We start from the raw sequence: 67,115 nt of genomic DNA on the forward strand, positions 1-67,115 counted from the left end.
GCAGGGGACACGGGCTCGTGCCCCGGTCTGGGAAGATCCCACATGCCGCGGAGCGGCTGGGCCCGTGAGCCATGGCCGCTGAGCCTGCGCGTCCGGAGCCTGTGCTCCGCAACGGGAGAGGCCACAACAGTGAGAGGCCCGCGTACCGCAAAAAAAAAAAAAAAAAAAAAAAAAAAAAAAAAGATTCAAGTGGTATGAAAAATGAAGTATTTCGAACATCCCACTACAACCAGTTCTTTAAAGAACTAAAATAACTGGTTGGTTTTACGCAACTACAGACAAAAGAATATTACCATCTATTTTGACCCCATATCCTTGAGAATGAAAGCTGAGAGAGAGAGAGAGAGAGAGAGGGGGGCAAGAACATGAACTCAGGAGCTGGATGACAATGTCCAACATCTGTATATCAACGTGTGCCACATCATTAACGTCAAAGCAAGGGTTGTTCCTTCTGGTTCTACCGAAGGACTATCATAGTTTTCTTTAATGCCCATAAACTGGGCATTAAAAATGCCCATGGCTGAAGGATCAGTCAAACACTGGTGAGTGGTACCATCTGGTGTTTAGTTAGAGAACTACACACAAAAGCGGCTTTACTCCAAGGTAACAAAAATGGGCATCTTAGTCCTACTTTGGTTTATACCTCCCCTGCATTACTCTGCTACACCTGCTTCCTAGCTAGGTTAAGCATTAAACATAATGGTATTAATTCAAGCATGTAAAGTACTTTAAGCTCCTGAAAAGAAAACCCAGTTTTGGGGAAGGAAAGGCTGTACTCCCTGACATCGTTCTCCAGAGTATAGGGGTTCTGGCTAAATGCCTTACTGTCTGCTATGGAAGTCATCATCCATAGACACATTACCTATTTCTTTTTAAATTTCCAGCCTGTACCACCTATCAGGGTACTTGCTGGATTTTTTGCTTTTTTTGCTTTGCTTTTAATTTGTTGTGGGTTGTAGAACTGTATTTTATTTGTCCTAAAACAAGCTTTTTAAAGCTCTAGTAAGTACCGCCTAATAAGTGTTCTAGATTTGGACTAAAAGAAATACATTCAAGCATTCATTTTCTATTTTTAAAATAATGATCACCTCTCAGCCTCATCTACCTAGTGTGAAGAATATTAGAGACAAGTTCTCAAACTTCTGTCTTCAGCTTAGACCTTTCTTCGGAGCTGCCCACTCACTTTGCTAGCTGGTTTCATACATACATAAGACACAATGAGTCCAAAGCTGTATGTGTTAGCCATCCTCTACTGATGTTACCTTTCTTTCCTTGTCTTGCTTAATGGTAAACTCATCATCCATAAACCCAACTAGGCAACCATTTCCTGAGCACTGACCACGTGCCGAATGCCAGACTAAGTGCACCACACACACGGCCTCAGTGAACCCTCACAACCAGTGAAATCGGGTCTACCATGACCACTGTCCCAGCTGAGTAAATGGAGGAAAGAACATGCTTAAATGTGCTTAAACCCCCTACCAGGAAACGTGCCATATCCATTTCAGCAAGTGTTCTCCAGTCTAAGTGCATCCAACTCCACTGCCAGGGCTTCAATCCAAACCCATCTTTTACTTAGAGAAGGTGGGTGTGCCTGGAGTTGGTTAGACCTAGGCTCAAATCCCAGCCATGCCACATCATAACCATGGCACCTCAGATTCCTTTTCTAACCTCTCTAAATGTTTCCTCATCTGTCTATACAACAGGGATATTGAAACCTCTCACAGCAGATTCTAGGAAGATAAGAGGTAAAGAACATGCCACGTAGTAGGCATTCAATAGCAGCTATTAGTTCAGTGGGCTTCGTGCCTCCACTGCCTTCACTTCCTAATCTAACTTCCATAGTTCTTCTTTTAATGCAAATTGAATAAAAAATTCTTCGGCGTCTTCCTACCACATAGAACAATATCTCTGTATGATTCAGGGCCCCCAGTAGTGTGTAAAGGAGAACATCCTAACTTCACGTACTAGAGGCTTACTGGCACCACTGTACTAGCAGAAAACAACAGAAGAGAGAATTTTTTTAAAATTCCATTTATAGGGAATTCCCTGGCGGTCGAGTGGTTAGGACTCTGCACTTTCACTGCCAAGGGCCAGGGTTCAATCTCTGGTAGGGGAACTAAGATCCCGCAAACCGCATGGTGCAGCCAAAAAAAAAAAATTCCATTTATAACAGTGTCAAAAAACATTAACACTGAGGACTAAATTTAACCAAAAGGGTACAGTACTCTATAATGAGAACTATTCCATAATGCTGAAATTTTAAAAGTCATAAATAAATAATATACCATGCTCATGAACTGGAAGATCAATATTGATGTCAGTTCTCCCCAAACTGATCTATATAGGTTCAATGAAATCCCAACTGAGTTTTCTGAGGAAATTTTAAAAGTCAATTCTACATTTTATATGGAAATGTAAAGGACTTAGAATAGCCAGTCTTGAAAAGGAAAGTTGGATTCACACGATCTTATCTGATCGTGTCAGGATAGGCAAATAGATCAATGGAAGAGCTTAGCAAGTCCAAAAATAGACCCACACGTGGTGGTCAACCGATTTTTCAACAAAGGTGCCAAGCATTTCCATGGGGAAAGAAAAGTCTTCAAAAAATGGTGCTGAAACAATTGAATAACATTCATTCATTACTATATGAAAAATTAAATGAACCTCAATTTGAATCTCATGAGGTACCCCAAATTATTGATAATATGAGGTAGAGCAGAGACTAAACAAAAAAGCCATTAAAAAAAAAACAACTATAAAACTTCTAGAAGAAACCACTGGAGAACTTTATGATCTTGAGGTAGGCAAAGATTTCTCAGAGAACACAAAAAGCACAAACCATAACAAAATGATAAAATGGACTTCATAAAATGAAAAGCTTCTGCTCCTCAAAAGATAGTCAAGAAAATGAAAGCCACAAATTGGGAGAAAACATTCACAATCCATATATCCACCAAAGGACTTCTACAGAGAATACATAAAGAACTCTCTCAACTCAATAACAAAAGACAACTCAATTTTAAAAATAGGCAAAAATCCCCCAAAGTTATGCTGTATGATTCCATGTATGTAACATTTTGAAATGACAAAATTTTAGAGCTGGAGATCAGCTTCATGATTGGCAGGGGTGAACAGGGGGAAACGAGGAAGGTGGGTGTGGTTATAAAAGGGCAACAAGAAGGATCCTCTGGTAATGGAACCACTCAATATCTTGACTGTTGTAGTGAATACACGAAACTACACTTGATAAAGTTGTATAGAACTAAATGTATACGTACACACACAAATTAGTACAAGTAAAACTATCTTTACAAATGAGATCAGTGGATTATCAATATCAATATCAATATCCTAGTTATGATATTATACTAAATTTTGCAAAATGTTACCATTAGGCAAAGTCTACAGAGGCTCTCTCTGTACTATCAATATTTCTTTTAATTGCTTGTGACTCTGCAATTATGTCATTTAAAAATTTCAATTTAAAAAATGGGCAAAAATTTTAAACAGATACTCCATCAAAGAAGATATACAGAAATGGCAAAAAAACACATGAAACAAAATGGTTTTCATAAATGGTATTCATAAAATGGAATTCAACTGGGCAATAATAAAGAATGAATTACTGGGGACTTCCCTGGTGGCGCAATGGTTAAGAATCCGCCTGCCAATGCAGGACACATGGGTTCGATCCCTGGTCTGGGAAGATCCCACCACACATGCCGTAGAACAACTAAGCCCATGTGCCACAACTGCTGAGCCTGTGCTCTAGAGCCCGTGAGCCACAACTACTGAGCCTACACGCCACAACTACTGAAGCCTGCACGCCCTACAGCCCGTGCTCTGCAACAAAGAGAAGCCACCACAATGAGAAGCCCGCGCACCGCAACGAAGAGTAGCCTCCACTCGCCACAACTAGAGAAAGCCTGTGCGCAGCAACGAAGACCCAACGCAGCCAAAAAATAAATAAGTAAATAAATTTATTTTTTAAAAATGAATTACTGATACACACAACCACATGGATGAATCTTACAGATACTGTTACATAAAAGCCAGATACAAAAGAACACATACAGTATGAATCAAAACAATGATTGGCTACAGTGGGTGGGGGGATTAACTAGAAGGGATCCAATGGCACTTAATGGGGTAATAGAAATAAATATTCTATATTTTGACTGGGATCTTGGTTATAAGGATGGGTATACACCTTTCTCAAAACTCAACTGGTTGAACACTTAAAAGAACTGTGCATCTTACTGCATGCATAACTCAGTTAAGAAATACAGTAGTACAGGCAGTTTTCAGTTATGTAAAAATTGTGAAGATGGTACTTGAATGCCTATACTTGGGGGGAAAAATTGATCTAGAATATATAAATTTCAAACTGCACAGAATATCATATAAAAACATTACATCTGGCCCCTGCCTTCCTGGCCAGTCTTATCTTCTGAAGTCTCCACTTACATATATGCTAAACTACCACTGAACCAAAAGCTTGCAATTACTTCATGCCCCTGTACACTAATGCAGGATACTGATCGGTTAAATATGACCTCTTTTTTGCCCCTAGCGAATTCCTACTTATTTTTCAATACACATGACAAATATCTGCCACCTATATAGACTTCTCTGCCCTTTCTCTGAGTTCCCATAAAAGAGAAACTAGCATTTATTGAGTACTTAACATACATTAGACATTTTTACACATTACCTCGTTGTAGTACCAGAATGAGAAAGTTGACAAGTTAGTACAAGTTATTGACCATTGGTGGGCTGATGTTAAATTGGCTACTTGAGAGCTGGAGAGGGAGGGAGGTAGAGCAGTTTATCCAGAAATTAACTAGAAGTCAGGCTTCTCACATTAACCAGTAGCTCAGAAGTTAGGAAGTGACAGCCCAAAAGATATTCAATATATATTGAAATACCATTTGTTTTTTAATGACTTTTAAAGAATAGTCAATCCTAGGAAAACACCTGACTGTAACCCCACCAGGCCAAGCAAAACAAAAACAAAAACAAATACACTTAGCTGTTCCTTTTGGACACTTACCTGTATTCTTTCTTGCCGTGTGATAGAAACAGACCCTGAAGCTCTACCACAAAGTCCTCATGCAATAAACAATGAGAAACAGGAATGCTAGAGGGAAAAAAAATTGAAATTTTGTTTTAGGAGGCAAAGAATAGAGGTCAATATCCTAAAATTAAATCCAGAATATGGGTTTTAAACTTAAGGGTCCATGTATGACCTCTACTGGGTTTGTAAATCCCACACACTTTTATGTCTATGTGCATTCCTCTGGGGAAAGGGCCCACAACTTTCATTTTTTCTCATGCCCCCAAATAAAACATGACAGTAAATATACCTATCTTTTTCCTGAGGACTCAAGTTTAAAACGATACTGTGCTATGTGACCACGATACTGCGATACCTCCAAGCTGTGAATTTTCCCCAGGTTCTTCCATCATCCTTTTTCCTGATAACCTGTTAGCTGTCACTCAGTGTTGTTCACATGCCAACTCTGCAAACACACTCTACTAATTTGCTTCATGCTTGGTTGGCATAAGTTCAACTCCTCCCTTCCAACTTCTTACTATGAAAGAATTTATGTATAACATTTGAGAGTGAAGATCTAAAGTAGTCTCACATCACCTATGGCATTTTCTTTGTCTTTTTGCTTATATTCTGGTTACCAGACATTCCAAAGAGGTCGAATTTATCAAATAACTGTCTTCATGTCAAATATTATTGTACTAGTTTGTATAGCAATATGTTCTTATAAATGGTACGCTATATAAGGGCATTTTTCTCTTCACTTAAAACCAAATCTTATGCTTCTATTAATGTTTAACTCCTACAAATCTGAATGTGCTTTCATGTCTCATGAAACTTGAGCTAGGTACTGAACCTAAGAAGCTCCATATAGATATCAGAAATTAAACAGTAAACTCTGACATAATGATATGGTGTTGATAGCTTGAGTATTTTTGTTTGGTGCCTTCTATCTTCAGATTTAACACTGATTTAAATAGAGTCACTTTGTATTTAATTAAGTTGGATCCCAGTAATTTCTTTCAAATGTAAAAACTTATTAGAAGGCTAAGAAAATATTTTCTCTAAAAATTTATTTTCTAAATCTGAAAAAGTGTAAAAATCTTCCACTTAGTTTCAAAGCATAACAAAAACACAAATCATCTAAATCATTTGGGGGAAACATGAGAAGTTAATATATGTGTTGAAAAAATACTTTATTTTCCAGTATTGATATCCATTATGTGCCTTACATATGTAGAAAAATACCGTTCCTAAACCAAGTTCAGTAGAAAGCAGGAAAAATGCATAATGATGTGACAGTTTAAAATCTCACATAGAAACTGTGGACACTCGGTACTGTGAAAACATTAACAACAATTTATGAGAACAGTATTAACTTTCCTCACTTCAAAGAAGATGCTTAATATTTCTGGGTCTCAGCTTTCACCTTTGTAAGAAACTAGACTGCTGAATCAGATTTCTGATGTTTCTTTCAGCTTTAATCCCTAAAGTAATTTGTTTCTTTGGAATATCAATCTCACCACTTAAATGCAGAGAATACTATTTTTAAAGGGGCCTGTTAATCTGACTACCAGAGTGTTTTAACTTCAAACATTTAAAAACCAGTTGGAGGGCTTCCCTGGTGGCGCAGTGGTTAAGAATCCGCCTGCCAATGCAGGGGACACCGGTTCGAGCCCTAGTCCGCCAAGATCCCACATCCCGTGGAGCAACTAAGCCCATGTGCCACAACTACTGAGCCTGTGCTCTAGAGCCCGTGAGCCACAACTACTGAGCCTATGCGCCACAACTACTGAAGCCCGCATACCTAGAGCCCGTGCTCCGCAACAAGAGAAGCCACCGCAATGAGGAGCCTGCGCACTGCAACAAAGACTAGCCCCCGTTCTCCGCAACTAGAGAAAGCCCGCGTGCAGCAACGAGGCCCCAATGCAGCCAAAAAATAAATAAATAAAAATTTTAAAATAAATAACAGTTCGGCCTAAAACTAGTGCAAAGCTGGCACCAGTTAATTTCTGCTATGCCTGTATGCCTCACTTAAATGGGAAGGGGGTAATGTTCAAGCAGGAGAAGGGAGGGTCAAGGCCTGACAGGTGAACAGAACTGAAAAGGACCAGAAGGATACAGATGTAGCCAATCCTCCATGTTATAAGTGAGGGAATTGGCGGCCCAGAGAGGGAAAGTAACCAGCCTTGGGTCACACAGGAAGCAGTGGCGGAGCGTGTCCTTAACATGCCACGCTTTCCTGGGATTACCAACTACTTAAAGGGCCCTGGCTCCGCAGACCAGGTGTCCCAGCTCTCCTAGTCCTTGTGGGAAGCGGGGAGCCGGAGACTCCTCCTGGGAGGCCACGCGCAGTCCCAGGGAATCATGCCCAGCTCGAGACCTACTCGGCGGCCCGCACGAAGCTGCATGTGTCCGCTCCGCACACATAGAAGCTCTTTCCTTTATTCGGGCCATCTCGGACGCCGGTCTTCAGAAAACATAAGGTCCCTGAGGAGAGAAGGTCGACAATGATTACGCCACGCTAGGTTGACAGATCCCGAAGGACCCTAGGACCCTGACCTCCTACCGTGCTGCGGACACCAAACTACTTCCATCCCACTGCTTCTTTCCTCTTCCCCGAAACCACCCCCACCCACAACGCCTGCTTCCGCCGTTTACTCCGCCCTCCTCATTCAGGAACCAACCGTCACCCACCTCCCGTAGTCTTAACCCCCATAATTCACCGCCGCGGCCTTAGCCCCACCCACCCTAGCTACTATCAGTCAATCAGACGGGAAGTGTGCTCACCTCCAACCAATCACAGCCGCCTAGACTCGCGGCGCGCCGAAATAAAAAATGACGCTAGGGGGCGGAGGGGGGAACCAGGTCTGGCTGGTGGGGCGTGGCTGGCGCTAGAGGGAGGCTTGGGGGCTGGCAGGGCTTCCGGGCCGAGGGAACCTTTGTTTTGCGGGTCCTGGAAGACGAAAGAACGGGACTGTGAGCGGGGCGACTCTAGCGTATATTCATTTACGATCTAGAGGCGGCCCTAGAGGAAGCAGACGTTACAAACTCCTCTGCAAAGAAAGCTGCCTTCTCCCGGAGGCCAAGAGCGCCTGGAGCTTCGCGGTCATCTGCGAGCCGGGTCCTGGCGCTAGTGGGCGCTCTACCTCCGCGAGGGGTCACTGGGGAGGGGAGGAGTCCCTGAGAAGCGGCCACCGCAGGAGGAGGCACTGGATTTGCAATTTAGGGGCGAAGGGCGGGGCGCGAATGAGGGCCGATGGGGCGTCCTTTAAAGCTGCGGGGTTAACTGGCAAATCTATCGTAAAGCAGGCATAAAGACTAGGGCTACACAACACAAAGCGCTAACCCATACATATCTCTCTTGACAACCTGGTGACATGGGCAGCATTTTAAGGACCCCCGACACTCACAGAAGTTTGAGTGACTCACCCGAGGTCAGAGAATTAGCGAGTGGGCCTTCTGCCGACGGGTGCCCAGAGGACAGCGCAGCCGCCTCCTCCGTGTACTGAATGTTCTCTAGGCGCTCAGTGTAGGAGACCTAAGTCAGAAATGTCAAAGTGGAAACAACAGGAGAAATAGATTGCCTTTGGTGAAAGGGAGTTTTATTTTGCACACTTTGTATTGTCAGACTTTTTCTACTAGTATGCGTTTTGTAATATTAAAAATCGAGGGTGAAGTTAAAAGAAAGGGGACTATTTGAAATCGTAATCAGATCTCTTAGTCAACAAAAAGGGAGGAATAGAAATCAGAGACTTATTGCAAGAAAGATGGCTTCGTCTTACAACTACTGAGGACCATATGTCCAGACATATGGCGCGTGCAACTGTACTTATGGAGACCATAGGACAGGAAGTCTGCAAATTCTAGGAAATCTGGGCTATATGATAAATGTAAATGTCCTAGGGGTTCCAGAGGAGGGGAGACAAACCTGAGGTATCATTTATTTACTTTTTAATAGATTTTATTTATTTATTTATGGCTGCGTTGGGTCTTCGTTGCTGCACGCGGGCTTTCTCTAGTTTCGGCGAGCGGGGACTACTCTTCCTTGTGGTGCGCCAGCTTCTCATTACGATGGCTTCTCTTGGCTTCTCTTGTTGCGGAGCACGGGCTCTAGAAGCGCAGGCTCAGTAGTTGTGGCTCACGGGCCTAGTTGCTCCATGGCATGTGGAATGTTCTCGGACCAGGGATCGAACCCATGTCCCCTGCACTGGCAGTCGGATTCTTAACCACTGCACCACCAGGGAAGCCCCAGGTATCATTTATTAATTACATGAGTCCTTATTAAATAGCTTTTTGTGTGCCCAATGTGGACCAGGTGCTTGAGAACTATACAATTCATTTATTCATACACAAAGTTTAAGATGACTATTCTAACCACAAAGAGCTTGCTCAGTATTTGGAGGAGACAGAACTAACACATATTGAACACTTAAATAACAATGTAAAATAGTATTTAAATGTCAAGATGAGTGGAGTTAGCAGTAAACTCTGTAGGACTAGATAAAGATGTGTCTGGAAGCAAAGTGGAGTTAGTTTATACATAACTATCCCTTCTGAAACACCTATAGATAAATGTAGAGACAGGAAAGGAGCAAAAAACAAATAAATAAATAGAGGCATTTTCATTATTCCCAGATTGTAATTCTTGCATTGAGAGTTTTTTATGCACATTTTTAATAGATGCTGTATTAAGAGAAGAGGACCATGAATACTGGATTTGCAGGAAAAGGGGCATAATAATTTAATTATTTCTTGAATAATATCTTTTTGAAACAAATAAGACAAAATTAGGGCCTCTTAAATATCCCATTGAGGAAGAAGCTCTTCCTCTGCAAGTATTCAAGCCAGTATCAGGTCCAACCCCATGAAAGTGTGCACAGCCAAATCACAGAAAGGGGAAATATTTCTCCCATAAATTTGGGATATGCTAGAACAAAATGTTTAAGCTCTGGACAGTTTGTCCCACTTAATCATATTTATAAGAGTGAAAATACAAACAAGTTTTTTTGTGAAAGGTGGCCATAATATTGGCATAAACGATAGTGAATTATACAATATACACTTTTCAAAATGCATACATTAGTGTGTATATATTAACTTATTTTAAATTTATATCTGTAACTAGCCTGTAGACTCTTGGGGAGCCCTTTGGACACGATGTGCTTTATGGACCCCTATTTTGAGTAAAGTTGAGTCTTTGAGTTTGTTTTTCTTTAAAACTTGATTGATTCCGAATGAATGGCTAGGCTAGGTCCTAGAGCTAGATGGTTTAAATCCACAGGTTAATGAGCCAATAAATTCTTTCTGTATGGGGCTGGTCAAACGTAAAGTATGTGATGGAACTGTTCTAAAACTGGATCGTAGTAATGGCTGCACAACTATATACATTTCCTAAGACTCAGGGCACTGTACACTTTAAATAGGTGAATTCTATGGTGTCTAAATTATCCTTCAATAAAGCTGTTAAAGACAAAGATACACTGTATAAGCAATGCCAAAACATCTGTATGGAAAATAAAACCTAAGATCAATCACCTAGATGTTTTGACATCCTAAGGAAATTAATGGATGAAGGAGTAAATAGTAGAAACCCTTTAGTTTTAGATGGTATTAATCCTTAAGCAGAATGGTTCACTGACTTGTGGAATAAAATCCAGAGTGGAGCAAACACTCATTTTAATTCTTGCGGAAATGAAACAGTTGTATTTTATCTGGTCAGAATTGTGCTGGCTGGCGTATATCAAACACGACAGGCATCCATATACTGGTGGTGAGAGTACCAGCTAGAAGTCACCCCTTGACATCCCTGTCACTGTCTGGATTGTTTTAAAATAATCAGCAAGTCCAAATTTCAAGTTATTTGTAAAATTCCAAGTTCTATGCAACCTTTACCTTTACTCATTATTTTAAAAATGAAATTGTCCAAATATGTTTTTCCAATTAGCTGATAATCTAAGTATATTTCAAATTTATATCCTTCTGGGTTTTTGCTAATTGCTTTGGGGTGGGGAGTGGTAACTAATTTTAAACAGTAGATAAAGGAATTTTTGTCCCCATGAGGCACATTATTACTATAGGGAAACATCACTGTAGCCTAACTTCTGAGGCATATTTTGAGATAAGTGCTTTTACATGCATTCTTACATGTAGTTCTCACAGGTACCCTGGAAGTGGGTATTCCTCTAACCCCATTTAAAAAAATAGGACACCAAACATTAGAGTAGTTAAGGAGCTTGCCTCAAGGCCATGTTATTAGCCACTTCCTTACAGAGCCTCCTTGAACTTTGGAACCAGAAGATTAATCTATTCCTGGCTCAAAGTCAGAAAGCTGACACTGGACAGATCAGAGACTGGCAGCCATTTTGGTGGGACTCCCAATCCAGTTCTTGCCACCACAGTATTTTTAGGAAGCATAAATTATTCAGTGATTCATTTAGATATTTAACCTACACACAGCCAAGCGTTCAGATATTTCTGTTATACAGACGTGGCTCAACAAATCCAAGATAAAAAAACAAACCAAGTCCTGCCATTTTATAAATGATCACTAGGTAGCAGCATATTAACATAAAAGCCAAACACAAGGTCCACCTTTTCTGCTGTTTTCATTCTTTTTATTTAACGATATGTAATGATAATTCGATTTCATTTTATTTTGTGCCTTTCAAATATATGACCATTTTAAACTTTGAAAAAGGCAGAGTCAGGATGAGAATATAGTAAAGACAAATCTGGTTATAATTGGAAAAGTGAAGAGATTTTACAAATTCTTTTGTTGTACCATATTTTGTATTATGTTCCAAATGTCACTGGTCTTAAAATATCCCCAAAATGGTTCAAATCAGGCCCTCCTTCATCCACTTTTCTTTTTTGGTAAGTGTACAAATCAATACTTTTTTAGTAAATTTATAAAGTTGTGCAACCATCACCACAATCTAGTTTTAGAACATTTCCATCACCCCCCAAAACTTCCCTCAAATCTGTATGTAGTCAGTTCCCACTAACACCCCCAGCACCAAGGCCACCACTGATCTGCTTTCTGTATTTATAAGTATGCCTTTTGGGACATTTCTTATAAATGGAGTATACAATATGTAGTCCATTGCCTCTGTCCCCTTTCATTTAGCATAATTTTTTTAAGAAGATGTTGGGGATAGGAGTTTATTAATTTATTTATTATTTATTTTTCCTGTGTTGGGTCTTCGTTTCTGTGCGAGGGCTTTCTCTAGTTGTGGCAAGCGGGGACCACTCTTCATCGCAGTGCACGGGCCTCTCACTATCACGGCCTCTCTTGTCACTCTTCACCGCAGTGCACGGGCCCCTCACTATCACGGCCTCTCTTGTTGCGGAGCACAGGCTCCAGACGCGCAGGCTCAGTAGTTGTGGCTCATGGGCCTAGCCGCTCCGCGGCATGTGGGATCTTCCCAGACCAGGGCTCGAACCCGTGTCCCCTGCATTAGCAGGCAGATTCTCAACCACTGCGCCACCAGGGAAGCCCTAGAATAATGTTTTGAGGTTCATCCGTGTTGTAGTGTATATCAGTGTTTCAATCATTTTATTGCTGAATGGTATTCCATTATATTTGGATTGTTTTCCTTTGGGGTTTATTAGGAATCATGTTGTTATGAACATTAACAAGTCTTTATATAGACTTTTTTTTTTTTCATTTCTCTTGGATAGATACCTTAAGAGGAATTGCTGGTCAGGTGGTAAGTTTATGTGTAAATTTTTAAGGAGTTACCAGCTGTTTTCCAAAGTGACTGTACCATTTTACATTCCCAAGAGCAACATATAAAGGTTCCAGGTTCTCCACATCCTTACCAACACTTGTTATTGTCTGTCTTTTTTATTATAGTCATTCTAGCAGCTGTGAAGTGATATCTCAGCTTGGTTTTAATGTGCATTTCCTAATGACTATTGATGTTGAGCTCCTCTTCATGTGCTTATAAGCCACCATCTTCCTCTTTTATAATGGTCTTGAAAGGCTTTTTCCTTTAAAGGTTTGTATGAAACTTAAACTAAAAACTAAGCAAAATTGACATTAATTGTTATTAACTCAAGGAGATCAAAGAAATATTAATGTATAATGTTAATGTTTGTAGAATGTTAAGTAATAGAATTGCATATATACTATAATTATAGTCCTTTGAAAAATGTTTTTAACAACAAACTATTAACTCTTTTTAATTGAAGTATAGTTGATGTATAATAATCTTATACAAATTACAGGTGTACAATATAGTGATTCACAATTTTTAAAGGTTATACTCTATAGTAATTATAAAATATTGGCTACATTCCCCATGTTGTACAATATATCCTTGTAGCTTATTTTATACCTAATAGTTTGTACCTCTTACTCCCCTACCCCTATATTGCCCCTCCCCCTTCCCTCTTTCCACTGGTAACTCCTAGATTGTTCTCTATATCTGTGAGTCTGCTTCTTTTTTCTTTTTTTCGGGGATCGATTTTATTTGGGCTTCTCACAGTGTTTAGAGCCACCCTGTCTTCAGAACAAGCACAGCACTGGAAATGCATCACCGAGACTGCACAGAAAAGTCTGACCAGCTGAATCTTATTGCTTAAAATACACATATTCGCAATAACTGACAAAGGGTGATGTGCCTCACAGGGGAATGTGTTCGCCTTTGCAAATCTTCCAACTGTAGCACCAAACCCTCGACCAACCCCTTTCTTCTCGTTCACCTGGAACACCAGACTCCCTCAAATCTCCCCGGCCCCCTCCCGAGTCCTTCAGCTCCCTACTTCCGTCGGTCATCAGGCAGGGCAGCCTCGTGTAGCAGGAGCCAGACTGTGATGCTGGACTGGAGCCCAGCTCCACCGGCAGCATTTTCTTCTTCTCATGGCTTGCGCATTGGATGCTGCAGTAAACCCAGCAGTAAACACGTGGACCAGGTCCCCACTCTGACTGGAGAAGGAATCCTGAGAGGGCCAGAATCCATCCCTTCAACCAGTTAACTTAAGCAGGGTTCATTTTGGTAAAACTTGATCTCCTTTGAGACACTTCAGTGAGTTGTTTGTGATAAAAACAAAAACCAAAGTGGCAGGAAAGGCATCTGAGGGCTGCTGGCACACTCCTGCCCACTCTCGCCACACACCGGCCACGCGCCGGACCTCAGCAGAGGGAGGTAAGCCGTACGACACTCTGGTGGCCGCCAAACCCTCCTGGCAATTCTGGGCAGGGCTGACGTCTGGGCCACCGCCAGTCCGAACTGGACACTGAAGATCCAGTCCAGCTTCTGTCTGAGGTTCCACCTTGGCCTTCTGTCCCAAGCGGTTGTGGACACCCCCGGGGGCTGACGCCGAGGGCCAGGAGCAGCCGAGGGAGGCAGACAGGCTCAGAGCACATTTCCGTTTACAGGGAGCAGAACACAGGCCTCCGAGTGTCCACGGAGCAATGTGCAAATGGCAGTGATGGGTAGAGTAAAACCTCTACTTGGAGCACGGCATTTCTGGCAAACGTGGGGACTGCCGCCGACAGCGCTGCTGAGTACACCCAAGTGCACAGTCAGACATTTGCTCAGTAAACAGTAAATGCGTAAAATAAATTACCTTGAGAGGGCTGCACCTGCTCCAAACGCATGGGTAACGTGAGCAGAGTGGCTGCCATTCAAAGCGTAGTCACAGGAAAACAGGGCTGGGGGCTCACACACAACGGACAGACACACACAGGTTATCCAGAAAGTCGCTGTATACGGACTGCACTTTGTTCAACGTGGATTTTGGTTTTGTGGACTTCAAACTCAGACACTCGTTCACCTCACAGCCTTGGATTTGTCTATATTGTGTGTATGTGTATATACATACATATATATATACACATATATATGTGTGTATTCATATATATACACAATATGTATATATATACATATATATACACATATATATACACACATATATGTGTGTGTATATATATATATATATATATATATATATATACACCTTCCTTTCTTACCATAACATCAATGCCTAGTCTGAATATCATCATTCAAGAGTGGGAGGAGAATCAAACTCTTCATATGAACAGGGCTGGACAGGGAATGTTAGTTTCGGCAGTTTGCTTTCTCCATTCAGATTATTCCTGTCAAAGCTCAACTGGTTTTTGAAGCCAAACTACAGTAATAAGGATCCTGTGGTCCTTCAGGATGGCTGCCTTCACCCTCCTACCTGGGTCACTTAGACACTTTACATAGGCTACAAAAATTAGTTACCTCACTCAAAGGGGGCGTGGAGCAGGGAAAGGGCACGAAAACCACAGATAACCAAGACATTTTTTTCCAAATGGTCAGTCTGAAAAAACAAACAAATAAACAAAACACCTTATTCAGAATCGAGAAAATACTGTGTGAGAGTCAGGCTGCGGGACCGCCCTTTTTCAGGACCCACAGCTTCCTCATTTGTTGGTAGAGAACAGTGAGACATGAAGGCCGGCAGATGTGTGCTTGGGATGGGGGAGGGTACTGGTCACCCGTTGGCACAGATCAAAGGGCAGAGATGCGGAAAGCTGCACCTCTATCCGCTGCCACAGCTCAGGGCCTCCTGCTCACCCGCAGAAGTTCCAGAGATAGCCCCCAGCCAAGCCTGCACACAAAACATCTCCTTCTGGCTCAACTGTAGCCAGGACTCTTTGAAGGCCAAGCTGGGAAAAAGCCACAAATTTTCCTTTTCTAAAACAGAATTCTTGCCTGCCCACTGGTCAGGCTCTTATTTTCAGCTCGCTTTTGTTGTTGTTGTTTTTTTTTTTTTAAAGAAAAAAAACAAAGAGAAGGCAGGTGTAATTTCCACACTGAACCAGTCCGTGGCCAGCCAGGGCCTGCTGGGAAGGGGTCCCTCCAGGATGCATCGTGCCACTTCGATCTCATCACCTGGAATTTGAGAGCACAAGCCCTTTACCAACCCACCATGAAACCACCGGTCAGCTCTCATCCTCCCACAGGAGGGGCCCAACTCCGGCTCCGGAGACACTGGCAGAGAGAAGCAACAATCCCCAGACCTCTGGGGGCTTCACCCAGGGCTGAGACCTGCCACCTCTTTCGGACTGAGATGCGGCGAGGTTCTTGTAATCTCACACCAGAACATGAATCCACTCCATCACCAAGAGTCACCTCAGGGCACAGTCTCATCCCCTCCTTGGGGGTTTCTGAAACACACATCTCTCTGACCCAAGCAGATAGCAAGACATGACTTGAAAAGAGGTAAAGGGGGACGGGGTGGGGTATGAGGAATGAGTCACAGGACAACTCGGCCCTCCATGACACTGTGTTTCTATGGGGGGTGAGGCACCCACACCCCAAACTGTACTTGGAGATGCAGGAAAATGCAGGAGCAGAGGAGGGGTAAAAAAAAAAAAGGAACACAGTCACTTAATGCTTCTCTCATGGTTCCCTACCCTGGTTGCGTCGCCAAGTTCTCGGGTGCAGGCAGGGCCTGCTCTAGCTGGGGGAGCTGCTGCTCTGGGAGTTTGGGGAGTCCTGTTCGTTGATGGTGTTCAGCAGCAGGCAGGCAGGCAGCTGCGGCAGGTGGGGGTGCCCGGGCTCCCGGGCCTGCTCCTCGGAGGTCTGGCAGAGCCCTTCCTCCTCGTTGCCAGGGGGCCGCACGTGGCAGCTGTGGCAGAAGCCCAGGGACTCATCAGCATCGTCGATGAGCACGTTGAACTCTTTGAGGCCATCATCATGGTGGCCCCGGTTGCACACACACACCTTGGTGCCCGAGTCACCTGTGAAGCGGCGACGTCTGCTGGGTGTCTTGTCTTTGCTGTCAGGGAGGGTGCTGCCCTGCTCGGAGCTGCACCCTTTCAGCAGCTTCTCCTTACATTTGGAATCCTTGTCCAGGAAGGCCCCAGGGTCCACCTCCCCCAGGCCGGCCACAGAGCCGCTGGGCTCCATCCCAGGGGCTTTGGCGGCTGCTGGGTCTGCTGGCATGTTGGAGGGCTCAAGGTCAGCGATGCTCGGGGGTCGTGTGCTGCTTCTGCTGGGCCTGGACGAGGGGCTGCTCTGAGCCCCCTGGGAGCCCCTGGTGAGATCGGCCACACTGTGTAGGCAGCTGCTACTGCTGGAGCTGGAAGGCACTGTACGGTGGGGGAGGAGTTGGAGGTCGGTTCCACTTCCTCATAAGGAGGTAGTAAAGAGTTCGGCAAAAACCTGAAATAAAATGGCAGCAGTGAGTAATTGTGGGCTTCCCGGTAGGCGATCAGGTGGATTTCATGCTGCTGCTGTTGGGCCTGAAGGTGGTACTTGGCTCAGCGGTGGTGGCACACGCAGCAGCAGCTCAGGAGGATGATGATGGTCCACACGAGCCAGAACCACCAGAGTTCATAGCAGTAGCTGCAGCACTGAGACTGTCCACAGCAGTGTCCTGTGTCACAGACGTAGCTTTGATTTTTGGGGCCCACGCAGGTTTCCTTATCCTGCAGGGGTTCAGCCCTGGCTGATGGGGGGCTGGGCAGCGCCTGGAGGAGCAGGTGTGCCATGCCACCCAGGAGCCTTCTCCTCTCCATCCCCCTCCTGCTCCTCCGCCACGGCACGGTCACCTCCCTCCTCCTCCTCCCTCTCCTCCTCTTCCTTCTTCTTCCTTCTTCCTGCTTCTTGTTTGTTATATTCACTAGTTTGTTATATTTCTTATATTCCATAGAAGTGAGATCAGGCAGTGTTTGTCTTTCTCTGACTTATTTCACTTAGCATAATGCCCTCCAAGTCCATCTATGATGCTGCAAATGGCAAAATTTCATTCTTTTTTATGGCTGAGTAGTATTCCATTGTGTGTGTGTGTGTGTGTGTGTGTGTGTGTGTGTGTAGACATATCTCATCTTCTTTCGACTTCTTTTAACAAACTGTTAACTTTTAAGACTATATTCCATTTGTATACCTCTGAGAGGTTGGGTTGGGAGACCAGAGCAGGTTTCATTTTCTGCAATTCACATGTATTGCTCTTAAGACTTAAACAAAAATCTAATAAAGATATTAAAAGCAGATGCAAGGGAAAAATAACAGAAGACATGCACAAAATTAATAATAATGCCAATTAAGGTGGAAGGCTTATTGGTAGCTTTTTTCTCTTTTTCCCCATTTTTCTATACAGCCTGCAACGTTATTATACTATCAGTTGTAGGACCCACATCTCCACACCTCACCACAGCACCTCTTAAACTTGCTTAGCTCTCAGTCTAGCTATTTAATGCTGACCTTCCTGTAATTAATCCTTTCTTGTATTTTCTTAATTCATCCCATTTCCTTTTTGGTATCGAATTTCAATTTTATAGCAAGATCTCTTTTCCCTTAACTCTATTCTAGTTACTTTGCTTAATTCTAACCTTATCCTCAACTCCAATTCCAAATATTACTAGAAAGAAAGGACACTTCTCACTTGTTTTGTAAAATGCTTGCCTCTTTAGAAATTAGATCACGTAGAATCTCAAGGCCACTTGTGGCTCTGTACTTGTTTTCTGGTAGTCACTCTGAGTTGCATTTCTTCTGGAAGGCCACAAATGACAGTAGGGTAGATTCCAGGTTCTCAAGTTGAGAACAAATACACTGCCTAGTGCTTCAAAGCCCTCTACCATGATGTTTTGAGCCTCCCTAAAGGCTGGGCTCTTAAGAGCTGAGGAAACTATGGCAGAGTTCTGGCTACTTCTCCCTGCATTTCCCTTCTGAGTTAACCTAGGTGCTGGAACAGAACAGCCTCTGTTTTCTGCTATTTTTTAGTACTAAAAGAGTCTTAAAGAACTCATCAACCTTTTTATAACGTGAATCAGATTCTGTCTCTCCTTGCTTAAAACTCTTTAGTTGCTTTCTACTGAACTTAGGAAAAAAGTGTAAATCCTCATGTTTTGTTCGCACAGGGTGCCATGTGATCTGGCTCTGCCTATTTCTCCCTCTCACCTCTGCCATCCTGTTCCTTGCCTCCTGTGTTCCAGCTACCCTGACTTGCTTTCCCTTCCTCAGTGTGCCCAGCTTTGTCTTACCAAGGAGGCCTTTATTCACGTTGTGCTTTCTGCTGGGAGTGTTTCTCCTAGTTCTTTAAAAGCCTATCCCCTCACCCTTTAGGTCTCACTTAAGTATCCCTTCAGTGAGACTTTCCCTGACCATTTTATCTATGGAGGGCCTTCCTAATCTTTCTCTATCTCAGCACCCTGTTTGCTTTCTACATAGCATTTATTTTATTAAAAAAAATTTTTTTTAACATCTTTATTAAGCATTGAGTTTATAGTAAGTTGTCGCTTACCTGTTGATTGTCTGTCTCCTCCATCGATTATATATGTAGGTGCCAAGAGAGCAGCTTATGTTTTGCTCACCACTCACTATATACACGGTGCGTAGAAATTCAATACATACCTTTTAAGTGAAATAAATTAAACCATAGAGTGGAAGGGACCCTAACGTCACCTAGTGTGTCCTCCCAATCCACTCCACATCATCCCTAATGGGTCCAAGTTAGAAAATTCCTGTCACAGCATATTCTCTATTTGGGTATCTCAAAATGTCAATTAGTTCTAATATATATTGAGCAGAAATCTATCTTACTGTCTGAAACTTCCCTTTATGTGTCATCTGGAGTTACACATAAGACACTTAATTCTTTTCAATGTCACTTTCAAATATTTGAATATGACTATCTCATCCTCCCCACACTCTACACATATTCTCAAATTCCTCAGAGAAACTGCTCCAACTGCTTCAATTACTTCTCTCCTCGCCAGACCCCCTCGCGGGCATTTTTCAATGAATGTTTGCTTAATTTGAGTCATCTCAAATAGAATTCAGTATGAAGAATACTGTGAGATAATTATCTCCTTTTTTTTTTTTTGGATATGACCACTTTACATATGCAATATAAATCTGCAAAAATTTTTTCTCTCTCTCTTTTCTAACAAATGTTACGCTATGTAATATGTAATTTGGAATACGTAAATATATGGAATATACGTAATTTGTAATACATGTATATGTAATATGTAATATATGTAAATATATGTAATTTATATCAAGAGTGCAATCAACCAAAACCACTGCTTTCATTACTCATGCATGAACTCATCTCCCTTACCTGGTACATCTAATTGCTTGAACTTAACTATAGCTTCTATCTTCCATCTTGTTAGTTTTGATCCATCATTCTAACCTGTCTAGATCTCTTTGAATCTTGTTCCTGTCAGCTGACTTATTAGTGCTATCTCCTGGCTCTGTGTCAGCTGAACACTTGACAAGCTTGCTCACTTTGACTTCATCCAAGTTGCCAGGAAAAATGCTGAACAAGGCAAACACATTAGCACAACCCGGAGAGCTCTCTTCCAGGTAAACATGGCGCCTTGGTCATCACGCTTTGGGTATTGTCATTCAGTCACACATGGAGTCTCATTAATGCCACGTTGCTCCTTCTTGTTCAAATGCCTCACTGCAGGTCATGCATGCTCTATCTATAGCTGTCCCTTGACGTCGCAGCCTGCAAAGCATGGCAGAAAAGGAAGTGAGGTGAATCTGGGTGATTTTTTTTCTTGGTGAGCAGCACAGGTAGCAGTCTAGAAGCCTCAGGGGGATGTAGTTCTTCAGGATGAAGGCTCCCATTCAGTCACATCATCTCCTGTCTCACTGATTGGCCTCACAGCACCTGTCACCTCTCACATCTTATCTAATCTGCCATGCCCTTCTTCTCCCTCTTGGTCCTCTCTCAAGGTTTACATGCATTTGGATGAAGGCTAGGAAGTTTCTAAGGGAGCGATTTGCTACAGTCCAACGATGAGAAGAAGAGTTAATAATTCTTTTGATGAAGATCTGAGGCAGCCTTCCTGGGAAGCCCAGGACATCCCCTTCAAAAGATCTAGCTCTTCCTAGCTCTTCTTCTTTAGTACTCTCTCACCCTCCCTTTCCTGGACTGACTTCCACCTTACTCTGAGCAGAAGTTGACAGACCTGTTTCCACACACAGTAGACAAAACTTGCTCTCTACTCTTCGGGAGAGATGACGAGCCTTGCCCCAGTGCTGTGGGGCTGCTGCCTCTCCTGGCATCTGAAGGGGTTCTTCCTGAAAGCTTGTGGTCTTCTTCCTTCAGAAGACACTGGCACCTGGTGCAGGGCATCAGAGAGACCCACCTAAGCCCAAGAGAAGAGCTTGGGTGGGGCGGGGACTGTGAGCATCTTCTTTCTGTAGTTTGTGGCTTCAGTTTCTGCTTTCTCACTCTTATGTGCTAATTGACCATTTCTTCCCTCTCATTCCTCTTTTTCTCCTGTTTTCCCCACTATCCCACCCCCGCAAACCCTCAACACTTCTCCTTTGGTCCAGAAGAGACAAACACAACATTAATGACTGGCTTTGAAAGAGGATCTTCCAGGTGCTTTGTATTCTCACCCAGAGCTCTGCAATAAGCAATCCCTTTTCATCCTGAAACTTTTTTCTTGATGACACCATTCTTGCCACTTTAGTAATCACCTATATCTGATGGAAGAGCTGAAGCATGGCTAAGTGGTAGGTGGGGAAATTCTGCATGCTTGAATCGTTTTGCTTTTAAGTTGTACACACTACCCATGTGTGTGCACGTACAACAGAAAATACCAAACATGTAGCACTCAAAAAACTTACTCCATCTGACCCATATAAACAGGCATGAAGGGCACAAGTACAGGGCAAACCACAGTTCAATTCATTCATTACACTGTCAATTCTGCTGTGGACAGAATTGTGTCCCCCCAAGTTCATATGATGAAGACTACTCCCCAAGGTGATGGTATGTGGAGGCAGGGCCATTGGGAGATAATTAGGTTTAGATGAGGTTGTGAGGTTGGGGCCCTCATGATGGCATTAGTGTCCTTATAAGAAGAGACACCAGAGAGGCGCCCTCCTTCCCTCTCCCTCCCCATCTCCCTCTCCCTTCCTCCCTCCCTCTCTCCCTCTCTCTCCCTCTATATGTGTCTCTCTATCTCTGTCTCTCTCTGTCATGTGAGGACACAGTGAGAAGTTGGCAGTCTACAACCCAGGAAGAGGACCCTAGCCAGTGAGCTGGCATCTTGATCTGGGACTTCCCAGTCTCCAGTCTGTGAGAAAATAAATTTCCATTATTTAAGCCACCCAGTTTATGGTATTTTGTTATGGCAGCCGAGCAGACTAATGCAAATTCTCAAGCTAATTATTTGCTATCTGCCATAACATTTGTTTCCCAAGTGTGTTATTTGCACTCAAATCTACATGTAAATTGAATTAACTAATTAATACAGGTATAAAGTACCTCAGGATAGGAGTCTCTGCTTCATTTTCCATTAATTCCTATATATTTATATATCTTCCCTTGGAACTCCTGGATTAAACTACACAGCCCTCTCACTTAACTGTAAAGCACTCAGACAATTTTATCTAAATGTTCCCCTGTCCATGTTACCTTGATATCCTGACTCTTTCCTGAAACTTTACACTTACCTTTCCCTAAATTAGCCTCTTGCACTGTGGACCCAAGCAATGATCTTATTTTGTGGCAAAGCCCACGCTTGCATTTCATTTCCATACCCTGTCTCTCTGCTATTGCGTTAAAAATCAGGAGTTTAAATGCAGGTAACTGCTTTCCTTTTCAGGAGTAAAAAGGATTAAAATGGCCAGTTTGTTGATGATGATAAGTATGATGTCTAACATTTATGAGTTTTAATTTCTTTACGTACATATCTCATCTAATCCTTACAAAAAATGATGTGAAGGAATGGCTATTCCCTCCATAGTTATGGATGAGGAAAGTGAGACAAAGAGATTAACTGCCAGAGATTACACAGCCAGTGAGTGATGTCATCAAGATTTGAACCTAGGCATCTAAATCCAGATCTCACATTTCTGACTATTAAATTAAGTATTCATTGGGCATGCCACCTAAAACAACCAAAAAGTCAAACTGGAAGACCCTAAGAGGGAGTAGTTAGCAGCCTTGCTGCAGCTTACTTCTTAGGAGGATTTATATGTTGACTATTTCTTTTGTGTGGAAGGGTTATTAAATATCACAGTTGCCATTTAGCCCTCTGTTGCCAGGTGGGAAGTCTCCTGGTTTACTGCATTTGAATGATTCATACTTCATGCCACACTGAATACCTTCCTTCATCAAGAAAAAGGTTTCACAGGGCTTCCCTGGTGGCGCAGTGGTTGAGAGTCCACCTGCTGATGCAGGGGACATGGGTTCGTGCCCCGGTCTGGGAAGATCCCACATGCCGTGGAGCAGCTAGGCCCGTGAGCCAAGGCATCCAGAGTGTCATGCAAAGACAAAATGAGGGTTAGGCACTCTTCCTTGCTTACCACCGTCCAGCTTTGGCATCTCACATGCTCCAGCATCCTTGCTGCAGTGGGAGCCCATAGATTTGAACAGAACAGCAGGAAGCCCTGTGGGAGGGGACTTGTTTGTGAACTCATGTGAATTCCCAGAATCCAAGGGAAGCCCTAGAAATGCTTGAAGAACACTTTATAGATGGCCAAGACTCTGGGGCAAAAGTATGTAGAACTTGGATTATTATTGTTGATTCAATTTCATTTATGTGCATAGATGGGTAAGGCCTGGAAAAACTTGGGTTATGCTTACTTTCATTTATGACTTGAAATGGTTTAAAACTTATCTTCATGTAAGTATCTGATTTGATCCTCATATGAGGTGGATACTATTACCACCAGATTTTTCTGATATCAATGGATTGAGCACAGTGTTGATTGTGGAAAGAGTCCAGAACTTTTTGTCAGTGGGCCTAATTTTGAGCTCTTACTCTTTTGCATGTGGTGGAGTGATCCTGGATAAACCCAACCTCTCTGAGCTTCAATTTCTTACCTGCAGGAAAGGAATACCAGCCCCTTTTGCATGGAGATCCCGTGAAACTCTGGGATGATGAACAACTCCTGTACGATTGTGAGAAACTATTATGGCACATGACTTTCTACCAACTGCATTCATCTTCTGCCATAAATCAATTGTTCCTATCCATGTATCTCAATAGACTGAAAACAATGAAAGGAGCGTAGTCATGCCTTATTCCTCTTTGTGTCATCTTGTCCTGCAACTCGACTTGATGGTGTGGAATACCTCAGGGTGATGAGTTTCTCATCCTTAGTGGGAGTGTGGTAGAGAGGATTCATGCGTCAGAACTGCTTGGACTAGACACCAATCCGGAGAGCCTAAGATTATTTATTAAAGTCATCAGATATATAACAGATACAGATATAACACCTCAAATCAAGTTTCCCAGGAACATAATACATGGCTAAAACTGACAGAACATTAGCCACTGAAAGAGAGCAGGGAGTGGCAAACTTTTTCCATGAAGGGCCAGATAGTAAACATTTTAGATTTTGCATGTCATAGAGTCTATCGTGACAACTACTCAACTCAGCCATTATATCATGACAGTAGCCATAGATAATATCTAGACAAATGGGAGTGCCTGTATTCCAACAAATTGCATTTTAAAAAACAGGTAGTGGGCCACATTTGGCCTGTGGGCTACAGGTAGCCAACTCCGGAGACAGAGGTTTGTCCTGTTGCCAGGGAGGATTTACTAACACAAGAAGCTGAAAATAAAACCAGGTGATGACATAGAACAGAAAAGCTGAAATCAATGAGTAAAAGTAAACTTCTCTGTTAAGTCTGAAAAACTAAAATGACCAAGGGCATAACTGGGGAGAGAAGAGGTTTCACGTAAAAATGCCTGCTGAATTGGATGAAACCATATTTTATTCTAAAGAAGTTCAGAAAGGTAGAAAGAAGGCGCTGGGGTTTCAGTTACCTGAAAACTACTATGAGCCAAATGGTGTGGTGTGACTTCCTAGAAAATCCAACGTGCTCTATCTAGTTCCCATTAATGAAAACAGAGCATCCAGAAAAAACTAGGTGATAGTCCCAGGGGAGCAGGGTTGAGTCTGCTTGAGTCACCACTGGATCCCTCACACCCATCCCAGTGCTGGACACCCAGGAGGTGCTCACTGGGCGGTAATCACTCCCATGCTCTGCTCTGGGTGGGGCAGTCGGATATTTGAGTGTCTGGTCTGTGCAGTCTCTGTGCTGAATTCAAATGTGAGAAACTGGTGTTTGAGCTGAGAGCTGAAAGGCAGTATCCAGGCAAGGAGGGAGAACAGTGGTTGGGGGTAAGCGTACCTGAAATGAGGGCAGCACAGGATCTATTCTGATTCTCTGATGGGGCTCAATTCCATTCTCTTTCCTTTCAATATTCAATTAAAATACGGGTTTCTGGAAAAAACAGGTGGTGGGGGAGCATCACACTTCAATGTTAAGAAATCTTAACATTAGCTTTGCTTTTGGAAAAATTTTCTCCCTTACCTGAGAGAGAAGAAATAAATGCTCTGACCTGTTTAAAAAAACATTTGGAGTATTTCAAATGAGGCTACAAAGGGAGATGAATTCAAGGAACTGGTAGGCCTGCAGTGGGAGTTCTCATAGCCACCAAAAATCCCCTTGCAAAGGAACTAATTATGTTCAGAGAGGACGTGTGTGCCTGATAAAATAATTAAAAATAAATTGCTATCCTTGGAAATGCAAATTAATGAGTGTTAAAGCAACCCTGTTGGTCACATAGATAATAAATAGATGTGTTTTCTCAAGTCTGTTAGGTGGCACTGATTGATTTCCATTTCTGGCTACAAATGGACCTAAGCTGCTTTTGAAACAAAGGTGAGGGGACCCCAGGCCCAGTGGGGACAGTTGTTATCTCCTAGGGGACAGTGGTTGGAAGCCTTCAGCCATGACGCTCCCCATCCCCCTCCTCCTGACTTTTCCTGGCTGACAATAGAGGATGCTGAGATTACTATTCCCCCTGAACTCCTAGCCCCTGCCAGAGCAGGACGGGATGGTGGCACTGTTAACTCCTCTGCCCTTAGATAACTGCCACAGCCCCCCTTCCTGCTACCCAGTGCTGTCAGGTCAAGGAAAATAAGGCCTTGGCTAAGAAGAGCCAGGAGCCAGATGGACCTTTGGGTGTGGGGAGGAAAGGGAGATATGAGGCCTTGGGGAGCTGGCTGGAGCACTGTTGCAAAATTTTTTTAAAAGTTTTTCCTTAGCAATGACTTGATAAGTCTTATGGAGAAAAGAAAGAAAAAAAAAAAGGAAAGAAAGTCAGGCTACAAAATACCTTATATTTTCACTAAAGAATCAATACTGATTAAGCACCTACTATGCAGAGCTTGCTTGTCAGTGGCATTTATAGATGGGATGGAGATGGAGTGGAGGAGAAAATGGGATTTCTGCCTTGAAGAAAGTCACAGTCTGATTGGGAGGCAGATTTGATGTGAATGAAGAGCATAGTCCCAACTCCTTTTCCTTGCTGGCATCAGGTCCTTTCCTATGCGTCTTATCTGGAGGCAAAAGATTACCTGGAGCCAGTGTGGCAGGACCACTGAGTGTTGTCCAGGGAATCAGTGACACAAGAGAGGGAAGCATCGCCCTGGGCTCTGCCATGGGATCTCATTTAATCCCCAGCAGCTGTGTGAAGGAGGTACTCCTCTCCTTACAGATCTTATGGATGGGGAGCCTAAGCCTCGTGAGGTGTGGCAAGCGGAGGACAGTGTAACAGAGTCACCTAGCTCCTGGGGGGGATGAGATGGGTAGATGAGGTGACACAAGAAGAAACACTTAACGGTTTCTGGCACCACATATGCGCTCAATAAATGTTCCCTCTGAGTCCTAGGTACCTCGCCCCAGGCCGCAGACTCAGAGGAGGACAGAGGCAGGGGCCACTCCTCTCCTGGTCAGTCCAGTTCCAAAGTCCGCACTCTTTCCACAGGGCTGCAGGTGCCTCTCCGGATTCAACTGTCTCCACCGTCCTCTTCCAATCTGTGTGTGGTCCTGCTTCCAGCCCCTTTCAGGTCCACCCAGAGGGCCTTTTCTTTCTGTATGTTTAGACTCAGAGTTGACAACTTCCTGGCCTTCCGGTACAGGCAGAGGAGGGAAATGAACAGGATGATGAGTGTAACGAAGGGGCAGATGAATAGGAAATAGAGTAAAGGTGCGGACGAGCAGATCCTGGAAGGAAACGTGGGCTCTGCAACAAAAAGGAAGAAAATAAAGAGAATAATTAGTCTCCAGCTTATTTGTACTCATCAATTATAAACACTTCTGGGATTTATTGTTACAGGAAAATATATGTAAGAATAACGGGGCCAAATGGCAGTGTGCCCCTTAAATCACATGTGAGGAGTAAAGGAAAGGGAGCTGGGAGAAGAGAGCTCCAGGATGGCCTGTTCCAGCCTGACTCCCCCTCACCCAACAATTTCCAACCACCAGAGGTTCCCATGACCTACTTAAAACGAACAGCCAGAAAGAAAAACAAAACAAAAAAGAAAACCTCTCCTTTAATCTTCTTTCCTCAGAAAAGATATCTATAATTCAACCCTCGTTCCCAACTCTGTTGCCGGTCCTGAATTTTTAACTGAGTTATTCCCACTGCTGCTGAGAACACACACACACACACACACACACACGCACACGCACACGCACACGCACACGCACGCGCGCGCGCGCGCACACGCTCGCTCTGCACCGTCCTTATAAAACAACAGCAACTACAAGTAAGAAGCACCATCCCTTCCTGAATCTCCAAACTGGTCTCCCACTCCCCCACCCCCATGCAGCTCCCTTCCCCTCTTGCTCTTACCATCACCTCTACCTGGCGTGCTCACTGCACCATATCCTCGAGGTCCTACTGGCCTCAGTCTCCATCACTCCGGCCTTCCACCTCTCCTCAGGCACACTTTTCCTCTTCTTTCTATCCTCTTCTCTCACATGCCTTTGCTTAGACCTCTTTCACCCCCTTTTAACCATCTTTGTCATCCCAGTTACTTGAGTAGGTCTGACAGCGTCCTTTGTTTCTATAGTCCTCGCAATGTCTAGCACATGTGCCTGATAACGTTTGCTGATCTGAATCAAACTGGATTCACTGCAACCACATGGGCAAAGGCTACTATATAAAGGCATGCTGAAGCATCCGGCAGCTGCAGTCCGAGGGGAAGCGCTATCAACACTTGGACACACAGAGCACGCACCAGCAGCCCCCAAGGGGTTCCTGGCCACACAGCCAGGGAAGCAAAGGCGAGAGAACTGCCAATGCCACAGGCTCCAGGAAGCAGTGTCTCGAGTTACTAGTCAAAGGACAGGGATTTAGTCTCTCGATGCAGAAAGACATATGCTTAAAGAGACACCAACTATTAAATGTAGTCTTCTGACTACATTTATTTATGACAGGATATTCAAAACCAGGGCTGTTCTGAAAAATCTGATGCTAATAGTAGCTGTGCTTTTATTGGAAAACTGTAATGACCTAAGCACTTTCTCCTTCAGAGGTTAAGCTGTAGGATTCATGGGATTACAGATTCTTAGAGATGAAGATGACAGGTTTAGAGGTCATTGCGACCAACCTCATCCTGCAAGAATTCCATTTTCGGCATTGAAGATACATTTTGCACATTGAAGGACATCTCTTTGTGGGAGGTTAAGAAAGAATCTAAACCTGTGTCCAGCTCCTGCATTGTAAACTCCGGGAGGAGAGGGCCTATGTCTAACGCATCTTTTCCTCTTGTGCAGCACTTTGTTCATAGGTCATCAATGGAGACTAAAGAATGAGTCAATTGCATGAGTGATTTGCGCACACAGGAACCCAGGAGTAGCTGCCATCATGTTACCCAGAGTAAAGATCATCACTGAACATTAGCCTGGCAGCTCTGAACAGGGCTGGCAAGGAGCTACGGGGGTTTGTTGCCCGGTTCTTCTCTGGTCTCATTTATATTCTCCACCCTAGATTTGGTTTTTGTTTTTGAAAGGGTGGGCAATGATAAAGATAGATTTTGAATTCTTTCTCATCTCCTCTCCACATCCTACCTGACCCTTCTCTCCAAGGCCCTGCTTGACTACAATATTTCTCCCAGGTCTTTATCTGAATACATTTGAAAGCATATGGTTAAGAAGGAGGTACAGACTGAAATGCTGAAAGAGAATAGAGCTGTAGAGTGGGTAAGAGTTCTGGCCTTGCTACTTCACACTACTCATGTGCAGAGTAGGGACTGAGCACCTACTATGTCTCAAAGAGAGCTGGGTTCAAATCCTGGCTCTACAACTTACTGCTATTGACTTTGGACAAATTACTTTTCCTCCCTCTCTAATCATTAGTTTCCTAGTCAATCAAGTGAGGATAATAATTTCTAGAGTTGTGATGAGATAATGCTTAATAAAGCATTAAACAGTGCCTAGCACATTTGTTGAGTCAGCAAGAAATAAATATCAGCTAGAAAGCTACTAAGAAAGTTAGGAAAATCATAGGCAACTTTTTCCCAAGAGACCAGGCAGAAAAGAGGGCTGAACCTGCTGATTCGTCACTCAGGGACCACAGCCTTGGCCATGTCCTTCCACAGCCCACGTCTCTCCCTTAAATCTCTGATCTCTCTGTCCCCTGGGTGGGTGGGTGACATTCAGCTGAGAGTCAAATGATTACTTGGGAGACTCTGGCTTCCTGTTCCCATCATGAGAGGCAGAGAACTGGGAGGTAAGAGTCCGCGGCACCCATGTGTCCCCATTGCTAGGATGGTGGTGTGATGTTGGGGGGATGGGGCCGGCATACAGAAGGTGGAAAGAAACCTGGCACTTGGATTTGCTGCCACTGAGACTCTAACCTTCAGTGTGAAGGGACTGCCAGAGGGCTTGACTATCTAAATGGGGCTGGGCTTAGAGCAATCTGCCCTCCAAGGACGACAAAGCGCGCCCTTCGCAGTGCCGAATTGGCCAACAGCTAGAGAAACTGTCAGCTCCAGTGCTTCTAAATTACCACTCCTGGGAGGGCGGTGTTTGCTTTGGGTCCTACAGTCACCATTCCCACCATCTGCCTCTCACCCGTATCTGGATTAGCATTAGTGACATTCAAAACCATTAAGGTTTGGCATTTGGAAGCAATCTGAGTAAGTGCTCAGTGCTCCAAGTACAAAGCCTGTAAGGCAGAGCCAAAAGTATAATGAGAACACTTCATCACAAGGTTTAGTTTGTAACTTGCTTCTACCCCCAGCCAAACACATCATGAGGAGCATTCCTTTCTGATATTACCTCAGAAATACTGACTTTAGAAGAAGAAAGGTGGAGGATGATGAGGGGGCTACCAATGCACCCCCAACCCCAGACCTGGGCAGCTGACATGCCAGGTGTGGCCATGTGGGAGGGGTGGCTCCTGCCAAGAACTGAAAGCAAGATTAGGTAACCTGATACAAGTGCATCCCAGAGTAAGTGAGCCCCTTACAGCATCAGTTTCAACTCCATTGAAGAGTCGCTTGCTCCTTTTTCATCAAGCATTTGTTGAACTGAGTGCTATGTGCCAGGCCTTGTTGGAAGCACCGGGGTAGCGTTGATAAATAGCATGTTCTCTCCAGAAACATCAGTGTGATAGGGGCATATCTCCTTTGAGAATCCACTTTCTAAATATATCCTTATCCCCCAAAAGCTGGGAAATAGTGACAAATACCATTCTACTGCAAATAATCCAGTCCCCAGAAAGCTTTATAACCTTGCCTATTAATCACAGAGAATTCTCTAGAATGAGATACAAAAAGACTCAAGTAGCTGTAGCTCCTGCTTTGGCTTAGTCATAGCTAAGGAAGTAAGATGGAGAGGGAAAATGCAAGGTGCATTCCACCAGGGAAATATCTCTCAACCTTTCTGCCTTCACAGGAGCCATATGCTTCACAGTTCTATCAAATAGTCCTAAACTAACCCAACCCAGAATTGCCAAATAAAGGTGGTAGAAAACCATTTGAGAAGGGAGAATTGGTAGCCTATTGTATTTAAACTGGACTTTATTAATACACAGAGCTGGTCCTGACCAGGAGGGCAGCTACACGGATTCAGTATTTGAGTATTGTTTCTGTGCCAAGCACTGTGCTAGTGCTGAGAACAAGACATTCAGTCTTTGCCTTCTCAGAAGGTACTGTCTGGCACTGATGATGGATGTTAAACAGGTGTGATGACTACAAAAATAAGGTAAGTCACTGAGAAAGGGGAAGTTAAGTTGGTCGGTGAATGATTAGTAGGTGTTGATCTGGGACAGATACCATGAAGGAGCATTCCAATCAGGAAGTGGTATAAGTTCACTCAAGATGTTGGACTGTCAGTCATATCCATTCTCTTCTATTCTTCCTCTTCTTCCTCTCTACTGGCTCTTTTCTCTCTAGATGTAAAAGTGCTCAAGTCCCTACCGTCTTCAAACCAAAACAGAACAAAGCAAAGCTTCACTGCACCTCTTGCCATTTGCTCTTGTCTTCTCTCTTTCCCTTTACATCAAAGCTCTTGAAAGCACGAACTAGATTTGATGTGTCCACTTTCTCCCTGCGGTCTGACTTTTCTCACTATTTTTCTGTAATTGCCCTATATTGTTAAACCCAGTGGATAGTTTCCTATTTTTGTCTTAATTGGCCTCTTTGCACTAGTCGAATCTGTCAGCTCTCCCTACTCTTGATACCCTCCTGCCTTTGGTGTCTATGATACCACCATACCCTGGCTCTCCTCCTACCTCTAGGCTACTCATTCCGTTCTCCTTCACAGTTTCCTCTTCTGCAGTCCCCCGAGAAACAGCAGTGTATCTCAGGGATCCATCCTTGGGTATCATTATAGGCCATAAGCTGATGATTTCGAATCTATAACTCTGGTAGAGATCTCATTTGGAAATCCTGAAGTTTATTGGACAGACCTCCCTAGATGACTCACCGGTACTCCAAACTCAATTCCAGTCCAACTTATTCAAAATTGAACTCATCTTCCCCTTTAGTCCTTTCTCCTATATTACCTCATTTAGTGACTGTCCCCACTATCCACCTTAGGCCAGAAAGCTGGTATTCATCCTCGATTCTCTTCTTCTGCTCGTTCACCATCCACATACACCTAATCAGTCTCTAAATGCTGAAGATGCCATCTCCTAATACAGAATGCAGAATGCCTGTCTTGCTCTCAGCCCTCACAGGCACTGCCTTAATTCAGGCCTTCATCTTGTCTCACCTGGGTCCCTACAATCAATTTCAAATAGTTCTCCCTTCTCTGTGCCTACCTCCCTTTCAATTCATTTTTAACACTGTTCCCAGGAAGAGCTTTCTAAAATGCAAATCTGACGTGTCACTCTCCTGCCTGAACTTGTTCAATGACACTCCGTAACTTCCATGAGAAAGCTCATCTTCCCTAGCTCCATACAAAAGACCCACTTGACATCTGTACCCTTTCCATCCCACTAGCCTCCTCTCTTGCCATCCTACCACAGTTTCTCTGATCATCTAGCATATACTTTCCTTTTCCCAAAACATGTGCCTTCCTTTTCATAGGCCCCATACTCTGGGGAACCTTTCCAGATCTCCTCCTCACCCAGCTCTCCATCCCAGCCCTGGCTCTGCTCCTTCCTTAGTATCCTGAGACTACTTCTTTCATGACACGTATCATGTTGGACTTTACTTCCCCACCAGACTCAGCTCTGTGGGAACAGATTCCGTAATACATTTTTTGTGTGTCCTCAGAACCTCATATAGTTATTTACTGAACAAATTAAAATATTTTATCACATAAACAGATATATACATAGGTAGATGTGTGTGTATGTGTGTGTGTGTGTGTGTGTGTGTGTGTGTGCATCTCTAGCATGTTTGGAGGTATAAGGTGAGAAGGAGGTAACATTTGTTGAGCACTTACAATATGCCACGGACTGTGCTAGATACTTCATATGCATTTGTACCATAATCCTCATTTTATGAGAAAGCTGAGTAACCAGGGTATGACTTCATAGCTAGTAGGGAGGTGATAGAGCTGCAATTTGAGACTAGGCTTGTCTGATTCCAAACCCTGGGATTTTTCATCACCCACACTGTCTTCCCAACTACCAGAAAGGAACAGCCAGGCAGAAGAAGTGAGATGCTATATTATAAAGATTTACTTGGGAACACTTAACTGTACTTATAATGAAAACCCTCAGGTTCCCATGGCACAGGCTTTCCAGCTCCTTGAGTTGTAAAGAATACAAAGACCATTCAGTTTGTAACGTTTTCTTTCCAGAGTTCATCTTTTTAAAAACTTTACACCTGTTTTATAAGAATTCCACAAAGATGAACAGTATATATATGCTTTGAATGATCCCATCTGTCTCAGAGGAGATGTGCTTTTTAGCCACAGAATATATACCTTTTACAGTTATTATCTATTTATTCTACTACAAAAACAGCTGAATCTACAGAGCCTAGGAATTCCAGTAGGAACACATGTATGGAATGTGCTCAGGGTGGGGACTTCCTATAATTGTTGGAATGGAAGAAAAGCTGATAGGAAGATAAATTCTGCCTGGATACTGGGGAGAAGAACCCTGCTGAAGAATAGTCAGGGGAAGAGAATGATGGACCCCAGCGAACAAGTTAGATAACTCTGACTTCCACTCCAGAAGCCTTGCTGGGGCTGGGATGCAACTGCCCCAACTCTGAGAAGGTGCCATCCGTTCTCAGTAGCCCTCTTTCCCCCCTAAAGACTGTCCCCAGAGCTAGCTGGTGCTGTATGGATGTTATCTTTATTGATCCTTTCTACTCTTCCTGGGGTGGGGCACCAAGACCACACACACCTCTGCCTCTCCAGTGACCCTCTGTCACTGTAAGTTTAACCTATAGCTCACCTCTCGCCTTATCCTTAAACCCCACCAGAAAGAAATGGCTCAGAGGATGAGCAGGCTACAACATCTACTGGCTCCTTAATCACCTGGGAAGATTTACTGGTCTGGCTGGAGGAATTTTTGCTTAATGAATGCCTATTACATGCTTGGCACTGCACTGGCTGGAAGGAAGCCCTCTCCTCCTTCACAACCTCTTGTTCTACACACCTCCTAAAGCTGAGCACTCAGCAGAATAAGTTGACCTTCCCACACAGAGAAGGGTCACCCTTTGGCCAATGGTCTTCAAGAGCTGTCTTTCTTCCAGAGCCTGTAAACAAGTTCTATGGGACACACTTCCTCCCTCGATGACTTTCAAGGTGCCATCAGGAGAGGCACACCCAATGACTATCATGACCAAAAATCGGATAGTTTGTTGAACACATCAATAAGAAGCTTGCCACTTATTCGCTGAGAAAGGCTTTGTTTTGTTGGGTCCGTTTTGACTCAGGGAGCATTTAGATATAGCTGATTTTGGTTCAACCAGATCAAACACAAAGTCACCATATGTCCCTATTGCTCCTCCCCCTCCCACCACAGGTCAGCCTTCTGAGATTGGAGAATCAGCCAAGAGGTAAGGATGTCTGCTTCAAACATTATTTGGTTATTTAAAGGGATACAATGTTGATGGCTTTTTTGTTTAAGAGGGAAAGTGGGGGAGGAGGTCAGATGCCCTTGACATTTAAACGTCCATGCCAAAACCTCATGTAACCTTGTCTGCCCAAACTGAGTTACTGTTGAGAGAAATGGCGAAGTCACTTTCTTTCGGGAATCTGTGAATTGTTTTCAGCCTGAAAAGAAGCAAAACATAGCTGGGTGAGAAAGCATAGGAGGGGAGACAAAGATTCTCCTGACCATGAGCCATGGCAGATGAACCGCTAGTTACCTGAAGGCAGCACCGTGAGCACCACATGCTGTGACTCGTCTGATGCTTGGCTGACCCACTTGCTTGGGTTACCGTGTAGCTGCCACTCTGCCACCCTGCACCAGTACATTCCAGCATCCTCCATCTCCACGCGATGCATCATCAGGACAAAGTCTGCAGGGGATGAACGGTAACAGTGCAGGTGCCTCCTGAGCCCCTCTTCGCCATACTCCAGCAAGCCGTCATGCTGCAGGTGCACCAGCATTTTACTTCCAGAATTTTCTCTGTTCCAGTACCACATCACAGAGAACAGGGAGGCTGGGCTGCCCGCACTCTCCAGGCTGCAGCGGATGGCCACCTCGCTGTGCTCGGAGGCATTTTCTGTCCCGGACACTTTGGAGATGCGTACCTTACTTCCTAGGAAATAAAATGGCGGTAAGTTCGAGAAGAACCCAGATCTTAGATTGGACACCTCCTCTGAAAAGTCTACTTCTCACTGAAGGGATGCCATCTTATAATTTTTAGCTATCAGGTCCTTCATCTTTAACACTTTTCCTTGACCCCTATCCTTCTTCCATATTTGCCAGAACATTCTCTGCTATGAATCAAACCAGCCACTTCCCTTCATCAGTCTGCCTCTTGCCTGCTGGACCTGACACTGAAAACCACCCAGCTTTGCCAGATGTTCTGCCCTGCTGCTTTTACTTCTCCCGGCTCAGCTCTCCCTTCTGCTTCCCAGAAAGGCCATTCAAAACTTCCAGCCCGCCCCTCAAGTCCCATGTTCCATCACTACCCCTTTTTTTTTTGCAAATTACCCTCCTCCCATACACCGGAAAGCACCTCAGGTATTAGATGCAGGGAAAGAGGAGGTTACCCAAGAGACTGAGCATTTTCATACATGTGTTAGAATATCACTCAAGGAGACTATTTACATTATTGGATTAGACTAAGTTTTAAACAGATTTTGACATTTACTTTTTAAAAATGTTCCCCTTTTAACTCACAGGTGAGAACTTGGAAGGCTAGAGTAATCACACACAAAATAAATTATAGTATGCACTAAATTTTCAACTCTACTACAAACATATTTATTGATCTATCTTTAAAAGAACATCTTTGTCTGATCCTAGATTCTTTTTTAGCTACCATCTTTACTCTCTCTTTCCCTTTATAGAGAAGCATGTGAAATATTAATTTACATGGTACTGTCTCTGCTTCCTCACCTCAAATTACTCCCTACTTTATTGCCATCAGCTTTCCAATCTCATCACTATGCTCTGGCCAAGGTCCCCAGAACAGGCCCGATTTCCCAGCTCAAGAGACCCTCCAGTCTTTTTTGTCCCCTCTGCAGTTTCTGTCACTGAAACCCATTTTCTTCCGATATCCTCTCCTCTTTTGATTTCAGAGAAAGCATCCCTCCTACAATTCTTACGAATCCTTCTCAGTATCTTTCCCTGGGACCTCTTCCTTAACTTCCTTCCTACACCAGGGTACACAGCTAGCTACTCCCAGCCAGCCACACACAGCCCACAAATACGTTTTATTTGACATCTTCAGTATTTTAAAAGAATGTGAATTCATTATGGACATTGCAAAATGAGTGATGTCACCAAAAAAAGATTTTAGGCATTTCTTGATAGTCTAAAAGATTGAACAGCACTGGTCCCACATTTCTGAATGGGAAGTGCTGGCTTGAGCTAAGAAATGGAGTGCACTTCTTAAAGGGGTGGGCACACACTGTCAAGATTCAGCTTGGACAACTGGGAGAAAGGGATGCCAGCCACCCAGATGGAGAATGGAGTGGCCATGAGGCTTGTGGGATGGCCAAGATGATAAACGCCATCATGATGATTTGGGACATAAGGATGATTTGGGATATGCTGAATGTGAGGCTCTCTGGGTCAGCCAAGGAGAAATGTGCAACAAACAGATGGGTAGAAAGGCCTGGAGCTCAGGAGATGGGGGCTAAGCATAAAAACTTAGAGCCGTTTCATTGAAGGCGGTAGTTGGTACCACCAAGGTGGTATTTAAGAGGTTTTGAAGGGCACAGAGAGTAAGAAGAAAAATGGGCTCAGGTGTCCCTGATGAACACCTGCATTGAGCAGGGAGAGGAAGACGTGCCTGAGGGGCATGGAGAAGGGCGGCCAGAGCGGCAGGAAGAGACCCTCGCGCTCAGCTGCTATTTTGCCCCTGCTACTCCCAACCAACCGTGAGCTCCTTAAGGCTCTGCCTTATTTATCTTTGGATTCCTAATTGCCTAACACATAGCAATGTTCATTATAATCTTATTGTTTGATGTTACATTGAAAATAGAATTTTCAGTGCCAAACTAGATTAACTTATTTGCATTGTGCTTTTGGATCTCGGCCAGTTCCTGAACCTTAGCTGTGATGTTCCTTTAATTTTAATCAACATTGGAGGTGACCTAACTAATGCTGACAGATCTAATCAACCCTGCCCACATTTAGACCACGGCACTCTTAGACTAATGCAAATGAATGGAACTTCTGTTTCATTTTTAAAGATCTCCTGAGGAGGAGGAGATGCCCTCAGTAAGCCATTCCAGCAGTTGACTACTTGTATTTGCCTTATGTTTAGGCAGCCAAATGTTGAAAAGCAGTCCCTCCATACATCCCTAGAGAGTTGGACAGTTTCTGTTCACAGTGGGAGAAATATGCTTTGTATTACTCTCTTTCTGCCAAATTACAGCAGAGCCCCACTGGAATGACACAGCTTGTTTTACAGAGAGCTGGAGATACGATACCCTGGGTCGCTGCATAGACCAGCCTGCCAGGCTGAGAAGCAAACCACTCAAAGGGATCTTGCTCCCATCTAAGCTTCTCCAAATCTCAGCTTGACTCAAAGGGACCCCCGCCTGCTCTGGTGGGCTATCCAGTCCTGCAGTCATTGTGCAAGTGGGCACTATTCCTATGACTATAGGTCATATTTTTACCTTCATCTAATCACTCCATAGAACAGCTGCCCAAGAGAAGATGGCAATTCTACAGAAAGATGCGTGAGAATATACTTGCAAGGTTTACCTGTGGGCCTGAGTTTCAATTCTGTTAGACCTGACGTCTTTTCTCCAAGCTTGTGCCAAGTGCCATTTGTAGACCAGAGCCATTCCTCCACAGCGCAGTGATATTTGCCCTGATCGCTGTCTTCCACATTCAGAATGTGTAGCTGAAACAAGTCTTGGGAAACTTTCTCGGCGTGGAATTTTTGTTTTCTCCGTGTGGTCTGAAATTCATCCCCATATTTTACTACGTGGGTTTGGTCCATTTCCAGGATCCTCAGCCAGGGTGCATTAGTGGACATGGCAGAGAAGTACCAAGTAACAGCCAGCCGAAGGTTTCCAGTGGATTGTCACAGGATGTTACAGTCTATGTCTGTGTTGGAGTTGATGGAGATCTCTTGGACTTGACTGCTTGAATTCACTTTCAGCTTGCTCTCTAAATTAAAAGAATGGGACCATTACTTTTGTTACTTTGCTAGAAAATAGAACTTTAAGGTAGAAGGGACATTGGAAGTCAACTAGGGCCATACCTCCTATATCCATCAAATGTGTGAATTCCCTCTTTAGCAGCCCCACTAACAGCTCATTCAGCCTCTGAACAACTCACTAACTGACAAAGCACCCATTCCACCTTTGGACATGCTGCCACTAGAGAACTCTTTCTGATATCAAGTTGAATTTTACTTCTCCATAACTTCCATCCACTGGTCCTAGTTCTACCCCTGCCCTGGAGGAGTGGGACAAGGAGTGTGGGGCAGGGAGGAAGTGTCATGCAGAAAAGCCAATCGCTTCCACATGAAAATGCTTCAGTATTAGATAACCAACAAGGACCTACTGTACAGCACAGGGAACTCTGCTCAACATTCTGTAATAACCTAAATGGGAAAAGAATTTGAAAAAGAATAGATACGTACATGTATATGTATAACTGAATCACTTTGCTGTACACCTGAAACTGACACAACATTGTTTATCAACTATACTCCAGTATAAAAGAAAAGAAAATGCTTCAATATTTTGGCACCGACATCTTCTCTTCTGTAGCATTTCATAAATCAAATTGACAGAAAGTGGCTCTATTAATGCTTTGTCTGTGTGTTCACTATCCAGATACTCCTAGATCCACAATTTGCCTAAGTCTAATTGTATCTGCCGGCAAACATGGGTAAACAAGAGGAAGTTGTACGTGGGCTATTACAACTGTGCGTCTCTTTGCAGCCACTCGACTGTGGGAACATTGTACAGATATGGAGTCAACTATCCTTTAACCCAGAGCTTTCCTGCTTTGTCAGAAAGATGAACGGTAAAGCCTGGCTTCCAAATATTATTCTTATCTTCTTGCTGACATCACCAGTTCTACTTTTGTGACTGCTTATTGATGCTGCCAGTAGGTCCCTTTACTCTTCCTTCAACAAATATTTATTAAGCACATACTATATTATGTGCCAGACTATTCCAGGCTCTGTGGATCCCTCCCCTCAGTCTCTGCTTAGAGGCAGAGACTAGTACAGGACAGAGGCTTAGAGATTATAGGATTGTGTCACCCGGGTGGGACAGAGGTATGCAGAAGTGGCTGTCAGAGCACACAGCAGGACTGTCTAACCCAAATATGGGAGTGAGGGGAGGCTTCCTGGAGGAGATATCTCTAAGCTACGTCTTAAGGGTTAATAGGAATTAATCTGATAGAGAAGGGGTTAAGGAATTCCATGCAAAAGAAGCAACTTGAACAAAGACTAAAAATGAGAGAGAGCATAGAGCATTTGAGGAACTTCCAGTAGTTCAGTGTGGCTGGAGCTCAAATTCAAGATGGAAAGTGTGGAAAGAGATGATGCAGGAAAGACATAAATGTATCAGATTGTAAAGGACCTTGCTTGCCATGTAATGGGAGTTTGGACATGAGGTGGACGTGGAGGAGTAGTGGATGACTCAGGTTTCTTGCTTGGATCACTGATGGATGGTGGGGACATGGAGAACAATGTCAGAGGAGTAGCTTTGGAGGGATAATAATGGTGCATTTATGTTTTGACATATTGAGTGTAGACATGTCTTAGAGGCAATTGCATTGATGAGTCTGGAGATCAGAAGAGAAGTATTTCAAGACAGTGAATTTGGGATTTGTCAGTATATAGCCTGAATCTCTGGGTAGGAATAAGCCCACTTGGGGACACTGTACAGAATGAGAAGAGAGGAAGTTGAGGATGAAACCCAAAGGGATGAGTCAGTGGAGGAGGAGGATTCTGCAAAAGAGAATGAGAAGGAGCAGTCAGAGTGTTAGGAAGGAAACCAAGAAAATCTTGTGTCATAAGGCCAAGAAAAGAGAAGTTTTAAGAAGAAAGGATTAAACCAACAATTTGAAATACATCAGCAAGGACAAGTAAATTAAGGCATGAATTAATCAACAAGGAGATCATTACTATTACCAAAAATATTGCTCAGTAGCTGAGATAATGACTGCTACCATGTTTGAGCATCTGCTAGGTGTGTCAGGCACTGTACTAGGAACATGTCGCCATCTTTAAATTGCACATCAGCAATTTACACATGGGGTCACTGGGCTTGGACAGATTAAAGTGCCTCCTCCAAAGTGATGCTTCTATCCAGTGCTTGTCAGGTCTAAATGACATCAAAGCCTCTTGAACACTCTGCCCTAAGAGAATGGAAGTCATGAAAGATACTGGCACAGCAGAATTTGCCAAGTTGTGTCTTACTTTTAATCTCTATCCTCTATTACCAACTGACAAGGTAAATTATTTTCACTGTAATCATAAATTCTCTAACTCTTGTATATTAAAATATCAAAATGAATGGATAATTGTATTTAATGGGATTTACATTATCCATACCACCAGGGGACACATTCTAAACATTTAATGACTGGTCAGGCATGGGTACTGACCAATCCGAAAGAATGCCTCACCACTGGATCTGGTCCTAGAGGTCCCCTGCTGTGCCACGTGGTTCCCTTTAGTTGCTGAGCAGTGGGGACTTATGGGAAATGGGGAAGGGGCAACGGTTATAATTCATCAGTGTGGAAGTATTTCAATGTTTTAAAAACCAGTATGGCGGGACTTCTCTGGTGGCGCAGTGGTTAAGAATCCGCCTGCCAATGCAGGGGACATACGTTCAAGCCCTAGTCTGGGAAGATCCCACATGCCGCAGAGCAACTAAGCCCGTGTGCCACAACTACTGAGCCCACATGCCACAACTACTGAAGCCCGCGCGCCTAGAGCCTGTGGTCCGCAACAAGAGAAGCCACCGCAATGAGAAGCCTGCGCACCGCAATGAAGAGTAGCCCTAGCTCAATGCAACTAGTGAAAGCCCGCCTGCAGGCACAAAGACTCAACACAGCCAAAGAAAAACAAAAACAAAAACCAAAACCAGTATGGCCATTTTGTGCATATTAACTTAATGTTAACCTGGATATCCCTTTGTGTGTGTGTGTGTGTGTGTGTGTGTGTGTGTGTGTGTGTGTGTGTGTGTGTTTCTGGTTCCTTTTTTTAATTGAAGAATAGTTGATTTACAATGTTTCAGGTATACAGCAAACTGATTCAGTTATACACATATATTTTTTTTTCAGATTCTTTTCCATTATAGGTTATTATAAGATATTGAATATAGTTCCCTCTGCTATACAGTAGGTCCTTATTGTTTATCTATTTTATATATACTGGTGAGTATCTGTTAATACCAAACTCCTAATTTATCCCTCCCCTCTCCCTTCCTGGATATCACTTACATATGGTGCTTACTTATAATACAAACTTGGGGAAAAGGTATTTTATGCTTTAATTCTATAACTTACCCTAAATGGGAGGAATGTTTTTTAAAAAAGCAGGATTAATTTCAAGTAGTGTTTACCTGGTAAAGTGACAGTGATCCTCAATGGGTGAGAGATGGCAGAAGCCCTCATGGGGCCGTTTGTGTGTAGGGAACTTCTGTCATAAACTTCTACATTACACTGATAAACTCCTGCTTCTTCCTCGGTGGCATCATGGATTAGGAGTTGAGAACGAAATAAACACTGTGAAATCTTCGTCTTCTTTTGGAACTGGGGTAGGAAGTTCCCCCATTCAATAGTGCCATTATGGGTGATTCGAAGAAGCAGATCAAAGGCTTGAGATCTAGCTGCCTGGAACTGCCATGTCACGGTGAGTGGAACCTTGAGGTCAGAGTAGCCAACCCTCACTATGCAGGACAGGTCAAAGGTGTTGGTTAATTTCACCTGTGGTTGACGGCTCATCAGACTAACTTGTAAACTTGACTCTGTGGGCGGAAATGTGAAACACAACTTCTAATACATTCAGCAAATCGAGGTACAAGTTGTCCTAGTCATTGCCTCCTCACATTGAACTATGCGTTCATACACTGGCAGTATCAAATACGTGGGGGTAGAAGCTAATTCACAGTACAGTCTGTCCTGAAGTCTGACCTCAATTTTCTAAAGTTGACCCTCTTCTAAAGAGTGTTCTCAGCAGAGACAACAAACAGGCAGTGTTTCTCCAGTCTGCTGCTTAGACAGCTGCTGCTGAGTGGGTGGGGTGCTCCCCGGCCCCACTGGCTGGCCTGCTTCCCTCATCCCCACTCCTGGGTGCACCAACACTCTTTTGCACGTGCTCCAGGAGACTGCAATCCCAGGGCTGCAGCTGTCAGAAGCCTGAATGCACGAGGCTCTGCTGCACTTGGCGTATCTCTTTTCTAAGTCTATTCCAATTCATACGATTTTGTTTTTAGCCTTGAATAACAACTTACAAGTTGCACTCTAAAGATGATCTTTATAAAGACGAGTAAACTTCAGAGATCAGTTGACAGACATGGTAGCCAGAGACTCTGCTCTGTGTCCTGGGGTACACGTACCATAACTAGGGGATTCAGGGTGACACACAATCGAATTCCACAGCATTCCACTACAGAAGGAATATACTGATGATACGTAAGTTCAGAAAAGGATTTCCCTGACACTTACCCAGAGGTTTTACAGTGACTGACATCTTCCGAGCCCAGCTCTGATCTCCGGCCTGGTTCCGGGTCATCTCAGACACTCTGCACTCATACGTGCTGCTGTCTGTGATGGTGGTGGAGGTGATCTCCAGCTGGAAGGTGGCCCAGTCTATCTTCTCCAGCCTTGTGTTGCTGTGGTTATCGAGTTCCCCATAGGAGGCACCCAGCTGCATGGTGCCATCCTGCCCCATTCCAGCCACAAACTCCGGCTGTGTCTGGTCTTGTGGGATGTGCCACCAGGTCACAGACAGGAGACTTTCAGCTCCACCTACCTTGCAGAGAAGGGTTAATGCCTCTCCTTCCCACACTGCTTGCTGCCTATTCTTGGTAGACACGACCACATGTCTTGCTGTGGATCACAGATTTTAAAAGAAAAAATTATTTCAAGTAAATGAAAATTTTTCTAAAAAAAGGTGAAATCTCATTAATTAGGACTTGACAACTTTGTGACAAATCCGATCAGGTTGTTCACGCCTGCACCGCCCCCAGAAAAAAAAATTTCATCAACACTTAAGTAGTGGAAACAGCAGAAAGAATACCAGGAGAACTTATTTACACTTAAACAATTTATCATTTGCCCTAATTTTTGGTGATTTTTTCCTTAGGAACATCTAGTTGGGAAAACATCTGGTAATATTTTGTTAAATTAATTATGGTTGGTGTATGAGGCTGAACGTAATGAAGCTGTGTTTATTTAAATGTTTAGTTTTTTAGAATTCAGACTTTCACAGTTCAAAATGACCTTCCTCTCCTTACTTACCTTCCCTTAATTCGTATGTATTCTGAACAGTGAAGGAGTATTGTTAATTATATTTCTGTTCAAAATACTGCCATTAAAAAACAATTACTTGGGCTTCCCTGGTGGCGCAGTGGTTGCGCGTCCGCCTGCCGATGCAGGGAACCGGGTTCGCGCCCCGGTGTGGGAGGATCCCACATGCCGCGGAGCCGCTGGGCCCGTGGGCCATGGCCGCTGGGCCCGCGCGTCCGGAGCCTGTGCTCCGCAACGGGAGAGGCCACAGCAGAGGAAGGCCCGCATACCACAAAAAAAAAAAACAAAAAAAACAATTACTTGAGGGCTTCCCTGGTGGCGCAGTGGTTGAGAATCCGCTTGCCAGTGCAGGGGACACGGGTTCGAGCCCTGGTCTGGTAAGATCCCACATGCTGCGGAGCAACTGGGCCCGTGAGCCACAATTACTGAGCCTGCGCGTCTGGAGCCTGTGCTCCGCAACGAGAGGCCGCGATAGTGAAAGGCCCGCGCACCACGATGAAGAGTGGCCCCCGCTTGCCACAACTAGAGAAAGCCCTCGCACAGAAACGAAGACCCAACACAGCCATAAATAAATAAATTAATTAAAAAACAATTACTTGGGGGAAAATGTATGTATATATAAATATATATATACAATAAATATATATATACATTTCCCCCCAAGTATTTTTTAAAAAATATACATTTACCTATACATATATATATATATATACATTTCTTTTTTTCAAATCATATATTCATTCATATCTATTGTTGAAGGGCGATCCTTCCTGTATCTGAACTATAGTGTAAAACAATAAATGTAAATCTGGCTTCCAGATGGGAAATTCAAGATGTGTAGAAATGCAGACATTCTTTCAACAGATACTTCCTGTGCAAGGCCTTGTCCTGGGTGCTTTGTGGGCAATGTAAAGATCCCTCAAGCTCATGCATCCTAGGCAGCCCAGCCTCATGCTTCAGGTCAAGGTCACTGGAGTCAGAATTATCCTGGGCAACATAGTGGACCTCTCTGAGCCTCAATTTCCTTTCCTGTAAATATGGGGGTAATAATAACACCTCCCTTATGCATTGTGAGAGGACTAAATGAATGGCACATGCAAAGGGCTTACCCCGGCTGGCAAGGAGAAGTACCCAGCAAAGGTGAGCTATTAGCGTCAGTGCGTAATGATAGGCACTTTGTGAAAGCAGAGGAATTCAAAGCCAGAAAAGGAAAACAAAATAGATTCTTTCTCAAATTTATTTTTTCTGGCCTTGTGGGATCTTAGTTCCCCAACCAGGGATCAAACCCAGGCCCTCAGCAGTGAGAGCATGGAGTCCTAACCACTGGACCACCAGGGAATGCCCAGTAAAACAAAATAGAACTGGCATTAGAAATTTAAATAGGATCTAAATGAATTTGCAAATTGATCTTCCCTGCTGAGGAAGGAGTTCAGTCTTTAACCACTTTATGTATAAATGTATATGTTACTAAGGCAGAATGAAGGCTAATGTCCACAAATAGGTTAATATATCTATATCTATTTATCTGCCTATTACATATATATAACTTGCTTCCAAATTTTGGGTATCAGAGGCATAATTATACTTAATTTTTTTTTCAAGTTAAAAATAGACTCATAACTAAAGTTTAGAAATTAGAGGGGAAATTATTACTCATAATTGCACTACTCAAATATAACCATTATGATTAGTTTCAACCAGCTTCAGTTTTGTTTTTTTTTTTGTTTTTTAACTGTGGTTTCCTTAGTTTACTGTGGTCGTTACTGCCTCTCGGTAAGAAGTAACACACTCACCACGCATGTGTAAGGTATACATGCATAGCGGTAGGGAGTACCCTCTTCTGTTTAAAACATTCACGGAGTGATAAAACTCTGCTCATACTTGAAGTAATGGTTTGAGTTTCAAAGCCAAATGCTCAACAGGATCTTTAATAAATCTGTTAATAACCTTTTTTTATTCTATGTAAAAAGAAACAGGCTGGACTCCAGCCTGCACAAAGGATTATTTTTAGCTTGGGAAGACCACCTACTTGATAGGCTTGTGATCTGTGTGCCATGAAGCACACCTTTAGGTCTCTTTAGCACAAATTCCTATGTCCTGAGTTTATGAAAGATTTACAGATCTGCTCCAGCAGAGACAGATACACGAAGTCAAGATTTAGCTCTGTGTAAATATGTAAACACGCCTACATAGTTTTTTCTGAATCCTAGCAAGTCAGAACAAATGTTTAGTGTCAAAAATTACCACCAACACACTTCCTGGCTTGCCACTCTAGGCCAAAGCTGTGCGTCTTCACTCCCAGCAAATGGGGTGACGGAGAAGAGGATGGAAGGGGAATGCTTCTATCTTTGGAGAGGCCTCCAGTGAGCAAGTACAACAAGGATATCTTCATTTTTAGTTTGTTTTTGTTTTTGATTTTGGTTTTTGTAAAACCAAAAATTTGGGGCAATTCATTTTTCTAGACTTTGAATTTAATACCCAGCCCAGAGGATCCTAATATTACTTGCAGATTTATCAGTTTTCTCTCCACACCAAAAGAACTGATAATTCAAACACGTTTAAGGTCACCCAGCCTTCAGAAACTAAACAAGACCTGAGTGGCCTTCCAGATACTCAGACCCATTTGGATAGGCATCTCAGGACATCATAGCAACATGCAGGCAATAGAGTCTGCCCACTATCATTTACTTCTTTTCTTACTCTGAGTCATGCTTTGGTGCAGAATTAAGACTTAGTATCAGTTTAAGATAATAGAGAATTGATGAAAGACACCTGAAAGATGTCACAGGAGTAGGAGGGGTAATGTGGGTGTTTATTTCCCAGGAAGGGGGCAAGTGTAAGCTCTTTCCTCTTAATCTACTCAAAACACACACACACACACACACACACACACACACACACACACACGCAACAAGGAGACAGAGGGCTTCATTAATACAGGTGTTCTCTGCTGAAAGAATACCCAATGGACAAAAATTAGAAATAACAGCAAATAGAATCAAAGAATCTAAGACAGAAAGAAGGTACTTAAGGACAGTCAAATTAGATGTCATTATCTTACAGTTGAAGAAGCTGAGATTTAGAGGTGAAGTACATAGTGTATTCATGATCATGGCCCATTTAATGGCTCAGGAATAGGACTCAGGTCTTCAGCTGGTTTGGGTGCTTTCCTTTGCAGTACTCCACTCCACCTCAAAGTGATCTGATTGACACCTGACTTCAGGAGACCTCCCCCGTGTCCATGAAGGCATCCTGTACTCACAAAGGAGGGCATCTAAAAGCAGCCCAATCATGTCTGGCCCCAACTTCACATACCTGCTGGCTTCCTCAGGTGCATGTAGCTGTCTGGTGACTGTTTTTTCTGGAGCACCTGCCAGGAGCCCATCTGAGCTCTTGTCACCTCCGCCACGGCACATCTGTAGGCACCTTCATCCTCTGGGCCCATAAAGAAGATCTTGAGAGAGAAAGCCTTGGGGCTTAACTTTGAAACCTGGAGCTGTCCTTGACTTGCTCTTTCTTGATAGTCTTTCTTTAGACCCAGAACTCCACCAGCATCAATGTGGGCCATTTCAATATCATTGAAGAACCAAGTGCCCTGAAGCTGTGGGTCCTGGCCACCGCCCATGACCAGGCAAACCAATTCTAAGGGTTTTCCTTCAGGAACCGTGCTCTCAGCCGTGATGTTGACTTGAAAATCTCTCACTAGGAAACAAAAGCAAGGCAGATATATAGAGAGGCCACTGCATCTATCCTTTCAATACCAGAGAGAGATGCTACCTCCTGTTAGGATAGTACAGGGATTGAATTTCATGTGGGAGATCAGTTCTGAGGAGAAGGTAAGCCAAAGAAATGCCTAAAATTTAAAAATGCCCTTGACTACTCTTTAAATCACCTAGAAAGAACAACATACATGATTTTCTGAATGCAATCCTATTAAGCAAGATGTATGCATAGATGTGTAAAGTACACAGTAATGTATCTTTTTAAATAAAATATTTTATACTATGTTGAATCAATGTAAATTGTGATTTCTTGCTCTCATTTTTGGCTGAGCATATCCAGTGGAATTTTCTGAAGTTAAAAGCGTATGTGATATATGGCAAGTCCATAGCTAACATCACACTTAACAGTGAAAGGCTGAAAGCTTTTCCTCTAAGATCAAGAATAAGACAAGGATGACCACTCTCACTTCTATTCAACATAGTATTGGAAGTCCTAGCCAGAGCAGTTAGACAGAAAAAGGCATCCAAATTGGAAAAAAGGAAGTAAAACTGTCACTGTTGGCGATGATATGATCTTACATATAGAAACCCCAAAAAACTCCACCAAAAGATGTTAAAACTAATAAAGAATTTCAGTAAAATTGCAGGATACAAAATCAACATACAAAAAAAAATCAGTTGCATCTCTATACACTAACAATGAACTATCCGAAAAAGAAATTAAGAAAACAATCCCATTTACAATAGCATCAAAGGGAAGAAAATACTCAGGGATAAATTTAACCAAGGAGGTGAAAGACCTGTATATGTACATTTCATGTACAATGAAAACTATAGAACACTGATGAAAGTAACTGAAGATGAAACAAATAAATGGAAAGATATCTCATGTTCATGGGTCGGAAGAATTAATATTGTTAAAATGTCCATACCACCTGAAGCAATCTACAGATTCATTGCAATCCCTATCAAAATTCTAATGGCATTTTAAAATAGACAAAAACAATTCTAAAATTCATATGGAACCACAAAAGACCCTGAATAGCCAAAGAATTTTGAGCAAGAGCTGTAGGTGTCACATTGCCTGATTTCAAAATACATTACAAAGCTACAGTAATCAAAACAGTATGGTACTGGCATAAAGACATATAGACCAATGAAACAGAAAAGAGAACCCAGAAATAAATCCATGAATCTATGTCAATTACTCTCCAATAAGGGTGCTGAGAATACACAACAGGGAAAACATAGTCTCTTCAAATAAATGGTGTTGAATAAACTGGATATCCACATGCAGAAGAAGGAAGTTGGACTCCTATCTCATGCCATATTAAAAAAATAAATTCAAAATGGATCAAAGATTTAAACATAAGACCTGAAACTGAAAAACTACTAGAAGAAAACAGAAGAGGGAATTCCCTGGCAGTCCAGTGGTTAAGATTCCGCACTTCTACTGCAGGGGGCACAGGTTCAGTCTCTGGTCAGGGAACTAAGATCCCACATGCCACATGGCGCAGCCAAAAAAAAAAAAGAAAAAGAAAAGAAAATAGAAGGAAAACATTCTTGACATTATTTTGGGCAATGATTTTCTGGATATGACCCCACAAGCACAGGCAACAAAAGTAAAAATAGATGGTGGGATTGCATCAAACTAAAAAGATTCTGCACACAAAAGAAACAATCAACAGAGTGAAGAGACAATCTACAAAATGGGAGAAAATATTTGCAAACCATGTATTTGAAAAAGGGTTACTAGCCAAAATGGATAAGAAACTCATACAAATTAATAGCAAAAAAAAAAACAAAACCCAAATAACTTAATATAAAAATGAGCAAAGGATCTGAAGGGACATTTCTCAAAGGAAGACATACAAATGACCAAAAATATGGAAAAAGATGCTCATCACTAATCATCAGGGAAATGTAAATTGAAGCCACAAGATATCACCTCACATCTGTTTGAATGGCAATTATCAAAAAGACAAAAGATAGCAAGTGTTGGTGAGGATGGAGAAGAAAAAGGAACTCTTGTACACTGTTAGTGTACAAGGAATGCCAATTGGTATGGCCATGATAGAAAAAGTATGGAGGTTCCTCAAAAACTAAAAGTAGAACTACCATATAACCCAGCAATCCTACTTCCAGGTACCTATCCAAAGGAAATGAAATCAGTATCTCAAAGAGATATCTGCACCCCTATGTTCATTATTCATAATAGCCAAGATATGAAAACAACCTAAGTGTCCATCAAAGGATAAATGTATGAAGAAAATGTGGTATATATACACATGGAATATTATTCAGCCATGAAAAAAAGGAAAATCTTGCCATTTTCAAAAACATGGATCAACCTGGAGGACATTTTGCTATGTGAAATAAGCCAGACACAGAAAGACAAATATTGTGGAAACTAAAAATTGACAAAATGAATACATAGAAGTGGAGAGTAGAATGGTGGTTACCAGGGGCTGGGGGAGTGGGGACAATGGGGAGATATTGGTCAAAGGGTACAAAGTTTCAGTTATGCAGGATGAATAAGTTCTGGAGATCTAATGTACAGCATGGTGACTACAGTTAGTAATACTGTGTGGTATTACTTGAAGTTTACTAAGAAGGATATTAAGAATTCTCACCACATACACAACACAACCATGTGAGGTGATGGGTATGTTAGTGAACTTGACTGTAGTCATTTCACAGTGCAAACAGATATCAAAACATCATATTGTACACCTTAAACGTATACAGTTTTTATTGATCTAAATAAATAAAATTTTAAAATAAAGAGTTTTACATTTTTAAAAATTGTTTTCAAAGAGAGGGGAAAGAAGCACATGTGATGTGTCTCCAAAGGACTCTCTGAGTATAATTTGGACATGTAACACCATCAGGACAATTTTTAATAGAATAGAATAACACTCCTCCTAAAAAAAAAGAAAGAAAACTTCAATGATCCACTATTGGATCATTGCTTTTAGCAGGGATACATATGGTTATAGACCTCCTCCTACTGGACCAAAGCCCATGTGGAGAGACCAGGAATCAAAATGGAGGCTTCCTGCTTGCTTTGGCGAAAGTGTCAGTGGATCATGAAGAGTGACACCGTTTCAAGGAAAAGGGGTAAGGCGGAAGGAGCAGTGACTAAGACAAGGCTTCACGTTGGAAATAGGCTACTCTGAGGCGCAGGTGTCTGTGGGGAGAGGGCCTTGGAGAGATACACCTGTCTTCAAATGCCAGCTCCAGCAGAGCGAACTAAGGCAGAGCATTTAGCTGAGGCTCAGGGTCATATTTCAAAAATGGGGACTTGACTAGTTGCCTCAGAGGGTGGTTGTTAGGACTAAATTCGATATTATTATATTATAATATAATATTATATTATATTATAGATAAAGTGCTTACACAGAGCCTGGAAAGAATGGCAACAAAACTATTTCCATGCATGGCTGTGGAATCTACCTAACATTCAACAGATTTTATCCCATATAAAACCTCCCGTGGACAGAGCCCCAAATCTGTCCTTCTTACTTATGCTTCCCAGATGACAAAAACAAAATTTACTCAAACTTTCTAATGATATTTTTGATCCAACAAAAGATTAGAAAAAAACAAAAAGAGAAAACTCCCTGGCTGTCCAGTGGTTAGGACTCCGCGCTTTCACTGCCGAGGGCACAGATTCGATCCCTGGTCGGGGAACTAAGATCCCGCAAGCCACGTGGCACAGCCAAAAAAAAAGAAAGAAGAAAGATATCCCCCAAATACCCACTACTAGCTGTTAATGAATTTCCTGAGAAGATAATTACCTGCTGGCTGGACTCTCAGAGTTGTTTGATCTGTCTGCTTTTTTGTGATGGAAGTCCAGGTTTCATCCGGATCCTGAATCCATTCAGTTGCCTCACAGAACAGCTGGCCCTGATCTGAGGGCCGGAGCCTCCCTATGGACAGCCTGAAGGTAGTGACCCCAAGCTTGTCGAGCCGCACGTCACCAGCTGCAAACCTCTCTGTATACAAGGGCCCAGGGAGCAAGATAAAATCTTTGGAGAGGGAAATAATCTTGCTGGCTTGGCTTCTTTCTCCATCTTGCATCAGGTACCAGGTGACAGAGAGGTGAGTATGTTGAGCTGTGGCTTTGGATGACTCACAGGTAAGTTCCAGTGGCTCACCCTCCTCCTTACTGAGAGTCTGGGAAGTCATGGCAGCAGAGAGGGTATCTGGAATGACTGGATGCAAAGGAATTATTGTAATTGACTGAGTACCTGTCAGACTAGCCTCCTTAGATGAAGATGGTGCCCTGACCCAACATCTGTACAGTACATACTTTGAGTTGGTTTTCCACAAGCCATATGCTTTCCCTATTGTCAACAGGAACATTGGCATCTATATACATACAGACTATGGAACTTGGCAAAGCTATTGGTTCACTGTTGTTATTGACCCTGATTTTACATTTTTAGCATAGGCTGTAACCAATTTAGCTATTCAGACACAGAGGTTTTAAATGGGAAAAAAGCACTGGGAGCTAGAAGACTATATTCTGATCCTATATTTGTCCCTATTTGACTCCATGAATTGGAGGAAGTTACTTCACTTCCTTGGGCCTTCACCTGCTCCTTTATAAAATAAAGTTCTGAAATAATCTGTTATAATTTATCATTCAGAGCCAAAATGCAACCCTTACCAAAGTTTCGAAAACCACCTTACTACCCTACCATTCTTTCCTTCCTCAAAGGAAATCACACAGCCTAAGTTTATGTGAAAACAACACTTAGATGAATGTTTATTGAGCATCTACTCAGAGCTAACCACTGTGCTAGAGAGTGAGGTAAATGTTCTCTTCTCATGGAGCTCAAGGTGAGGTCAGAGAGGGTCATGTAAGTAGCCAATTACCAAATAAACTGGGTGAGTACTAATAACAGTAGTGTGAACAGAGCATCAAGAAAGAACAAAGATGGGAATACTGCCTGAGACAGAATGGGTTTCACAGAAGAGGTAATAACCTAAACTGGGTTCAGAAGTATATGTAGGAGTTTGCTAGGTTGAAAAGGGAGTAATAAGATATTCTAGGCAAAGGGACAAAAGGGTAATTTCAAATAATATGACCCTTGCCCCATAGGTAACTATGTTAGAGAATGGTAGTTTGAGAATAATTACTTCCAAATTAATGACTTACTTCCTATGGTATTATATTAATTATATATAAACATATATTAAATATATTAATACTGGCTCTTCTATCAAGTTAATATTCTGCCTCTGAGAAGAGACATAACATGAGAACTCTCAAAGCTTTGTCTAATGCTGTGCTATTATCAACCTATGAATAGCTGTGGGCAAGGCCTAGGAAGACCACGTACTATCTAACTCTTCATGACAAAGTCAATTGGGAAAATGAATTAAGAGTTTTAGGGAATATGAGATACCTATTTGTGACAAACTCCAAAATATCCAGAGGGGTATGTGGGCTCTTTTGCCAAAACAAACAGCACAATATAAAGTCATGTCACATTGCAAGACATCGTGTTGATGGAGAATCTGGCTTCTCAGGGGCTGGCTAGAAGAGGAGGGCACACAGCTTACCAATTAGATTCATCTTTGCACTGTAACTCCCATAGTATTTTCCATCGGTGTTGGGTGTGTGACACTCGTACTCGCCGGAATCCTTCATCTGGAGCTTGGAGATGTGCAAAAAGACTGAGTTACCCTGGACCTTCTCCACGTAGATTTCCCTACTTTGCACCCGCCGTGCATACACTGCATAAGAGAAGGTGGCATCCTTGGTGCTAATGATCTGGATTTCTTGGGTTGGGGCTGTCGGCAGGTAAACAGACCACTGGAAATGCTGCTCAGAAGGTCCCCGGTGGCCAGTTACGTTGCAGCCGATGCTGATGGGGTAACCTTCAGCTCTGAACAGCGGTCCTTTCTGAACTGTTACTTCTCTCTGGCCAGTGCTGAGCTTAGCTTGCAAGTAGGAGAAAGAAAGGGGAATAAAAATAGATTAGTGCTCCAGTTCCCAATGTGCCACATTATGTAGCTCCCTGTATTACAATTCTAGAAAATGAGATCGCAGGTTATTGGCTATAATCAACTCAAATGTTCAATACCTTCTTCAGGATGAGGAGCTGTGGAATGGCTTGATGAGTTAATTGTTCTTTTATAAGTTTAACTTCCATAGTAATCTCTAGTCTCTTAAAAAAAAAGTTTAGCTTCCTCAGTGTAACATGACCACTTTCATAAAACGTATCTGCTTATCTAAGTGCACCTGAAGTAAATACGATGTATAATAATTAACCTTTTACATTATTTTATGGGAAAATTCCACAATATACTTCCTCAAGCCTCCAATTCCTAGGTACCTGTCATCGAGCTTTTCTCACAGAAATGATTGCTGGAGAGGCAGAGTTTAGGGCACTATTCCTGGTGCCATGCTTTTTCCTGCTGGTTGGTTGGAAATACCTGTAGCTCCCGGCCAGGTGTGACGCCAGACTAGCTAAAATTAGCATCTGAAGAAGCAGCAGCACTTCCTTTCTATACCGTGGAGGGTTTTTAATTTTGTAATTTTTTAAAGCGCCACTACAGCTTTATTGAAAAGCTTCATAAAAAATGACTGTCAAGTCCAACAGGATCTGGGATCAGATTTAGTTTAGTTGTTCTCTTACCCAAAGTTTTCAGTTGGGACCACTATGGAATGTTTCCTATTGGGACAAATCTCAAGTATTAGGTTTAAAGGAGAAAATCTCATTCAATGGTAACATTTCCTTTGACGTACACCTTTTCAAAATCAAGACTTTTTTAGAAATTAAAAGGTATGTATTTATTTATTATGTTAATATTAAAGCCTAGTTTATTTTGTGTAACAGAAAGAACAAAGAACAAATGACAGAGATGCCACAGGGTGAGCTAGATCTTTCACTCGGGGCCTAGGGCCCAGTGGAAAGACATCAGAAGAGTCCAACAGGGAGCGATTGCTGGTATTACAGAATTAACAGAATAGAGTTCATAAGTAGGCAAGGAAGAAGCAGAGCATCTGATGAATTTTGTGAATCCACAAGGACAAAGAGTAAAGGAGACCAGAGTGAAAAAAAAGTGAGAGAGGGGAAAATGACATTACAGAGACCATGATATAGGCTGAGTACAGGAATTTTAGAATGAAGACAATTCTGATAGGAGGGGACCTGAAAAAAAATAGGGAGAAAGGGTAAGAGGTCACCTCATACAGTCAACTAAAAATTGCATATGGATACAATCAATGCAGAACTGGAAAACAAACATCCAATCAATCAACCAATCACACAAATTTCCAGTAATCATTTAAAATATACTAATTTATTCATAAATCCCAGTTAATGTGATACATGTATATTATGTTCTTTTTGTAATAAGCACTTAGGAATAGAAGTTAGACCATATGAGAAAAAAATTTTAATTTTTTTTCAAAACAGACAACTTTTTATTGAAGTATAGTTGATTTACAATATTGTGTTAGTTTCCGGTGTACAGCAAAGTGATTCAGTTACACACACACACACATATATATATACATATATATATACATATATTCTTTTTCAGATCCTTTTCTATTATAGGTTACTACAATATATTGAATCCAGTTCCCCATGCCATACAGTAGTAAAATTTTAAAATATTATTTACCAAAAAATTATACTACAAAGGCAATTTAAAACATTGTCAGCAATGCTAGCCAGTCTTAGACATACATCTTAGAGAAATGTGAGCACTGCACCAGGCTACACATGAAAAAGTATCCACAGCAGCAGTGTTCATTACAGCCCCCAAACTGGAGACCATTCATATGCCCATCAACAGTAGAACAGGCAGACTGTGGTACATTCATAAAATGGAATCTTATACAGAAATGAAAGTGAGTGAATTTCAACTGGTTGCAGAAACGTGGATCACTGTGTTTAATGAAAGATGCTGAACACTTTAGAATCTTTTTGACTATACTCTCCATAAAATTTAAAGAAAGGCAAAAAAACCACAGTGTATTGTTTAGTGATGCAAATGTAACGGGTAAAACTATTTTAAAAAAAAGCTAGAAGTAGGTATCACAAAAGTCAGGAAAGTGATTGTGTGTGTGTGTGTCTGGATGGGACGCGTGGCAAGGTGGGTGGGTGCTTCTAGGGTCCTAGCAATGTTCTATTTCTTGACCTGCATAGTGATTACATGGTTTTTACTTTTTATTTATTAGTTAAATTGCACATTTGTGTTTTATTAACTTTTCTTATATGTTATATTTCAAGATTAAAATGTTTTTAAAAATATGATTTCTGAGGTACCAATAAGATGTTTATGTCAGGACACGTTTCCACAATGTTATTTTTGGTGTCTAGGCAACACTTAACATTTTTTATGACTTTTCAGAGAGATGGTACCACGTGTGAAACATTTTATTTTGAAAACTAGCACTTCATTTTCTACTGCTTTGCCTACTAATTCAATAAATGTTTGTTCAACCACTTATAGTGTTTCTGATGCTTCAAGGACTAAGATATGAAGATGAGTTTGGGATAGTCTCTGACTTCTTGATTTTACAGTTTAGTCAAGTAGGGTGGTAGTTATCTGTCCTAGAAACAAATATGATAAAAGCGCTTTGAAGAATTTGAAGGAAAGAGAGATTACATTTTGGGGGAGGGAAATAGGTAAGGTATATGGAAGAGACAGTATTAAAAATGGACTTTGGAGAAGGTTATGACAATTTAAGTGGAGAGACAGGGTCTTTTACGTGAAGGAGATTTCATGAAAAGACTGTATAAGTAGTAATCAAAAGAATTGTTCAGGAAATAGAGAGTAATCAGTTGGATTAGGGGGAGGGTTACATGAAGATTAATAGAAAGAGGTAAGAGTGGGTAGGAATTTTGAGTCCAAAGCATGAAGGGCTTGACTATCATGTTTAAAAGTTTGGACTTGATTGATTAGGCAATGGGGAACCCACTGAAAGTATTTGAAAGGTCTTAGTAAAATTAACCTGACAGTGTGTAGGATGATGGAGTTAGAAGTAGACATCAGGTAATGATAGTAGCCCAGGAGAGGAGTGATGAAGGCAATAGAAATGGAAAGAAAGTGGCTATAATTTAAGAGCCACTGTGGAGATAAGATCTATAGAGTTTTTCAGTGTCTTAGATACTTGGAGGTAGAAGGGGTAGATGGAGGGATGGAAGGCAGGAGGAAATCAAAGATGATACCACGTTTTGTAAGGGTGACTGGGAGTAATGGCACTGTTAACAGGAATAAGGATATCAGGAAAAGGTACTGTTGTGTGTTCGAAGGTGAAGGAGAAGACAGTGAATTTAATTTTGGAAATACTAAATTAGAGTACCATGGAATAAACAGGAAGGAAATCCAGCAAACATTTGGAAATAATATTTAAATATATGTCTACATCTGTAGCTATATCTATCTATACCTTAAAATCTACTCAACCCTTTGAAAATATTTGTAATCCAGTCCTCTTAAGAACTCTGAGATATTCCCATATTTAGCAATGTCAAAGTTGTAAATGGTGCAGACAGCACTGAACTTGGATTTACAAATGTCAAAATCCTGGCTGTGTCCATTGTTTCCTCACTGCTTCCTGTAAATGCTTGTTTGTAACTAGGGAGAGTTCTGGGCTGTAGATGCAGATTAGGTCCGTTACATGTAAGCACTGGGAAGTGTTAGGGAATGTAAGGAGAGGGCTGAAGAGAGATTATTAGAGGATCTCTCTATTTAGGGGATAGGATGAGGAACAAAACCTACAGAAGGAAGAATCAGGGAGGGAAGAATCAGGTGGGAGGGCAGCAAGGATACAGTAGCTTGAAAACCAAAGGAGCAAAACGGTCCAAGCAGAAAGAGCTTGTCAGCACTGCTGAATGCCGCTGAGAGGGTAAGACTCTAAAGGCAGACGAAAGTCTTTTTAGTTTGATGATGAGGTGGTCAGTGGAAATCTTTGTAAAAGAGATTTCCATAGAGCAGAAGCAGAGTATTTCAAGGGTAAGAAGCAACTGCAAGAAGCATAAACTACTTCAAGAAGTGTCATGGAGAAGGGAAAGAGAAGAATAGGGTGGCAGTTAGAAAGAGTAGATGGATGGGGCAGAGCAGTGAGGGAGGATGGACACGGGTACCTCTACATGTGTACGGGCAGAGGAGCTGTAGAGGGGAGACATGGATGAAGCTAGAGAGAGGATGATGAACAGCATAAGGTGCTAGTAGAGGCACGAGGTCAAGAACATGACTGGGAGGGTACTCAGAAAAGAGAAAGAAACAGTGTGAAGGTTTAATAGGTATTGTGGAGATAAAAAGGAATGACTGACAGGCCAATTCAAATGGCCATGCATGGGGAATCATACATACCCTGAAGCATCTTATTATAAATCTGTTTTCTGTGGGATGTTGTACATATCGCTCCTCCTAAAGAGTGAAATACCTCAGAGGACTGACCCGTTGCTTTCTCTTTTAATAGACAGAGGGTTAGGCACCTCTGCACAGCAGGTCAGATTCTTGTTGACTGATGGACACAGAGCTTCGCATTGACATACTGCATTGGAGTCACATTTTTGTAACACTAAGAATTTCCTAACGGTGTTGACTTTTTCCAAAAACATGACTGGGATTGCCAAATTTTCTATTTCAGTATTATTTGAATGGAAGCATTTGACCTATATAAAATGTGGCCAACACCTGGCCACTTTTGATACACAGAAACAGCAACTTCAAATGCTTCCACCTTATAAAAAACCTAGCTGGAGAACATCAAACACAACAAGCGACTTCTCTTTCTTTACCCATATAAAATCCCTTTTTGCTTGGAGGCTGAGAATGCTTCCATCGATAATTCAGTGGATTTTTTTTTTTCGTGAATACAGCCCCAGTAAGACAAACAGTAGCCCCTCCCCAGGACCCTCCCATGTTAATGACTTTTATTTGTAGGGCAGCTAGTCAGGGTGAGGGGTGACAGACCAAGCAGACAAAGCTAAGTCTAAGAGCTCATTTACCCATGACATTAACCTCATCTGGCCCCATATTCTAACAGGATTCATCAGTCTTTATATTTTTATTTAAAAAATTAATTAGGACAAGGTATATATTTGCTAAACAATGCAATTGGTCAGTTGATCATCCATCATTTAATTAATTTCCTTCATTTTTCCCTCTGTATTTGTAATGACAAATAGCAGGCTTCCAAAATTTTTTTCAAGTTACTTCCTGATATATACGTTTTTCACATAAAAACTGTGGCTCTACACAAAATTTGTGCTTAGGAAGAGTTTAAATTTAGAAGAAATAATTATATAACCCAGTTTAGGTAATGGTTTAAATGGGGTATGGAAAGGCTTGAAGCTTCCCCTTTTTGAACCTTGGTTATTACTTTCCTTTTCACAGGCCTTTCAGCTTACTCACTAGGGAAAAAAAAAAAAAAAAAAAAGACAAAGAGAGAATTTGCAGTTGTCTGACTTATTGCACAATGTAAGCCCAGTTTTCCCATACACAAGCCAAACACACGGTTCACAGACACAAAGCACAGACACTTGAGAATCACACTCAGACACCTGAACAGGACACGAGCCAACAGTCCCCAAAGGATCCCACCAGTGAACCTAGTCATTAACGTCTGCCAAGCCAGTCTAGTGGGCACTGATTACCCAGAAACTGGTCCCAGTAACCTCCTGCAGGCCACCTCTCACCCCAGCAGGCCCCATATCTGATCTTTACCTTACACTACCCAATGTCTTTTGAGACATGAACCCAGTTCAACTCAAGCCAAGGTTTATTAAGCACCCCTTTGAGCTGAATGCTGCACCCCTTTTCGTGTATTAGCCACAGCCTTGATCACACTGATTCTAAGCTCTTTTAGTTCCCCTATTGTCCAAGTCCCTTCACTAACTCCATCTAGTCTCTTTAAAGCAGAAGTTTTTAACTTGGGTCCACATGGGGGATGAAAAGATTCATAAACTTGGGTGGGAAAAAAATCTACATCTTTATTTTCACTAATCTTAATGGAAATTTAGCATTTTCTTCAGTCATGAATGTAGACAACAAGCCATAGATATTTTCACATCACACTACATCTATTGCAGATATCTTGAAATATTGTTCATACTCATTACGACTTTGAAGTTTGGTGGTTAATAGACCACCTCCAGATCTTATTATGTAATACATAAATAATGAAGCAAATAAATGACTACATCAAAATTTACTTTAAAATATTTCAATAACCCTATTTCAATATGATTGATTTTCCCTATAATCTTATACATTTTAATTCACACATTTAAAAATTATTCTAAGTTGGGGTCTATGGGCTTCACCAGATGCTAAGAGAACCCATAGCACTAAAAAGTACCTGCTACCTGCTCTGTCTGCTCTGAAACTATTTCATTCCTTCCCCAGTTCATCTGTTCACCCATCCTCCCCCAAACTTCCCCTTTCGCCATCCTGTTAAACCATGTACAAATGCCCTTGGGCCGGCGGAGGTCCTTCCACTTGCCCCTCAGCAGAGCCAAGTGAATCTTCCTGCCCCTTTCTCAGGCCCTTAGTAGTCAATTCCCACTTCATCTCACAGATGAAGTCCAGAACCTTCTTTTAGGCTAGCCTAAAACTCCTAAGTGCTCTCATGACACTTCCTTCCATCTGGCCACATCCCCAAGGCACATTTATCTAGACAAGTTCTAACATCAGGCATCATCTCTCAGTCTGAGGCGTTAAGCCTCTTCCTATCTCCAGGGATGAGTTAGCCCAAGAACATAAGGTGAAGGCAGGGCCAGCAAAATCAGCAGCTCTGGCCACACACACAAATGCAAAAACCAGTGGGATCAGATTCATGGGACTCAACCTAACATTGCACCTCCTGGAACTCAAGGATGTCTAGGTAGCCAAGAACATCATCAAAAGTCAAAAATGATTGCCAACACCAGAGATGTGTAGCATTGTTTTTCCTGTAGAGACCAAATTGTCCCATTTTATCATCCAACAGTCTCCATTTGACTTGCCCCTTGACAACAGCAATCTACAGAATTATGACACTTACTCAGAAAGAGAAAAAAAGATGCCACTTGTGGGAAGCGTGCCATTTGGACCAGTATAGACCTTTCCTGGTGGTGTCACTGAAGTTGCTCAGACGCCGAGTGGCAAATGTTGCGCTCTCACTACAAAGATAAAGAGGAAGCAATAGTGCGGTTTCCAGCCCACTGAGAAACAGAGATGGCTTACAAAGAGCAATACAGTTTGCTTTATATGGTTCTTTGCTAATCATTCAAATTTACCTACTTATGAAGTTATCTTCATGGGTAGGTAAACACAGATAGATAAAAATAAGGAAAGATGGGCCTCCTCCTGGTTGAATACATATCATTAGGTAATGATAAGGGAATTTAAGTAAACAGAATAAATAAAGAATCAAGCAGCAATTTTCTCTTCTTAGCCCTTACCTCGCCTCCCATCTTGGCAGAGGAAAGGACTGAGAAACGAGAGAAGCGCCCCTAGAAGACATGAACCTGGGGAGACATGCGGTGACGGTGACGATAACACACTCTAGGTGGGTGTGCCTGGGTCTGCACAGACTGTCTTTTTAATAGTTGATCTTAGAACAGTTAATTAATCTTTTCTAACCCTCATGGACAAAATGGAGATATTAACAGTATGTGCCCCATAAGATTGCTGTGAGAATTGAATGAACTATTTCACTGAAAGCACTTAGAACAACATCTAGTACATAGAAAGTGCTCAATGCATATCAGTGACATTTAAGGGAATCTTCATCTGCCCAGTGTGGGCCTGGGCACCAAGGATGGCGGGGGAGTGACTTCGCGGACTAGGATTAAGTTAGCCAGGCGCTGAACCCAGGCCAACTTAATCCTAGTCCGCGAAGACAAGAACATACACGGGACGAGCTTACTGAGGACGTTAGTTCCCCAGGCCGAGCCTCCATTTAGATGGGTCAGTAACAGCCTAGTCTGTTTCAGGCCACAGTTTCAGCAGATCCCTGTTCCATCCACCTATCCAACAATTTTTTAAAATCTTCTGGGTGCTATTGCAAGTGCTGCACATACGAAGCCTTTGTTCTCAGGAAACTTCCGTTTACTCAGAGAACCACAAGGTAATTTTGCAAGCACAACAATCAATGGGGCACCTAAAGGGAGTGGGGGGAAGTGAGTGGGTGGGAGGGAGGGTCAAGATCGGCTGAGCCACATGAGACAACCAGGGAGGAAGGGGGGCCGAGGCACAGTTGGGGAGAAACAGTCCGGCATGGATAATGACACACCAGCTGTGCCCTCCTTTTGGAGTAAAGTTTGAGGCTGGTGTGAAGGGAGAAGAAGGTGCCTTCAGAAAAGGCTGGTTTTCTTTAGGTCCTTGGAGATCTGGTATGATTCTAACAGGCAGAGAAGAGAGAAGAAAGGACATTCCACTAGGGATAAATGAAATGTATAAAGGTACCGAGGCAGGGATGTACAGGCTGTATTTAGGGAACAATTAAAGGGCGGTTTACCTAGAATGGCAATTTCAAACTACCTCTCCAGGCCGTTAACCATAATATCAGTGGGGCTTGAAGTACAAGAATTTTTTCACATTGCAGTTGGAGAAGACATGGGTCACCCCCCAGGCACCAAAATTTACTGTATCGGTTAGTTATTGCTGTATAACAAATAGAAAACTTTGGTGGCATACAACAGGAAAGATTTATTTTTGTTCACAAGCCTATGGGGTCAGCTGATGGGAGCTGGATGGTCTAGGATGGCCTTAGCTTGGACCCCCTCTCACAGCCCTCGAATAGGCTAGACTGGGCACATTTTCACAGTGATGTCAGGGGTCCAAAAGGACTAGGGGAAACACATCAGTACTTTTTAAAGCTTCTACCTGCATCATGATTGCATGCCTTCTACAAGCATCCCTCAGATGAAAGCAAGACACATGGCCAAGTCCAAAAGCAAGAGATGGGTTAATGGACTCCACCTCTTTAGTGAAGGGAACGGCAAAGTGGCAAGGCAAAAGGAGAGGTAGAGAACGGGGGCCATCAATGCAATCAATCTGCTACTTGCACTGAAAAGAGAATTATTTTAGAAATAAGCACTGACCATAGAGACAATCGTTGGCAATAATACAGAGGATGCTGTATTCCTGAAATACATACAACTAAGTAAATGCTATGCAAGTTCTCATTCTTGGCTGTTGCCAATGTTTTTTTCTTTCTATTTTAGTGGCTCCATTTCTGCCAGAATTTAACATTGACAGGGTGATGTCGCTTCTTTTCTGGAGGGAAAAAAAAGAAGCTTTCTGTTATCAAGGGAAAAGAAAAAAAGAAGAAGAAAGAAAAAAATAGAGCCAGTGAGAGAGACAGTTATTCTATTACCTTGGGAACCACTGCAGTGCATTGCAATTTTATCAGTTGAAAGGAATGTAAAAATAGAGTTCCTGATTCAGATGGAGGGAGAAGGCCAGTGCTGGACAAAGCAACACAAGGATGTACTAAAGAAAAAAATCCTTTCTTAAGTTCCTAGAAGATTAATGAAAAGCAATGTATTTTTTTCAGGTTTGACATGCTCAAATATTAATTCCATAAAATTATAGAAATTGCAAGTATCGTGGATTCCTAGCCTAAGCATTCAGGTCCAAGAAATATTTAAACGGGTACCTTTTACACGTCACGTTCTGTGCAAGGCATTTTCACTTATGCACTGTTATAGAATAACTCACATCACTATATGATAGGTATTACTAATACCTATTTACAGATGAGAAAACTGAGGCTCAGAGGAATCAACTAACCTAGCCAAGATTGTATGGCTAGGAAATGGGTGCATTCTACGGCTGCCTTCTTACTTGTGGCTCAATGCTCTTTCTATTAGCTTGCCATTCGCAAGCTTTTAGAAGGCAGAATATGTAGGACAGTGAGTGACTGGAGGACGGAAAAGAAAACCCCGAAGGGGTCAGCAGGAAGCTGATCAGGATTTTGCCCCTTTTCCTACCTGAGCTCCTATAATTCAGGTCTAAGTGATCGATACCCCAGAGGTGTGGGACTTGCCAAGGTATAAGGAAGCCCTGGGGCTAAGCCTCGTTTCTCTATGTATGGAACACCAAGCAGTGACACCACAGGAAGGGATCACGGTGAGCTCAGTCAATCCCTCACAGAACAGTGGAAGAAATGGCGGCCTCAGGCGGGCCTGGTTACAACACTTGGCCCACCAAGTTGTACTTCCCACCAGCCTGGCTGCACCAGGAGCTGACAGTTAGTTAACCAAGGCTAAGAGCTTTTCCAGGTGTGTGGTAACTCCTCCTGTCTGTGGGGAAAAGCCTGAACTAGATTCCTGTGGGCACAGGCAAAGGCCAGGGCATGGGAAGAGGGGTGGAGGAGGAGATGGGGACTAGAGGATGGTGGCAGCAGAGAAAGAGCAACAGACGGGATTCCCGGGCCATTTGCTGTTTCCAAATACTCCCTTGGGAAGAGCTACTTCTTAAATTCCCTATTAGGGAGTAGCTGACAACGAACTCTGATTTTTAAAAAAAGGAAGGGAGGGCTCAGAATAGGCCCCAAAGAAAAGAAGAAAGGAGAAGGAATAGGAAGTTCACTTTACCTGGGCTTTGGGTATGGGTGAACCCCTGAGATACAGTTGCCCCTTCATGGCTTCCTTGGCCCATAAAGCAGCTTAGGTGCCTCCTACCCTATTAAATAGCCATATTTTCACCCTAGTTTCAAACCGCCTCCTCTTCCTTCCCCTTTTCAAATGTGTGACAGTTTCCCGGTGTTCTGTATTCTGCTTGATTTCCTAACTTGCTGGCACTTCAGCCCACCATGATCTGGGCTTGGACCCAAACATCCAAGGTCACAGCGGTGGACACTGCTCAGCTGTCCCTTGACATGGTCCTTCTGTGGCATAAGGTAGGACTGACCACTGGCAAATCTGCTTGGAATTCTTTCCTACCATCTCTGATGCCACGCTCTGGCCAGGATTTTCTCTCTCCCCTTTGGAAGTTCCTTCTTAGTCGTCTTCTCGGTGGACCCCTTCTCCAGGCTTCTGTCACCAGCCCTTTGTTCCTCACGTTGCTTCTGCCTCTCATGCCCCGCCTGTATAAGGACAATCACAGATCTATCTGCCTCCAACCACAACTTCTCCCTTAAGCTCCAGGCCAATTATCTATCTGTGTCGAACATTTCCACTTGAAGGTCCTGCAGAAAACTTAAACTTGCGTCCAAAGCTGAGATCATTGTTTTCTTCTTCACTGGTATTTTCCATTGTGGTGACTGCACCAGCTTCCACCCAGACCCATGGCTGGCCTCCACACTCCATATCTAGTTATAAAGTCCTATCAGTTTTTCCTAAAATCCTTAATGAATTCATTTTACCTGCTGCCGTCGCAACTGAGAGCTGCGATTTTTCACCTGGATTAACGCAGTTCAGTTCATCTTCCAACCTTGTCTGCACCCCGGCCCCTTCCACCAGAGTAATCTAAAGTGCAGAGTCATGCACCATCCTGATTAAAGGTTTTCAATGGCTCCCCCAAACTTCTAGACGATCAAGTCCAAACTCCTTGACTTGACCTTTATGAGCTGACCCTTGAGAACGCTCTCCTACCACCTCACCCTTCAGACACAGAACCTCTGTATTTCTCTGAACCTATCTTACCATCCTCTCTCTTTAACTTTGTATATGCTATCCCCTCTGCTTAGAGGCCCCTCTACCTGGTATATGCCTATTCATTAAAAAAATTTTAAATCTAGGTTTGCATCTCCTATGCGAAACCTTTCTTGAGACCTTAGAAAGTTCACCATTCCCTCCTCTATCTCTGTCAGTGAACTCCTATAATTTTACTTACTATACATAATAAAATGAATTATTTACATGCCTCCCTCTCCTGCAAGACCATGAATTTCCTAAGGGCAGGGGCCAGTTCTTACTCATCTTTCTATCTCTTCAAAAAATACTGAATGGCTAAAATAGTCAGGCACTGTAGCTGGTATAGTGATTTAGAACATGTACAGGCTTTGGAGTCAGAAAGACCTGCATTCAAATGTCAAGAAAATTAGTTTCTTTAAGTCTCAATTTCCTCATCTATAAAAATAGGGACAGTAGCAGTAGAAACTCATAATTAAAGCTGTTAGTTGATCAATTAACAGAAAAGTCAGGTAAAGACAGGAATCATAAAAAGACACTTATATTTCTTAACAGTTTTATTTTCACCTCAATCATATACATATATATTTGTTCACTGATCTCTTAACAAGGCCCAGGTCTTTCCTTTGAGTATAGGTCTGTTGTCTGGAGTCTCCTCACTTGTTTGCATAAACCAAACCTATGTCTTTTGCTACAACTTTCAGGTTTGTTTTATTTTTTACTTTATTTTTTAAAGCCTTATTGAATTTGTTACGATTTTGCTTCTGTTTACGTGTATTTATATTTGCTAAATGAAAATTGTGGTGTGTGCTTCGGTGAATGGAATTTCAGGCTCTCCCTGTGCACAGCCAGTGGGTGAAGGTCACCTTAAATGACTTTTTCTTCCCATTTGTCTGTTGATCCCCAAACCAGTTGCTTTTTTCCAGTTGCTTCCCGGGTGCCTGTACATAGTTTGTCTTTGTATAAGAGCACTCTCCTGTGTTCTGCTTTAACAGACAACGGCTGTATGAGGAAGACAGTATAAACAGAATACAAATTAAACTGGATTTCTATGGCCTAGGTATTGTACATAAAGAAACTGCATGGTATTGAAATTATTGTTCGTCTCCAATGATGTATGCAGTTTCTTTAAAAACAACCCCCAAAAAAAGTCTTAAAAAAAAAACATTGCTTCTGTTTTATGTTTTGTTTTTTCTGCCATGAGGCATGTAGGATCTTAGCTCCCCGACCATGGATTGAACCCACACCCCCTGCACTGAAAGATGAAGTCTTAACAACTGGACTGCCAGGGAAGTCCTCCAACTTTCAGGTCTGATTTCTTTAAAGTGGAGTAAGAATTTTAAAAACACTTGTGAAGCCAATGGAGTACAGATCCTCTCATGTTTTTATGATTTGTCTCCCCTCAATCTTTTATAGTTGTTTTGCCTGGACCTAAACTGATAGCATTTTAAAAAAAAAAGCAATTTGCCTCTATCTAGTCTTTCCAGAGAATTCATCTTATTGTATCAACACCTCTTTCTTTGGCGCTCATATTTCATTGTTTTACATATTATTCAATGAAATGATGTAACCATAGTAACCAGTACTGGTGGCACAAATAGGCTGGAGAATAAACAGAAGAGAGAGGACTCAGATGAGCATCACCCCCCCGCCCCCCAACCCCAGTGGAGCTAAGCCACCCAGGTGTATAAGCCCCCAAGCAGTGAGTATATTAATCATGTCATTTTATTTCTGGTTTTTGATGCTTTGACACCTAGGACCTTGCTGATCCTGGAGAGACTGCCCCTCCCACGGCTGGCCAGTTCCTAGAGGAAGGAAATCATTCCGATTTGTCTGTAAGCGCGCCTTCCATGTGCAAACCAACCAATCTGGAGTCCACACACCCTCCACCTCTCCCATCAGGCTCTCACGCTCAGGACCGCTGTTCCCTGCTCTGATCACCCCAAGGCCAGGAACCAGATGTGTTGGCGGGGTGGGGGAGAGGGGAATAGCTGGTGTATTAAATTAAGAATATGCGGATTATGACCTGCTGAACGAGGAGGCACCAGCCACCCACATGGGGTCAGCAAGTGGCTCCCTCAGCATCTGAACTCCCACCCCGAGGAAGTGAAACCCCCGGATCATTTTGATTGAAGACGCAATTTCAATAAACTCACACAAAGTCAAGTCACAAGATTTGTTACTTACAGATCCCAGAAACCAGGGTCGGGGGTGCCAATGAGCAGGGGGAAGGGCAGTGCTCCGACGTCCCAGGTGTCCAGCAAGCAGGAGATAAAGAGCACGGTAACAAGCACCTATTACTTATAAGATGGTTGGGGCAGAGGCTGCAGGCTCAACTCAAAATGGTTATTTTAAAAGGTGCCCCAGGGCTTCCCTGGTGGCGCAGTGGTTGAGAGTCCGCCTGCCGA

General features: G+C 42.6%; 2 protein-coding genes and 1 pseudogene across 3 annotated transcripts in view; all 3 read right to left on the reverse strand.

The window, feature by feature from the left end:
• TTF2 (transcription termination factor 2) overlaps positions 1 to 7,683 on the reverse strand; it is a 44,517-nt gene extending 36,834 nt beyond the window's left edge. For both annotated transcript variants that reach the window (XM_007119382.4, XM_007119383.4), the window contains exons 1-3: positions 7,626 to 7,683; positions 7,444 to 7,546; positions 5,057 to 5,143 (exon numbers count right to left, since the gene is read on the reverse strand). In XM_007119382.4, the coding sequence (XP_007119444.2) occupies positions 5,057 to 5,143; positions 7,444 to 7,546; positions 7,626 to 7,653 (218 nt within the window). In that variant the 5' untranslated portion in view covers positions 7,654 to 7,683. The remainder of the gene's footprint in view (positions 1 to 5,056; positions 5,144 to 7,443; positions 7,547 to 7,625) is intronic.
• Positions 7,684 to 16,202: 8,519 nt separating this feature from the next.
• On the reverse strand, positions 16,203 to 17,576 carry LOC102996493 (WW domain binding protein 1-like; annotated as a pseudogene).
• Positions 17,577 to 24,154: 6,578 nt separating this feature from the next.
• Positions 24,155 to 60,171, reverse strand: CD101 (CD101 molecule). Its single transcript, XM_007119386.3, is given in 9 exon segments — positions 24,155 to 27,077; positions 34,621 to 35,016; positions 37,641 to 38,051; positions 41,474 to 41,878; positions 42,579 to 42,962; positions 46,698 to 47,084; positions 50,905 to 51,321; positions 52,679 to 53,059; positions 60,129 to 60,171. Coding segments are annotated over 9 exon segments (3,060 nt in total). The 3' UTR covers positions 24,155 to 26,841.
• Positions 60,172 to 67,115: the final 6,944 nt, after the last annotated feature.

This window comes from Physeter macrocephalus, chromosome 4, assembly GCF_002837175.3.
Source record: "Physeter macrocephalus isolate SW-GA chromosome 4, ASM283717v5, whole genome shotgun sequence".
NCBI lineage: Eukaryota > Metazoa > Chordata > Mammalia > Artiodactyla > Physeteridae > Physeter > Physeter macrocephalus.